Source organism: Myxine glutinosa, unplaced genomic scaffold (genome assembly GCF_964187855.1).
Source record: "Myxine glutinosa unplaced genomic scaffold, kmMyxGlut1.1 SCAFFOLD_1385, whole genome shotgun sequence".
NCBI lineage: Eukaryota > Metazoa > Chordata > Myxini > Myxiniformes > Myxinidae > Myxine > Myxine glutinosa.
Window position 1 is genome coordinate 52,118 of NW_027617480.1, and position 62,883 is coordinate 115,000.

At 46.9% G+C, this 62,883-nt stretch overlaps 1 protein-coding gene across 1 annotated transcript; it reads right to left on the bottom strand.

The window, feature by feature from the left end:
- Window positions 1–30,605: 30,605 nt before the first annotated feature.
- LOC144889168 (uncharacterized) lies at window positions 30,606–49,069 on the bottom strand. The gene is made up of 9 exons (XM_078769137.1): window positions 48,946–49,069; window positions 41,329–41,394; window positions 41,165–41,224; window positions 41,011–41,076; window positions 40,846–40,905; window positions 38,798–38,863; window positions 38,633–38,692; window positions 30,894–30,988; window positions 30,606–30,754 (listed from the first exon to the last, which is right to left on the bottom strand). The coding sequence occupies exons 2-9, from the start codon at window positions 41,382–41,384 to the stop codon at window positions 30,606–30,608; spliced, it is 612 nt and encodes a 203-aa protein (XP_078625263.1). The 5' UTR covers window positions 41,385–41,394; window positions 48,946–49,069.
- Window positions 49,070–62,883: the final 13,814 nt, after the last annotated feature.

Here is a 62,883-nt window from a genome sequence, read left to right on the forward strand (position 1 = left end):
CGAAAAGTGGTTTTTCAACACTAACACAAGTGCGAAAAGTGGTTTTTCAACACTAACACAAGTGCGAAAAGTGGTTTTTCCACACTAATACAAGTGCAAAAGTGGTTTCCTGCACCAACACAAGTGCGAAAAGTGGTTTTTCAACACTAACACAAGTGCGAAAAGTGGTTTTTCCACACTAATACAAGTGCAAAAGTGGTTTCCTGCACCAATACAAGTGCGAAAAGTGGTTTTTCAACACTAACACAAGGGCGAAAAGTGGTTTTTCAACACTAACACAAGTGCGAAAAGTGGTTTTTCAACACTAACACAAGTGCAAAAAGTGGTTTTTCAACACTAACACAAGTGCGAAAGGTGTTTTTTCAACACTAACACAAGTGCAAAAAGTGTTTTTTCCACACTAATACAAGTGCAAAAGTGGTTTCCTGCACCAACACAAGTGCGAAAAGTGGTTTTTCAACACTAACACAAGTGCGAAAAGTGGTTTTTCAACACTAACACAAGTGCGAAAAGTGGTTTTTCAACACTAACACAAGTGCGAGAAGTGGTTTTTCCACACTAATACAAGTGCAAAAGTGGTTTCCTGCACCAACACAAGTGCGAAAAGTGGTTTTTCAACACTAACACAAGTGCGAAAAGTGGTTTTTTAACACTATCACAAGTGCAAAAAGTGTTTTTCCACACTAATACAAGTGCAAAAGTGGTTTCCTGCACCAACACAAGTGCGAAAAGTGGTTTTTCAACACTAACACAAGTGCGAAAAGTGTTTTTTCCACACTAATACAAGTGCAAAAGTGGTTTCCTGCACCAACACAAGTGCGAAAAGTGGTTTTTCAACACTAACACAAGTGCGAAAAGTGGATTTTCAACACTAACACAAGTGTGAAAAGTGGTTTCCTGCACCAACACAAGTGCAAAAAGTGTTTTTCCACACTAATGCAAGTGCATAAGTGGTTTCCTGCACCACCACAAGTGCGAAAAGTGGTTTTTCAACACTAACACAAGTGCGAAAAGTGGTTTTTCCACACTAATACAAGTGCAAAAGTGGTTTCCTGCACCAACACAAGTGCGAAAAGTGGTTTTTCAACACTAACACAATTGCGAAAAGTGGTTTTTCAACACTAACACAAGTGCGAAAAGTGGTTTTTCAACACTAACACAAGTGCGAAAAGTGGTTTTTCAACACTAACACAAGTTGGAAAAGTGGTTTTTCAACACTAACACAAGTGCGAAAAGTGTTTTCTCCACACTAATACAAGTGCAAAAGTGGTTTCCTGCACCAACACAAGTGCGAAAAGTGGTTTTTCAACACTAACAAGTGCGAAAAGTGGTTTTTCAACACTATCACAAATGCAAAAAGTGTTTTTTCCACACTAATACAAGTGCAAAAGTGGTTTCCTGCACGAACACAAGTGCAAAAAGTGGTTTTTCAACACTAACACAAGTGCGAAAAGTGGTTTTTCCACACTAATACAAGTGCAAAAGTGGTTTCCTGCACCAACACAAGTGCAAAAAGTGTTTTTCCACACTAATGCAAGTGCAAAAGTGGTTTCCTGCACCACCACAAGTGCGAAAAGTGGTTTTTCAACACTAACACAAGTGCGAAAAGTGGTTTTTCCACACTAATACAAGTGCAAAAGTGGTTTCCTGCACCAACACAAGTGCGAAAAGTGGTTTTTCAACACTAACACAAGTGCGAAAAGTGGTTTTTCAACACTAACACAAGTGCGAAAAGTGGTTTTTCAACACTAACACAAGTGCGAAAAGTGGTTTTTCAACACTAACACAAGTGCGAAAAGTGGTTTTTCAACACTAATACAAGTGCAAAAGTGGTTTCCTGCACCAACACAAGTGCGAAAAGTGGTTTTTCAACACTAACAAGTGCGAAAAGTGGTTTTTCAACACTATCACAAATGCAAAAAGTGTTTTTTCCACTCATACAAGTGCAAAAGTGGTTTCCTGCACCAACACAAGTGCGAAAAGTGGTTTTTCAACACTAACGCAAGTGCGAAAAGTGGTTTTTCAACACTAACACAAGTGCGAAAAGTGGTTTTTCCACACTAATACAAGTGCAAAAAGTGGTTTCCTGCACCAACACAAGTGCAAAAAGTGGCTTTTCAACACTAACACAAGTGCGAAAAGTGGTTTTTCAACACTAACACAAGTGCGAAAAGTGGTTTTTCAACACTATCACAAGTGCAAAAGTGGTTTCCTGCACCAACACAAGTGCGAAAAGTGGTTTTTCAACACTAACACAAGTGCGAAAAGTGGTTTTTCAACACTAACAGAAGTGCAAAAAGTGTTTTTTCCACACTAATACAAGTGCAAAAGTGGTTTCCTGCACCAACACAAGTGCGAAAAGTGGTTTTTCAACACTAACACAAGTGCGAAAAGTGGTTTTTCAACACTAACACAAGTGCAAAAAGTGGTTTTTCAACACTAACACAAGTGCAAAAAGTGGTTTTTCAACACTAACACAAATGCGAAAAGTGTTTTTTCAACACTAACACAAGTGTGAAAAGTGTTTTTTCCACACTAATACAAGTGCAAAAGTGGTTTCCTGCACCAACACAAGTGCGAAAAGTGGTTTTTCAACACTAACACAAGTGCGAAAAGTGGTTTTTCAACACTAACACAAGTGCGAAAAGTGGTTTTTCCACACCAATACAAGTGCAAAAGTGGTTTCCTGCACCAACACAAGTGCGAAAAGTCGTTTTTCAACACTAACACAAGTGCGAAAAGTGCTTTTTCAACACTAACACTAGTGCAAAAAGTGGTTTTTCCACACTAATACAAGTGCAAAAAGTGGTTTCCTGCACCAACACAAGTGCAAAAAGTGGTTTTTCAACACTAACACAAGTGCGAAAAGTGGTTTTTCAACACTAACACAAGTGCGAAAAGTGGTTTTTCAACACTATCACAAGTGCAAAAGTGGATTCCTGCACCAACACAAGTGCAAAAAGTGGTTTTTCAACACTAACACAAGTGCGAAAAGTGGTTTTTCAACACTAACACAAGTGCGAAAAGTGTTTTTTCCACACTAATACAAGTGCAAAAGTGGTTTCCTGCACCAACACAAGTGCGAAAAGTGGTTTTTCAACACTAACACAAGTGCGAAAAGTGGTTTTTCAACACTAACACAAGTGCGAAAAGTGGTTTTTCAACACTAACACAAGTGCGAAAAGTGGTTTTTCAACACTAATACAAGTGCAAAAGAGGTTTCCTGCACCAACACAAGTGCGAAAAGTGGTTTTTCAACACTAACAAGTGCGAAAAGTGGTTTTTCAACACTATCACAAATGCAAAAAGTGTTTTTTCCACTCATACAAGTGCAAAAGTGGTTTCCTGCACCAACACAAGTGCGAAAAGTGGTTTTTCAACACTAACGCAAGTGCGAAAAGTGGTTTTTCAACACTAACACAAGTGCGAAAAGTGGTTTTTCCACACTAATACAAGTGCAAAAAGTGGTTTCCTGCACCAACACAAGTGCAAAAAGTGGTTTTTCAACACTAACACAAGTGCGAAAAGTGGTTTTTCAACACTAACACAAGTGCGAAAAGTGGTTTTTCAACACTATCACAAGTGCAAAAGTGGTTTCCTGCACCAACACAAGTGCGAAAAGTGGTTTTTCAACACTAACACAAGTGCGAAAAGTGGTTTTTCAACACTAACAGAAGTGCAAAAAGTGTTTTTTCCACACTAATACAAGTGCAAAAGTGGTTTCCTGCACCAACACAAGTGCGAAAAGTGGTTTTTCAACACTAACACAAGTGCGAAAAGTGGTTTTTCAACACTAACACAAGTGCAAAAAGTGGTTTTTCAACACTAACACAAGTGCAAAAAGTGGTTTTTCAACACTAACACAAATGCGAAAAGTGTTTTTTCAACACTAACACAAGTGTGAAAAGTGTTTTTTCCACACTAATACAAGTGCAAAAGTGGTTTCCTGCACCAACACAAGTGCGAAAAGTGGTTTTTCAACACTAACACAAGTGCGAAAAGTGGTTTTTCAACACTAACACAAGTGCGAAAAGTGGTTTTTCCACACCAATACAAGTGCAAAAGTGGTTTCCTGCACCAACACAAGTGCGAAAAGTCGTTTTTCAACACTAACACAAGTGCGAAAAGTGCTTTTTCAACACTAACACTAGTGCAAAAAGTGGTTTTTCCACACTAATACAAGTGCAAAAAGTGGTTTCCTGCACCAACACAAGTGCAAAAAGTGGTTTTTCAACACTAACACAAGTGCGAAAAGTGGTTTTTCAACACTAACACAAGTGCGAAAAGTGGTTTTTCAACACTATCACAAGTGCAAAAGTGGATTCCTGCACCAACACAAGTGCGAAAAGTGGTTTTTCAACACTAACACAAGTGCGAAAAGTGGTTTTTCAACACTAACACAAGTGCGAAAAGTGTTTTTTCCACACTAATACAAGTGCAAAAGTGGTTTCCTGCACCAACACAAGTGCGAAAAGTGGTTTTTCAACACTAACACAAGTGCGAAAAGTGGTTTTTCCACACCAATACAAGTGCAAAAGTGGTTTCCTGCACCAACACAAGTGCGAAAAGTCGTTTTTCAACACTAACACAAGTGCGAAAAGTGCTTTTTCAACACTAACACTAGTGCAAAAAGTGGTTTTTCCACACTAATACAAGTGCAAAAAGTGGTTTCCTGCACCAACACAAGTGAAAAAAGTGGTTTTTCAACACTAACACAAGTGCGAAAAGTGGTTTTTCAACACTAACACAAGTGCGAAAAGTGGTTTTTCAACACTATCACAAGTGCAAAAGTGGTTTCCTGCACCAACACAAGTGCGAAAAGTGGTTTTTCAACACTAACACAAGTGCGAAAAGTGGTTTTTCAACACTAACACAAGTGCGAAAAGTGTTTTTTCCACACTAATACAAGTGCAAAAGTGGTTTCCTGCACCAACACAAGTGCGAAAAGTGGTTTTTCAACACTAACACAAGTGCGAAAGGTGGTTTTTCAACACTAACACAAGTGCGAAAAGTGGTTTTTCCACACTAATACAAGTGCGAAAAGTGGTTTTTCCACACTAATACAAGTGCGAAAAGTGGTTTTTCAACACTAACACAAGTGCAAAAGTGGTTTCCTGCACCAACACAAGTGCGAAAAGTGGTTTTTCCACACTAATACAAGTGCAAAAGTGGTTTCCTGCACCAACACAAGTGCGAAAAGTGGTTTTTCAACACTAACACAAGTGCGAAAAGTGGTTTTTCAACACTAACAGAAGTGCAAAAAGTGGTTTTTCCACACTAATACAAGTGCAAAAGTGGTTTCCTGCACCAACACAAGTGCGAAAAGTGGTTTTTCAACACTAACACAAGTGCGAAAAGTGGTTTTTCAACACTATCACAAGTGCAAAAAGTGTGTTTTCCACACTAATACAACTGCAAAAGTGGTTTCCTGCACCAACACAAGTGCGAAAAGTGGTTTTTCAACACTAACACAAGGGCGAAAAGTGGTTTTTCCACACTAATACAACTGCAAAAGTGGTTTCCTGCACCAACACAAGTGCGAAAAGTGGTTTTTCAACACTAACACAAGTGCGAAAAGTGGTTTTTCAACACTAACACAAGTGCGAAAAGTGGTTTTGCCACACTAATACAACTACAAAAGTGGTTTCCTGCACCAACACAAGTGCGAAAAGTGGTTTTTCAACACTAACACAAGTGCGAAAAGTGGTTTTTCAACACTAACACAAGTGCGAAAAGTGGTTTTTCAACACTAACACAAGTGCGAAAAGTGGTTTTTCCACACTAATACAAGTGCAAAAGTGGTTTCCTGCACCAACACAAGTGCGAAAAGTGGTTTTTCAACACTAACACAAGTGCGAAAAGTGGTTTTTCCACACTAATACAAGTGCAAAAGTGGTTTCCTGCACCAACACAAGTGCGAAAAGTGGTTTTTCAACACTAACACAAGTGCGAAAAGTGGTTTTTCAACACTAACACAAGTGCGAAAAGTGGTTTTTCAACACTAACACAAGTGCAAAAAGTGGTTTTTCAACACTAACACAAGTGCGAAAGGTGTTTTTTCAACACTAACACAAGTGCAAAAAGTGTTTTTTCCACACTAATACAAGTGCAAAAGTGGTTTCCTGCACCAACACAAGTGCGAAAAGTGGTTTTTCAACACTAACACAAGTGCGAAAAGTGGTTTTTCAACACTAACACAAGTGCGAAAAGTGGTTTTTCAACACTAACACAAGTGCGAAAAGTGGTTTTTCCACACTAATACAAGTGCAAAAGTGGTTTCCTGCACCAACACAAGTGCGAAAAGTGGTTTTTCAACACTAACACAAGTGCGAAAAGTGGTTTTTTAACACTATCACAAGTGCAAAAAGTGTTTTTCCACACTAATACAAGTGCAAAAGTGGTTTCCTGCACCAACACAAGTGCGAAAAGTGGTTTTTCAACACTAACACAAGTGCGAAAAGTGTTTTTTCCACACTAATACAAGTGCAAAAGTGGTTTCCTGCACCAACACAAGTGCGAAAAGTGGTTTTTCAACACTAACACAAGTGCGAAAAGTGGTTTTTCAACACTAACACAAGTGTGAAAAGTGGTTTTTCCACACTAATACAAGTGCAAAAGTGGTTTCCTGCACCAACACAAGTGCAAAAAGTGTTTTTCCACACTAATGCAAGTGCAAAAGTGGTTTCCTGCATCAACACAAGTGCGAAAAGTGGTTTTTCAACACTAACACAAGTGCGAAAAGTGGTTTTTCAACACTAACACAAGTGCGAAAAGTGGTTTTTCCACACTAATACAAGTGCAAAAGTGGTTTCCTGCACCAACACAAGTGCGAAAAGTGGTTTTTCAACACTAACACAAGTGCGAAAAGTGGTTTTTCAACACTAACACAAGTGCGAAAAGTGGTTTTTCAACACTAACACAAGTGCGAAAAGTGGTTTTTCAACACTAACACAAGTTGTAAAAGTGGTTTTTCAACACTAACACAAGTGCGAAAAGTGTTTTCTCCACACTAATACAAGTGCAAAAGTGGTTTCCTGCACCAACACAAGTGCGAAAAGTGGTTTTTCAACACTAACACAAGTGCGAAAAGTGGTTTTTCAACACTAACAGAAGTGCAAAAAGTGGTTTTTCCACACTAATACAAGTGCAAAAGTGGTTTCCTGCACCAACACAAGTGCGAAAAGTGGTTTTTCAACACTAACACAAGTGCGAAAAGTGGTTTTACAACACTATCACAAGTGCAAAAAGTGTGTTTTCCACACTAATACAACTGCAAAAGTGGTTTCCTGCACCAACACAAGTGCGAAAAGTGGTTTTTCAACACTAACACAAGTGCGAAAAGTGGTTTTTCCACACTAATACAACTGCAAAAGTGGTTTCCTGCACCAACACAAGTGCGAAAAGTGGTTTTTCAACACTAACACAAGTGCGAAAAGTGGTTTTTCAACACTAACACAAGTGCGAAAAGTGGTTTTGCCACACTAATACAACTGCAAAAGTGGTTTCCTGCACCAACACAAGTGCGAAAAGTGGTTTTTCAACACTAACACAAGTGCGAAAAGTGGTTTTTCAACACTAACACAAGTGCGAAAAGTGGTTTTTCAACACTAACACAAGTGCGAAAAGTGGTTTTTCAACACTAACACAAGTGCGAAAAGTGGTTTTTCCACACTAATACAAGTGCAAAAGTGGTTTCCTGCACCAACACAAGTGCGAAAAGTGGTTTTTCAACACTAACACAAGTGCGAAAAGTGGTTTTTCCACACTAATACAAGTGCAAAAGTGGTTTCCTGCACCAACACAAGTGCGAAAAGTGGTTTTTCAACACTAACACAAGTGCGAAAAGTGGTTTTTCAACACTAACACAAGTGCGAAAAGTGGTTTTTCAACACTAACACAAGTGCAAAAAGTGGTTTTTCAACACTAACACAAGTGCGAAAGGTGTTTTTTCAACACTAACACAAGTGCAAAAAGTGTTTTTTCCACACTAATACAAGTGCAAAAGTGGTTTCCTGCACCAACACAAGTGCGAAAAGTGGTTTTTCAACACTAACACAAGTGCGAAAAGTGGTTTTTCAACACTAACACAAGTGCGAAAAGTGGTTTTTCAACACTATCACAAGTGCAAAAAGTGGTTTTTCAACACTAACACAAGTGCGAAAAGTGGTTTTTCAACACTAACACAAGTGCGAAAAGTGGTTTTTCAACACTAACACAAGTGCGAAAAGTGGTTTTTCAACACTATCACAAGTGCGAAAAGTGGTTTTTCAACACTAACACAAGTGCGAAAAGTGGTTTTTCAACACTAATACAAGTGCAAAAGTGGTTTCCTGCACCAACACAAGTGAGAAAAGTGGTTTTTCAACACTAACACAAGTGCGAAAAGTGGTTTTTCAACACTAACACAAGTGCGAAAAGTGGTTTTTCAACACTAACACAAGTGCGAAAAGTGGTTTTTCAACACTAACACAAGTGCGAAAAGTGGTTTTTCAACACTATCACAAGTGCGAAAAGTGGTTTTTCAACACTAACACAAGTGCAAAAAGTGCTTTTTCCACACTAATACAAGTGCAAAAGTGGTTTCCTGCACCAACACAAGTGAGAAAAGTGGTTTTTCAACACTAACACAAGTGCGAAAAGTGGTTTTTCAACACTAACACAAGTGCAAAAAGTGGTTTTTCAACACTAACACAAGTGCAAAAAGTGGTTTTTCAACACTAACACAAATGCGAAAAGTGTTTTTTCAACACTAACACAAGTGCGAAAAGTGTTTTTTCCACACTAATACAAGTGCAAAAGTGGTTTCCTGCACCAACACAAGTGCGAAAAGTGGTTTTTCAACACTAACACAAGTGCGAAAAGTGGTTTCCTGCACCAACACAAGTGCGAAAAGTGGTTTTTCAACACTAACACAAGTGCGAAAAGTGGTTTTACCACACTAATACAAGTGCAAAAGTGGTTTTACCACACTAATACAAGTGCGAAAAGTGGTTTTTCCACACTAATACAAGTGCAAAAGTGGTTTCCTGCACCAACACAAGTGCGAAAAGTGGTTTTTCAACACTAACACAAGTGCGAAAAGTAGTTTTTCAACACCAACACAAGTGCGAAAAGTGGTTTTTCCACACTAATACAAGTGCAAAAGTGGTTTCCTGCACCAACACAAGTGCGAAAAGTGGTTTTTCAACACTAACACAAGTGCGAAAAGTGGTTTTTCAACACTATCACAAGTGGGAAAAGTGGTTTTTCAACACTAACACAAGTGCGAAAAGTGGTTTTTCAACACTTTCACAAATGCAAAAAGTGTTTTTTCCACACTAATACAAGTGCAAAAGTGGTTTCCTGCACCAACACAAGTGCGAAAAGTGGTTTTTCAACACTAACACAAGTGCAAAAAGTGGTTTTTCAACACTAACACAAGTGCGAAAAGTGGTTTTTCAACACTAACACAAGTGCGAAAAGTGGTTTTTCAACACTAACACAAGTGCGAAAAGTGGTTTTTCAACACTAACACAAGTGCGAAAAGTGGTTTTTCCACACTAATACAAGTGCAAAAGTGGTTTCCTGCACCAACACAAGTGCGAAAAGTGGTTTTTCAACACTAACAAGTGCGAAAAGTGGTTTTTCAACACTATCGCAAATGCAAAAAGTGTTTTTTCCACACTAATACAAGTGCAAAAGTGGTTTCCTGCACCAACACAAGTGCGAAAAGTGGTTTTTCAACACTAACGCAAGTGCGAAAAGTGGTTTTTCCACACTAATACAAGTGCAAAAAGTGGTTTCCTGCACCAACACAAGTGCAAAAAGTGGTTTTTCAACACTAACACAAGTGCGAAAAGTGGTTTTTCAACACTAACACAAGTGCGAAAAGTGGTTTTTCAACACTATCACAAGTGCGAAAAGTGGTTTTTCAACACTAACACAAGTGCAAAAAGTGGTTTTTCAACACTAACACAAGTGCAAAAAGTGGTTTTTCCAAACTAATACAAGTGCGAAAAGTGGTTTCCTGCACCAACACAAGTGCAAAGTGCAACACAAAAAATGTGCAAAAACAGATCCTAGCAACTACAGACCAATCAGCCTTCTCCCAATTATCAGCAAAGTCATGGAATCCATCATTGCTTCGGATATGAAGTCTTTCCTCTTCTCCAATGGCTTGATCTCTGATCATCAATTTGGTTTCAGACCAGGTCACTCTACTCTGGACATGCTGCTTCTGCTGTCAACAATGGATGGAGGTCCTCAATGCCAAACAGGAAATTAGAGCTGTCTCCCTCGACATATCACGTGCCTTCGATACGGTCTAGCACCCCGCTCTGCTCACCAAACTCTCCTCCTTTGGTATCCATGGAAATCTCCACGCATGGCTGGTGGACTTCCTCTCTCGTCGTAGTCAACGTGTGGCCCTGAATGGGTTTCTCTCATCTCCTCTTCCTGTTCAGGCTGGAGTTCCCCAAGGCAGTGTTCTGGGCCGTGTGCTTTTTCTGGTCTTCATCAATGATCTCTCTGACTCTCTTGGAAATCCTCTCTATCTCTTTGCTGATAACTCCACTCTCTGCCGCTCCATTCCTCATCCCTCAGATCGGCAGTCTGCAGCCTCCTCACTCTCTGCAGACCTGGACAAAATCACAGACTGGGCAAACAAGTGGAACATGTCTTTCAATCCTGACAAATCTCACACTCTTACGATGCCTCTCCGAAAAGACCAACTGGACAACCCTCCCATCTACTTTCTGAATAATCCTCTCCAAGAAGTTCCGTAACTCAAGCTTTTGGGTCTCACTGTCTGCCATGATCTTTCCTGGGAAAACCACATTTCCAAGCTGGCCTCCAAAGCCAGTCGCCGACTGGGCATCCTCCGTCGTGCGAAGTCCTTCCTTGGCACACCTGAGCTCCTCACCACATACAAGGCTTTCATCTGCAGCTCAATGGAATACTGCTCTCCCCTCTGGGCTGGTGCTCCTGCCTCACACCTAGCTTGTCTTCACGCTGTTGAAACCAAAGCGTTCAGAATCATTGGTATCTCCCGCGATGACGCTATCTCCGAGGGCCTTTCAACTTAGTCACCGCAGGCAGGTTGGTGGTCTTTTCGTCTTCTACTGACTCCTCTCCGGCCTTGCTCCCCCAGCTCTCTCTCGGCTCTGTCCCCCAAATATTCCTACAGGTCGCACAAGATCTGCCAGCAAACCCTCTTATGGTTAAAGTGCCAAAATCAACTCTCTGCTCACCTTCACTCCTTCATTCCTCTTTTCTCCCGTCTCTGGAACAAACTCCCTCACTCTCTTCAATCCCACTCCTCCCTCCAGGTCTTTAAAATGGCTGTTCACCACCATCTCTTATCTTCCCCAATCCAAAACCTTGATCTTTTCTACCCCCGCTAATTTCACCCCAAATTCACTTTTTTGAGGTGACTTTTGTCTTCTTTCCTGGAAGTCCTTGGTGTCCTTGCGTTTTATACCTATCCTGTCTCCCCCCAGGCCCTCTCCCTCCCACACATCTCCTGATGTGCCTGCTCTCAAATGTTGTGTTTGTGTGCTTCCTCCCCTTCTCTCCCCATCTTGTCGACCGCTCCCCTTTTTATATACTTTGTTTGCTTGTTTGTTTGATTTGTTTCTTTGATAAATGTTAGCTCTTTCACGAGCCTCGACTCTGTATACAAAAAAAAAAAAAAAAACTGTACTCCTTCGACTTCCAAATAGAATAGAGTTGAGCGATTGCATTACAAGCTTTGCGGATTCTTACTTGATGTCTTTCTTGGCTCCATTGTCTTTACCGATTAGACTGCCTCGGTATGTAAACTCATCTACAGTCTCCCGGGCTTCTCCATTTACAGTAATGGATGCAGGAGGTACGGTGTTGCTGTTCATCACCTTTGTCTTGGTGGTATGGACATTAAGATCTGTCCTTCTTCTGGATAGCTAGCCTGTCATTGTCCATGCAAATGTGTGTCCCTTGATGACAAAACAGCAAAATCGTCAGCAAAGTCTAGATCTTCAGGTTGGGTGGAAAGGGTCCACTGGATGCCTCGAGGTCTATATGATGTGGTATTCCTCATGATCCAGTCGATTGTAATCAGAAAGTGGATAGGAGATATAATACAACCTTGGTGAACTCCAGACTCTACCGGGAACCACTGTGATAAAGAGGTGTTCAGGATGACAATGTATGCAAAGTGGTTATAGAATTTGCTTGTTGGAGTGATCATCTTCTGTGTAATTCCATAAGATCTCAGTATTTTCCACAGGCCTGCTATATAAACATGATCAAATTCATTCTTGAAGTCAATGAAATTGATATTAAGGAGGTGCATTTCATTCTAAGCATTCATATTATTATAATATAAATATATTATATTGCAATCAAACTTCAATAAGTTTGAGTGAAATCCATACTTACCAATGTTGTAGTGATGAAGCTTCTTCATTATGCGTGCTTCATGCAACATCTGTAAAAAATAAAAAATAAAAGCAGAAAACAGAAAGATAAAATTATACAAATTCCTTCAATAAGCTGGAATCAGGTTAGGTCACCCCATTACCAAAACCACAAGATTGTAACTCTCACACAGAGATGCACGGCCTCAGGAGCCAAGAGACAAAGATGTATAACGGACAAAGATTCTACTAGGACAGTTCAGAGGTAAGTTAAACTGTGTTGTTAGTTCAACAGTTAAAAACACCAATATCTCAATATAAACACAAACTTACAATGTCTCCATCTCCCACAGATTTTGTCAACTTCAAAGCAACCTGAAAGAGGCGACAAGAGATCGTATTACAACATCTCAGTTACAATTTGGGAAAATGAGTAAAATATATGATATTGGTGTGTGGTGATGTACAATTATTATATCTGTTTATACTAAAGTCAACGTCGGAGATAAATGACAGAAAGGAACAATTTCACATAGACGGACGATAAAAAGGGGAATAGGTAAACGATTACATCAATACACCACAAGTGAATCTAGTCGAGTGTTAAGAATTGGAAGGACAAAACATTGAGGTACAAGCGATGAGGGAGTGGGAGGGGGTGAGGAGCAGTGATGGGCATCAAAGTGTGAATTGAGGGGAAAAAAGAAAAGAAAAATCAATGGTAGGAATGAAGAAGCCCCCTCAACTTTGCATCCAGTGATTTTCCACATTATTTTTGGTGATATTTGACACTCAACCATCATCTGTCACAGATTACACATTATTTGTTCATTGCAATCACATCTATGATGTAATTTTTTGCAGGAGTGATGTGGGGCCTGCAAGTCAAAACAAAAAGCATCGTTCATCTCATCAGAAATAGAGAAGATACGATACATTCAGATGCAGAATTTCCCGATCCCTTTGCTCTCGTCCTTCTTCCATGTGTCTCCCCGTCGTGTCCCTCTACACTGCCTGCTGTCTGTATTTTCCACCGTGTACAGTTCTGTGTTCTATCTCGCTCTCCCACAAACTGTTCCATCTCCCAGAAAGTGAAATGAAGACATAGCAGGTACATCACACAGCTTGTACCTTTTTTGCAGAGTTGACATTCTTTGCTTTGTAAACGAATCCAGTACTTCCTTCTCCAATTTTGGAGATAACCTCCCACTCATCGAACTGAAAACAAAGGCACAAACAGAGCTTCACAACATTGCTTCTGAAATAAAATAGAATTAAGAAAGAGCAATCAGAGATTGCAGACCCTCGCCAGGACGTGTTTTTGGTGGTTTTTAAGGCTTTGTGTTAAAACAAATATGGCGGCCGAACCACGTGACCGATGACGTCGTTTTGTTTTCTCCACTAATTTACCCCTTGATTGAGCTCATAAAATTTCATTTTGATCGGATTAAGTTTAGTACTTATCGAATTATGACATCATAATGGAGGCACCTATGACATCATCATTAACATATGTTATTCCCCATGAAGAGTTCTTTACAATAAGCCATGTCTCAATTTTTATTATGCAGTGCTTTTGGAGATATGGAGATGCAAAGTTTTTCGGTTTTTCCAGGATGGCGCCCGTACCATGTGACCTATGATGTCGTAATTATCTTTTAAAAACTCTGCAAAAGGAGTGAAATTTTCCTGTCAAATGTCGATGGTGAAAATTTCCTGCCAATCGGACCAACGCTTGCAGAGAAAATCATATTTATTCTGTGAAGACAAACAGACAGACAGACTGAGACAGACAAATGAAAAATCACTCATGCAGCAACACTTGGCAAAACAAAACAAAGCAGAATGGCACTCAGTAGTGCATCCTTTTGACCTCAAAAATAATTAGTGGTTGAATTCAGTGACCTGATATGCAAATCTTCTTCAAATTTTAAGTTAATCGGATGAAAATTGACAATTTTAGAAATTTGGCCTCGGTTGACCTTTTGGTCCATGTTGACCTCAAAAATAGTTGGTGGTTGGTTTCAGTTCGCTGATATGAAAATCCTATTCATATTTCAAATCAATCGGATGAAAATTGAGGATTTTAGAAATTTGAAAAAAAAGTGTTTGACCTTTGGCCTAAGCTGACCTTTTGACCTCAAAATAAATTTGATTTTGTCCGACCACAAACTCTACCATTTGGTGAAGTTTCGTGACGATCAGTTTAAAATTGTGATCTGCAGGCAAGTATACGTGACCGGACAGACAAACAAACACACAAACACACACACAAACAGGAATGATCAACATTCAACGTCAATTTTTTTTTTTTTTGCCAAGTAACAGACACACAACAAATATGTCGTGCATGGCACGATACTTGCAAAATCCCTAAAATTGGTTGTTGGTCCATGATGACCTCAAAAATAGTTGGTGGTTGAATTCAGTAAACCGACGTGCAAATCCTCTTCAAATTTCAAGTCATCAGATGAAAATTAACAATTTTAAATAATTTGGCCTATGTTGACCTTTTGGTTGATGTTGACCTCAAAGATAATTGGTGGTTATATTCAGTGACCTCAAATGCAAATCCTCTTCAAATTTCAAGTCAATTGTATGAAAATTGAGGATTTTAGAAATTGCAGCTTATTTGTTGACCTATGGCCTATGTTGACCTTTTGGCTGATGTTGACCTCAAACATACTTGGTGGTTGAATTAACTGACCAGATATACAAATCCTCTCCAAATTTCAATTTAAGCGGATGAAAATTGAGGATTCTAGAAATCTGGCCGATGTTGATCTCAAAAATACTTGGTGTTTGAATTCAGTGACCAGATATGCAAATCCTTTTCAAATTTCAAGTTAATCTGATGAAAATTGAGGATTTTAGTAATCCGAGAAACGTTGGTGACCTTTTGGCCTATGTTGACCTCAAATATGCATGATGATTGAATTCAGTGACCAGATATACAAATCCTCGTCAAATTTCAAGTCAATGGGATGAAAATTGAGGATTTTAGAGATTTGAAAAAAAGTGTTTGACCAAAAGAAACCATTTGACTTCATTTTGTCGGACCACAAACTTTACGATTTTGTGAAGATCAGTTTCAAATTGTTACATGCAGGCAAGTATCAGTGAGTGGACGGACGGACGGACGGACGGACGGACGGACGGACACACACACACACACACACACACACACACACACACACACACACACACACACACACACACACACACACACACACACGTGATCAACATCCTTGTCCAAAAAAAAAAAATTGCCAAGTAACTAACAGACAAATGCAATACCCTCTCTTCTGGCAAGGGTAATGACAAAGCCATGTTTAAATGATTATTTCACATCAACTCGATAATCATCATCATCATGTTCATATTCATATTCATATTCATGTACCATACTCTTGGCCCGTGGTTCCCAACCTGGGGGCCATGGTGTATTTCTCGGGGGGCCATGGGGTAATTTGAACCATACTAAAATATATATATTGTTGCGGATCCGGGGTCGGCACTCCCGTTATCAATTGGGGGTCAATCCCCTGGTCGTTTTCACTGGCCGATCCTCCCGGTCCTGGAAATATGACGTCACTTCCGGTCAGTCGTAGCCAGGGTCATGGGTCAATGGTGGTATCCCCAAATACCTGCGTACTAGGACCGGCCGTAAGCGAGGAGATATTTCCACCCGGGCCGCAGCGTCAATGGATGCGCCGAGCGAAGCGCGCTGCGACTCGGGCCGTTAACAGACTACACCCGATTATAGCGGTTGGCCAAATCGTGCCACAGATATTCAATTGAAAGAAAGGACGAGAGCGATCGAATGAAGAGAGAAACCAAAGGTAAAGAAGGTACACAGGTTTATTTCTCTTCTACAAGAGGAAAACGAAAGGGCAAGAATATACAAAAGAGGCAAAGCAGGACACAGGGCAAGCTTATCTATACGGTCTTACTTATCATACGCCCAGGACAATACAGACACACTTACACGGGTGGGAGATGGCAATGGTAGGAATGGCTGGAAGGATGAGACGGTCCAAGGAGCTGGCGGAGCAGGAAAAGGTCCGGGGATGACGGCACGACGTCGAGGTCCCGCTCGAACGCCCACGCTCTGGTTCAGCGGCAAAACCCGGCCGGCAGCGCTGGTGATATTGCTGCGGCGAGCGCACCGATTCTCGTACGCACAAAGGAATGTTTGGGCCAACAAAAGGTTCTCCGTGCACGTCTGTGCTCCTCCCTCTCCTCAACGTGCTCTTCTCCTGTCTCATCTGCGTGCTCCCTCACTCATCTCCGTAAGCAGTCCCCGTGACCGCTTTTATTGCTCGCCGCACGAATCAAGCCGCGTCTCTGAGGGCACGCCTCCCGGTCGACTCCCCTCAGCCTTGGTTAGCCGGCGAGGGCTTACCGGCCACGACCTTGATGGTGAGATGACGTGGCCACACCTCCATCTTGGCGCTCTGCCTCCTTTTTCGGGCTTTACCTCATGGCTTATGGCGTCTCACACGGGCCAGTGGATCCAGTTGGCAGAACTTTGGCACCAATGAAAGGGCGGCTGCGCCGCCAGATGAATGGGGTTGCAAGGGGCCTAGGTTATTTGATTAATGCAACGTCGATTCAACTATTGGAAACACAGCCTTAACTAAACACATATTAAGGAAATGTCTATTGAGAGGTCCTATGGTGTCCTGCCTGTTGCAATGTGGACTAGCTTGGGTGCGACCTTTGACCTTTACAAGAAATGGGGATATTTACAGGAGTATTTACAGGGAATTATTTACAATGGAACTTTACAAACAATTTACTAAGTGCAGGTTCTCAAAACCGTTACAATATTTTTTTTTTTTTTATTGTTTTGAATTTGATATTGTTTTGATTTTTACTTATTACAGATTTGACGTTATGGCTTCTGGGAGTAAAAAAAGAAAGTATCTTGACGAATACATAAAGCTTGGATTCACATCCATTACCGTGTCTGGCCAAGAGAAACCACAATGTGTGCTGTGTCACAAGGTTTTGAGTCCTGAATCCATGAGGCCATCCAAGTTGAAGTTGCACCTCGAGACAAATCACGCACAACATGCAAAGCAGGATCCCGAATTTTTCAAGCTGCTTGAAAATTTTTAAAGCGACAGAAGTTGGATGAGGGAGGAGCTTTTCAACAACAAAATGTAGCAACTGTCCAGGCTTCTTATGAAGTTTCTCTTGAAATTGCAAAGAAGAAAAAAACCCACTCAATTGGGGAGACACTCATCAAGCCTTGTACCCTCCTCATTGTCGAACGGGTTCTCGGCAAGGCAGAGGCTCGCAAAGTTGAACAGGTGTCTTTATCGAATAACACAGTGCAGCATCGTATCCGTGACATGTGAAACAACAGATCATCCATGAGATTAAGGTGGTGCCTTTTGGCTTGTTTTCTTTTCAACATGATGAATCAACCGATGTTAGTTCCTGCTCCGAACTACTGGCATCCGTTCGCTATGTCAAGGAAGATGATATCAAGGAAGAATTCTTGTTCTGTAGTGCCCTGGAAACAATGACAAAAGCTAACGACGTCATGGAAAAAATGAAGTCGTTCTTCGATGCGGGAGAAATTCAGTGAGAGAATGTATGCGGTGTCTGCACTGACGGTGCTCCTGCCATGCTTGGTTCCAAATCCGGATTCCAAGCAAAAGTGAAGATGCTGGCACCACAAGCGAAAGGAACCCACTACGATTCATCGCTATGCCCTGGCTTGTAAGACTCTCCCTCTCTCATTGAAGAAAGTTATTGAAGTCGTAATCAAGATTGTTAACTACATCAAGGCAGGGGCTCTCAACACCCAAATGTTCAAGGAGCTGTGCAAAGACATGAACGCGGAACATGAAACGTTGCTGTACTATACTGCTGTACGCTGGCTTTCAAAAGGGAATGTTCTGAACCGCGTCTTTGAACTTCGTGCGGAAGTCAAACATTTCTTGAATCTTCAAGGAAAACATGACCTCCTGCAGCATTACGACAAAGAATTGTGGAACGAACAACTTGCTTATCTTGCTGACATTTTCGAGCAGCGGAACCAGCTGAACCTCAAGCTCCAAGGAAGAGCGACTAATATTATTCTTTTCCACGATCATCTCAGAGGATTTGTTGCCAAGCTCCAAAACTGGCACAGGAATGTGAACACAGGAAACATTGCCATGTTCGAAAGAATGTCTGAATTGCAAGACAGCATGGGAAAATAGCTCAATCCATAGTATCTCTCCCGGGCTACTCCCTCCTCCGGTGTGATAGACCTGAGCCTCGTCCTGGAGGCGGGGTTGCTATCTTTATCAAAAACTCTCTTCCTCACTCGCCCTGCACTGCACTCTCTCCACCTCACCCCCAGGAATACCTCTGGCTACGGCTTCCCCTTCGCTCCCACCTCTTGTTCATATGTGTGTTGTACCGTCCACCAAACAGTGATGACTCCATCTACATCTCGCTGTCTGACGATATGGACCAACTTCTATCTACTCATCCCAACTCTCTCTTCCTCATATGTGGTGATTTCAACTGTCATCATGCCAGTTGGCTGGGTGTGGGTACCTCTCTCACCAGCCATGGCTCCTCAGCAAAGGACTTCTGCGACTCACTGGGACTGACACAATCTGTCAATTTCCCGACCCGGATCTCAGTCAACGGAACATTTTCTCTTCTGGACTTGGTTATGACTAACTTCCCTGAAAATGTCTGCTGCTCTTCTTCTGCTCCGATCGGATCATCTGATCATGTCCTTGTTAAAGTGGACATCTCTCTGACCATCCTCAGGGAGCCTGCTCAGCGTCGACGAGTCTGGCATTTCACTCAGGCCAACTGGCACGGTCTTCAAGCAGCCATCAATCATCTGGATTGGTCTCCCATCTCTACCTCCTCTGACATCAACTCATCCTGGGAATTCTTCCAAAGTAAATTGCTCTCTCTCATGCACAGATTTATCCCATCTCGTCTTCAGTTGTCATACCCTTCCTCCCGTCCATGGTACACGGAATCTTGTGGTGAGGCTGTTGCCCAGAAACAACTTGCCTTCGTCTCCTGGAAAGCAAATCCAACGGAAGGAAATCTCATTTCCTTTCACAAAGCCCGAAACAAGCGTGTGTCCACCCTCAGGAGAGCCAGGAAACAATATCTTCACGTTCTCAAGACCGAACTCTCTTATCTGTCTCCCTCTTCCAAATCCTGGTGGCGTCTGGTCAAATCCGTTTCTGGTGTTTGTTCCCCCTCCATCCCCTCCCTTACCTCAAACGGCTACACAGCTGACTCCGCACGTGAAAAAGCTGAATGCCTCAACTCTGTGTTTGCCTCTAAATCTTGTGTCCCAAACCCATCCCTCTCTGTACCCACCATACCCAGTCGTACCCTGCTGCTCCTGGACTCCGTGTCCTTTCCTCCTGACAAGGTGGAAAGGTTTCTGTCAACCCTCGACTCTGATTCTGCAACTGGACCCGACGGCATCAGCCCACGGGTCCTAAAATCCTGCTCTGCTGCTCTATCTCACCCTCTCTCTGTTCTCTTCACCCTCTCTTTTGCTCAAGGTCAACTGCCATCTGCTTGGAAATCAGCCAACATCACCGCTTTGCACAAAAAAGGTGCAAAAACAGATCCTAGCAACTACAGACCAATCAGCCTTCTCCCAATTATCAGCAAAGTCATGGAATCCATCATTGCTTCGGATATGAAATCTTTCCTCTTCTCCAATGGCTTGATCTCTGATCATCAATTTGGTTTCAGACCAGGTCACTCTACTCTGGACATGCTGCTTCTGCTGTCTCAACAATGGATGGAGGTCCTCAATGCCAAACAGGAAATTAGAGCTGTCTCCCTCGACATATCACGTGCCTTCGACACGGTCTGGCACCCCGCTCTGCTCACCAAACTCTCCTCCTTTGGTATCCATGGAAATCTCCATGCATGGCTGGCGGACTTCCTCTCTAGTCGTCGTCAACGTGTGGCCCTGAATGGGTTTCTCTCATCTCCTCTTCCTGTTCAGGCTGGAGTTCCCCAAGGCAGTGTTCTGGGCCCCGTGCTTTTTCTGGTCTTCATCAATGATCTCTCTGACTCTCTCGAAAATCCTCTCTATCTCTTTGCTGATGACTCCACTCTCTGCCGCTCCATTCCTCTTCCCTCAGATCGGCAGTCTGCTGCCTCCTCACTCTCTGAAGACCTGGACAAAATCACAGACTGGTCAAACAAGTGGAACATGTCTTTCAATCCTGACAAATCTCACACTCTTACTATGTCTCTCCGAAAAGATCGACTGGACAACCCTCCCATCTACTTTCTCAACAATCCTCTCCAAGAAGTTCTGTCGCTCAAGATTTTGGGTCTCACTATCTGCCATGATCCTTCTTGGGAAAACCACATTTCCAAGCTGGCCTCCAAAGCCAGTCGCCGACTGGGCATCCTCCGTCGTGCGAAGTCCTTCCTCGGCACACCTGAGATCCTCACCACATACAAGGCTTTCATCCGCAGCTCAATGGAATACTGTTCTCCCCTATGGGCCGGTGTTCCTGCCTCACACCTAGCTCGGCTTCACGCTGTTGAAACCAAAGCTTTCAGAATTATTGGAATCTCCCGCGATGAAGCTATCTCTGAGGGCCTTTCACTCACTCACCGCAGGCAGGTAGGTGGTCTTTCTGTCTTCTACCGACTCCTCTCCGGCCTTGCACCCCCAGCTCTCTCTGTGCTCTGTCCCCCAAATATTCCTACAGGTCGCACAAGATCTGCCAGCAACCCTCTGATGGTTAAACTGCCGAAATCTCGGCTCTCTGCTCACCTTCACTCTTTCATTCCTCTTTTCTCCCGCCTCTGGAACAAACTCCCTCACTCCCTTCAATCCCACTCCTCCCTCCAGGTCTTTAAAACAGCTGTTCACCACCATCTCTTATCTTCCCCCATCCAAAACCTTGATCTTTTCTACCCCCGCTAATTCACCCCAGATCCACCTTGTTTGAAATTCCAACTTCTTTCCTGGAAGTCCTGGCAGTGTCCATATGTTTTATACCTCTCCCACCGCCCCCTTCCCATGCCCCCCCCCCCCCCCAAAGCCCTCGCCCTCTCTCAGATCTCTCGATGTCTCCATGTCTCTCGGTCCCTGCTCTCAAATGTTGTGTTTGTGTCCTTCCCCCTCTCTCCCTATCTTGTCTACCGCTCCCGATGTTATATGTTTTATGTGTCGGTTTGTCTTTCTGTGTGATTAATGTTCGCTCTTTCACGAGCCTCGATCTTGTATACAAAAAAAAAAAAAAAAAAAAAAAAAAAAATCCCATACTGAAAAATGATATTCTTGAGCATCTGCAGTCACTGGAGCTGGAATTTCATAAGTATTTTTGTGATTTAGACAAGAATGAGGCAAAAATTGTGAGGAATCCTTTTTCCGTCAACCTTTGCGTGGAGAGCATGCCGGAGGCAATGCAAGATGAATTCCTGAATCTCCGAAACGATTGATTTGCCAAAGACACATTAGAAGAGAAGAGCTTGACGGAGTTTTGGGAGGGAATGGGTCGCTTCCCTAATATCAGCCAGATAACTATCCGGTTGCTTCTGCCATTCTCGTCTACCTATCTCTGCGAAGTGGGGTTTTCCACGCTGTTGAATATCAAATTGAAACAGCGTAATCGGATCCACGTGGAAGATGACCTCCACTGTGCCCTGACTGTGACTCAACCATGGATACCCCAATTGGTAGCTAAAATGCAATTTAAGCCATCCCACTGAGTTTTTAATTCACTTTTACGGCGCATGCACCGCGTCACGAGTTTTGATTACCTGAGTTGTTGTCGAATTGAGTTTCATTTTGTGTGATCATAACACACTGTGTTAAATACAGACATAACAGAGGTTTTTAGTTTTCACATATTCTTGACTTGGAACCTTTTCATACTGTTTTCGTGTGTGACAGTTCTATTATATGCTGTCCATAGTGTTGTTACTGATAATATTAAAATCTCATATCAAACATGCATCATTCGAGCGACGTTGCTTTGTTTGCTTCTTCCAAAAACGATGTAGTTGGGAGCCAGTAAGGAACAGAAAAAAACTATGGAACTAAATGTTCATGTTGGCCACTTGGAATTCCTCATTTTCTGTGTAATAATTTACCGATTCTCATACAAGCAAAATAGCCAATTAAAGGAAAAAAAACACCTCTCAGAATGCACCACAGAGCACATATAAATCAAAACATTTCTGGGGGGCTTGCCCCCAGACCCCCATAGCCTGCTTACACACGCTCTGCCGCTCGACCCTCGCAAAAAGGGAGATGGGTGCTGGGGATGTGCTCTGGGAGCCAAGGGGGCCATAACACAAAAAAGGTTGGGAACCCCTGCTCCAGGCAGAGCAGATATTTGGCCACAATGCTGGTGAAGTCGCGACTCCGGCTCAAGAAGTTAGGAAAGGAATTTGAAATGTGTTCATGGTGCCAGCGATAGTTTGCCTCCTATTTGTGAAGAACACCATGGGATATTCGATGTCCTACAACTAATTCCGGCACAAGGATGACCAGTTTAAAATCCATCCGAGGGAGGGCACACACATTGATGAATCACCCTGCCTATGAAACACAGGAATGACAGTTTATAGCTGGGCTGGGATTCAAACCCAGGCTAGGCATCTCACATCAACGACTATAAGATATCTCATGGGAACTAAAAAGAAGGAAATAATTGATATAATAAATAAATAAATAGAGTAAGACCACCCATTATGTCGTCACGCGATTATAGCAATACCCTACTTGCGTCACCTCAACTCACATTTACGTCGCTTTATAAGCCACACCTTTGATTCTCGAACATTTTCAGAACTTGCAAGACTGATAAAAATGCCATTATACATCGCAAAGTACCAAATTGGAAGATTGCAAAATCGTCGACAGAACTACTGTACGTTTGTGTACTTGAATATAGCTGGCATTACTCAAAAACAGAGGAATATCATCGGTAAAAAGTGAAATACAATATGTGAAGTGGCAACATTAAGAACGCATCACAAGCTTATCCTAGTAATGCTAATGATAACTAGAACGACACTTCGACGTCGTGACATCGACCAATACGCCCACATTATTACATCATTACACATACAGTACTTGTGCCATGTTTCATATAAATCCATTCAGCTGTTCTCAAGTATCACCTTTTTAGCTGACATGACATATGACCTTACCAAAATCACAAAATCACCTCATTTCTCACATTTGATGAAAAAATGTAATCAGTGCATCTTCGCATCATTATACATACTATTATGTCGGTGGGGTAGAGGAATATCTGGAGCCAGGTAGATCTGTATAGGAAGGTATTCGACTGTCGCGATAAGGAATCTACCTGTAATAAGTTCTATGTTAGTCAGGTTTGCCGGGATAAGCTGTATTGATGTCCCCACTACGAGGGAGCAGGGCGTGCTATATAGTGCAGGGATTATGGATAAAGATTCCTTTGTTCGTCGTCCCCTCTGTCGTCAAACCTTTGTCCCTTATGGCAATGCACACCTGTAAACACTTAGATAGGCCCTTTAGCGCACACAGTAATTAAATCCCCTTCCCTTACAACGACTTTGGAAGAAGCCAGATCGGGGCACCGCCGGGTGGCCGCCGTCAGCTACACCACCAGCTAGGCCTAGCAACATCGCGTGACACGAGCTATGACCACGCCACAGGGAACATGTGATTGGAGGGAAGGCGATAGAAGGTTCGGTGGAAGGCACTGGTTGGTGGCGCGCCAAGGCTGACGTCACCGCCCAGGTTATAAAAGGGCGCTGCAGGACATTTTTCAGCAACTCCAGCTCTAGCTCTGTCTCTTGCACGATATCTCTCTGTGCTTGAAGCTCTTGCGCTTCTTCTTGGTCTTGAGAGGTCCTGGTGGTCGTTGGTTCACCATATGCGTGGTGCAGGAGCGAGGCTCGGTGCTGTGAACGGGCGGGACCTCGTGTGCGAACGGCGAGGGGTTTGGAGCGAGGGCGTTGGCTTGGGCCTAGCGAAGCGTGCAAGGCGGACGGAGGGTTTCTCCGCACCGGAGCTTGGAGCCATGGTGGATACGACACGACTACAGACGGACAGTTAAGATGCACCACATTTCACAAATACACACCATAATGCTTATTTTCCTTTCATTCATTCCTGTGTCCTGTTGTTGATTCTGGTGTGTGGGATCCCAATATAGGATTTAGTTTATTTGATTGCCGTCACGTTTCATTGTATCGGGTCCGTGAATAAATCTCTATTTTTGTACATTCTAATTCGTTGTTCGAGTTCATTAATTTTCCTGCAGGATCGAAGCTGCCGTCGGTTCGCTGAAGGTAAGCGCTTTTGCCGCAGCTTCCACTTCCCTTCTTCTTCCCGCGCTACAGAAGTAAAATCCGTGTTTGATCATCGCCTCCAGTAAAGCCATTTTGGTCCATCCGCGGTCCTTGGTGTTAACCCTGAGGGATTCGCATGACAATACTTATATCAAGTTTAGGCAAAATCCCATCACCGATTCGCAAGTTAGAACAGTGACAGATTTTTTTTACTTAACGGGACCTCTGACCTTTGACCTCTTGCCCCAAAAATCGAATCAATAATTCTTCAAATCATTAAACATACCTGTGCCAAGTTTGAATTAGATTGCTTTCGTCGTTCTCAAGTTCGACACCTATCACAGACTTTGACCTTTGACCTCTTGATGCCAAAATCAAATAAGTTCATCTTTGTATCAAACGATACGCACTTGGACCACCTATGGTCAGAATCACATCACTGGTTCACATGTTATCACGGTAACAGGATTTTTACCTAACATGACCGATGACCTTTAACCTCATGACCCCAAAATCGAATCAGTTCATTTTTAACTCATTATACATACCTGCACCAAGTTTGACTAACATCCCTTCAACCCTTCTTAAGTTAACGCAGTAACGAAATCCTATCACGGACGGATCCACAGACGTACCTATGGTCATATGGACGGAAGGACATCCGGACGGACAACCTGAAAACATAATGTCTCTGGCGACTTCGTCGGTGGAGGAATAAAAATTATTTTGATTTAAATCGTTTTGATAATCGTCGGACATTTCAGGAAAGCATCCGTGACACAAACCGAGCAATTACTGGAAAAAGGTAATTGAATGTCTTGCTTACCACGACATGCCCCACATCGAACTCTGGAAGTACTCTATTCTTATAACTGAAAGTACGCTTATCATCTTCACCATGACGGAGAGAACATCCTGGAAAGAAGAGGCAAAATGAACATAAAACAGATATTGAGACAGAAAAAGATCAATGGAGAGAATATCACCGTGTTCAGATGTGTGTACATTGTGGAAATGAGACATCAATTTCATCAATGAGTCTTTGTCTTATTCTTTGCCAGCCAAATGTTCACAAACCATATCCCTTCCTAAGAAGTCAAGGGCTCAGAACATGCAGAATTGACCCAAGTCTTTCAGGAACTGGTTGGCGAGGCCTGACATGATTGTATTGGGTAAAGGCAGGAATTTGTAATTTGCTCAGGGTGCCGGCGTTGACTTGCCAACTCGTCATGAAAGACACCATGAGATGTTTAATGTCTCTAAACTAATGTGACCAGACAGAATACCCAGCACAAGTTCCTTCAGAGGGACCACACATTTGTGAGCAAACACACCACCTGTGAAGCACCATTTGATTTACTGGAACGGATGGAATCACCAGGAAGGACATTGATCGAGCAATGCTTTCCACAGTTGGAAGCGAGGGGAAGTTGACATTTCTGGCATCAACCCTTCGTCGGACCAAAAAAGCCAAAAACAAGTACAGATAGATTCAAACTACACCGCCCCCATGCCAAATAATTAAATATCCTACGGTGCGGCATTGCTGGGGTGCCTCCGGCGCCCGGCAATACCGCAGTGCAGCTCATAGAGACTGCATTGCAAGGGAGAGGTGTACAATAAATTGATTGATTAATTGTATAATTAAAATCAATAAAATATTATCACAAAATATTTTCTTAATCAATTGGCGAATAGCAAAACTAAACCACTCGTGCTTCATCCAAAGATGTATCTTTTAGAAATTTAATTAAATAAGTCATTAATAAAAAATTAAATAATTAATTGATTAAATCAATAAATAATTCATCGATTAAATGATTAATCAATAAATCAAAAATATCCTTGATAGCCACATCACTTGGTCACTGTCATGTCCAAATATTAGCTTCCCAGCTCAAAAGGTGCCTGAGATATTGGCCAAATGAGAAAGAAAATAAATAAATGATTAATAATGAAAATAAATAAATAATAATCATTAAAAAATTAAATTATTAATCAATTCGGTCAGAGAACACATAAACCACCACCATTTCATCAGAATCTGTAACTTAAAAAAAAAAATTCTAAGTCATTAATCGAATAATTAAATAATTAGTCGATTAATTGATCAATTGATTAATTAATAAATCAAAAATAGCCTTTGCAGCCAAATCACCAAGTCATTGGCATGTCCAAATATCAGCTTCCTAACTCAAAATGTGCCTGAGTTAATGGTCAGAAGAGAAAGGAAATTTGATTAATTAAATAAGTACTTAATTCATCGCTAATAATTTAAAAACTCCACAATTAATTGATTATTCAAAAAACAAAAAATACAGTTTTGACAAAGGACTTGCTCACGATTGTGCCGAAATTTCAGCTTCCGAGCTCAAAGGATGGCAGAGATATCGCCCGGACAAACAAACAAACAAGAAAACAAGAAAACAACAAAGAAAGAAAACAACCAGAGTGAAAACTGAGTACTCCCTTTCAGCGTGCGTCACTGCCGAGCCCCCTTCGGTGCCCGGCAATGACGTTATGCAGCGCCTGGAGATGGCATAGGAAAGGTGCGGTGTGCAATTATCATAAAATATTTTCTTAATCAATTGGCTAATAACATAACAAAACCACTACTGCTTCATCCGAAGATGAATCTTTTAGAAATTTAATGAAAGTCATTAATAAAAATTTTAATAATTAATTGATTAATCAATAAATAATTAATTGATTCAATGATTAATCAATAAATCAAAAATATCCTTTATGGCCACATCACCTGGTCACTCTCATGTCCAAATATTAGCTTCCTAGCTCAAAAGGTGCCTGAGATATTGGCCAGATGAGAAAGAAAATAAATAAATAATTAATAAAGAAAAATAAATAAAGAACAATAAAAAATAAATAAATAATTAATCAATTCGCCAATAGAACATATAAAGCACCACCATTTCATCCGAATCTGTAAATCAAAAAAAATAAAAACATTAGTCATTAATCAAATAATTAATCGATTAATTGATTAATCAATAAATCAAAAATAGCCTTTGCAGCCAAATCACTTCGGGCACCATGGCCCCCTTTTTGAAGCAATGTTTTATGGCCGGATGCCCTTCCTGCCGCCAACCCTGTTAGTCGCCTGTTGCGACACACAGGGAATTACCAGTGACCTGGTACTCAATTTGCCGACCTCGGAAGGGTGACAGGCCTTCAACCCCCCTGGTGTTACTTCAGCGATCAACAAGGATTCGAACCCAGGATCCTTGGCATGTCCAAATTCAGCTTCCTAACTCAAAAGGTGCCTGAGATAATGGTCAGAAGAGAAAGTAAATGTATAAGAGTGCCAATTAATCGCTAATAATTAAATAGCTCATCAATTAATTGATTAATCAAAAAACAAAAAATACCCTTTTTGACAAAGTACTTGCTCACTATTGTGCTGAAATTTCAGCTTCCCAGCTTAAAGGATGGCTGAGATATCGCCCAGACAAACAAACAAACAAACAAACAAGAAAGCAAGAAAACAAACAACCAGAGTGAAAACCGAGTACTCCCTTTTAGCGGGCGTCATTACCGAGCCCCCTTCGGTGCCCGGAAATGAGGTTATGCAGCGCCTGGAGATGGCATAGGAAAGGTGCGGTGTACAACAGTCCGACACAGGGCCTCACGTGCAAGACTAGCTCTTTATTCGAAAGTGCACGATCAGTTTGAGAAGCAAAGCAGACTGCACAGTTCAGAGGTAAATTCACTACATCTGTACAGCCTTGTAGCTGGTGTTGGGCCTAGCCCTGGTGTTGGGCTAGCGGCTAGGGTGCCGGCTTAGGATCCTAGGATCCTGGGTTCGAATCTCGGTCGATCGCCGAATTAATGCCAGGGGGGTTGACTCAGCCTGTCATCCTTCCGAGGTCGGCTAATTGAGTACCAGTTCACTGGTAATTCCCTGTTTGTCGTTGAAGGCGGCAAAAAGGGTTGGCGTCAGGAAGAGCATCCGGCCGTAAAACATTGCTTCAAAAAGGGGACCAAAAAACAACAACTACCACGGTCCCCGAAAAGGCCAACCCCCGCTTTGCGGGGAAAAATGGCCTCTAAACGGTGGTTGTACAGCCTTGTAGCTGTGATGGAGGTGCTGGCTCGGAACGTAAAGGAGGGTTTACCGTGGGAGTTGTTGTATACAGATGATCTGGTGTTAATTGCAGAATGTATGGATGGACTGAAGGAGAAGATGAACAAGTGGAAGGAATGTATGGAGACAAAAGGTCTGAAGGTGAATATCAGAAAAACGAAGGTGATGGCAAGTGGTAAAGCATGTGGTGAGGTAGAAAGAACTGGGAAGTGGCCGTGTGCTATGTGCAGGAAGGGTGTCGGAGCGAATTCCATTCAATGTACAATGTGCGCTGAGTGGGTTCATCAAAAATGTAGTGGTTTGAGAGGGTCATTAACCAGTGTGGCAGCTACATTCAAGTGTAAGGTGTGCACAGAGGGAGCTGCAGATGGAGGAAATGTTGAGTTGGATCTTGGAGATGGCGTGAAGCTGGAAGGTGTGAAAACATTTTGCTACCTCGGAGACATGCTGAATGGAGAAGGTGGATCAGACTCGGCAACGCTTGCGAGAGTGAGATGTGCATGGAAGAAGTTTCGGGAACTGAGTGGCGTGCTGACGAGGAGGGGAGTGTCGTTGAAGATGAAGGGAAAGGTGTATGCTGCATGTGTGAGAAGTGTTATGATTTATGGGAGCGAGACATGGGTAATGAACATAGAGCAGCAACCAAGGCTGGAAAGGGTGGAAATGCGAATGGTTCGGTGGATGTGTGGAATATCGTTGAGAGAGAGGAAGACAAATGATGAATTGCGAAGGATGATGGGAATAGAGCCTGTGATGGATGCTGTGAAGAGAAACAGGTTGAGATGGTTTGGTCATGTGTTGAGGAAGGATGAAAGTGACTGGTTGAGAAGAGTGATGGAAATGAATGTAGAAGGAAATGGAGGACAGGGAAGACCGAGAAAGACTTGGCTAAAGAGGGTTGAAGAAGAAATGCGGGTGAGGGGGTTAACAAGGAGAGATGCAGAAAATAGGGCAAAATGGAGAAGATTGTCATGGGGACCGCAAAGCTAACCCCCGCTCTTGCAGGGAAAATGGCCTTAAAATGCCTGTTGTTTGTTGTTGTTGTTGTTGTGTACAGCCCTGTTGGACACAGTATAATTTATAAATGGTGGATTCTCTCCAGGAAAAGGATAAAGGAATAATGGTGGAAAAAACACACAAATATGCATCTGAAACAGTGTTGGACAACAACAAAGAAGGCAAATTTATGTTTGTGGAAGGATGTTAATGGGATTTATATTTTCGAATCAGACAAAGCAGGCTTTTTCCATGTTCTATTTAGCACAAACAAGACTGTGGAGTACCAAGCATCATTGGCTAAGAAGGCAGATGTACCGTTGATGCAGTGTCCTCAGCTGGTGATGAGAGGAATTTGGAATTCGCCCAAGGTGCCAGTGATAGCTCCCTCCTCTTTGTGAAGGACACTATGTGATCTTTAACACTCACCACCTCATGCTGGCAGACGGGACACCCAGTTTAACCACCATCTCACGTCATCCATCCTCCTGACCATGATCTTTCTGAACCGCATTAACCCTTCCCAACCCAAACCTATTACTTGCTTCCTTTGAGCGTTTCCTCCACCTCAGTGATCATGCCGTTTTATATTTTCATTTTAAATTAATTTGCTCTCTCACCATCATCTGGTACCGTCTACAATCCAGAGATTGCCTCTTACGGAACACCATTCAAATGTTTATTCAGCAGCTGTATCTTTAACTTCCTCATCTATTCCATCATCTTGTCTGTCCATTTTAATCCTTGTCTTCCTCCTCTTCCATCAATATCACCAATCAGTATTGTTTTGTATTGCTTGAGGTGATGCTCAGCTTGGCCAAATATTACACATCGGATGCCTCTGCACTAAAGTTACACCTGTGACCGAGTGGAGCTACTAAAACACCGCCATGGCGTTCCTGGAGGATCAAAACAAAAAGTCTGGAGCATTCACGGGAAAGATTACTGTGATGAGAGGAAGTTGTTTGTATCACTGTTATGAGGAACAAGCAGGCACCACCAGCAAATTGAAAAAGAAACAAATCAACAACAAACATTTTCAGGTCACTCTTGTTGTACTTGTAAATGAGACGATAATATATTTTGTGAAAAGATTATTTCTCAAAACTCACCAGTTCGCAGCTTTTCCCCAGCAGATACATTTGTTACTTGGGGTTCAGCATACTCTTCCTCAACAGATTCATTTATCACTTTAAGCTCAGCATTCCTGCAGAAAAGAAAGATTTTGTAAAGCTGTCGTTAAATAAATGTCACAAATAAGAAAATGTGAGAATAAAAATGCAGTCAGGCAGGTGAAAAATCAGACTGCATCAGGTATTTGTGTTTTCTACATTCAGACAGCAAACACCACCACTAACTACACTGTGCTACCCCACCAAGCATCTTCAAATACAGTTGACAATGAAGCCAAGAAATGTCACGTGTAAAGAGGGGGTGAAGATCACTAAATATATATTTTTAACCACACTTTTTTCTTTCCCCTTCGTGTCGCAAGCTCCTACACTCACCTCTGAGCTGTGTAGCCTGGGATAGAATCCCGGGTCAGCAATATGCTGCCATCCTGGTAATTCACAGAAAGGATGATTCGTCAATGTGTGCCTTACTTCGGATGTACGTTGAACCTGCCTGCAAATGATGCTTTCCACAGCCACGTGCATTGTACTAAAGAAGATCTATCTGCATCTCAAAGAAGGAAGTGCTTTAATGGGGAGTCGAAACAGCCCAACATTTAATCAAAATGCAAATTTCAAATACAGTGCTCACTTCCAGCAATCCTCCACATTAGTGAGCGCTGACTTTGAAAGTTCAAGATTGGATGCACGAGGAAAGTGTAATGCATGTACTGCATCTAAACTTTAAGAAGTTTATACTAAGAACTAACTGGAGGAGTGATAGGAACCCAAGAGTGGCTGTGAATGGGAAAGTGTCTGCCTGGAAGGATGCAAGTCATTGAGTACCTGAGGGCTTTGCTAGCGGGGAGGGTGACTGTGACACCCTGCAAGGACTAAAAACAACACCTGAGAAAGGGTCGATGAGCTCCCTTCAGTAGCCACCAGCCTTCCAGTACGGATATGGGGTCTTTTGAAATACACCCAATGGGTGTAGGAAAATTAATTTTTCCACTGGCCTAGATACCCCCTCCTGCACAGTGGTCCTGTGAAGACGTTTCCTCGTTTCAGGACTAGATGAAGGTTTTGCCAGTTTTTCCTTTTCTTTTTCCTTGTAGCTCTTTCCATGTAGTGGCTTTCAGCCTTGTTTTGGGAAAATAGTTTTTTTAATGCCTCTGCCCTTGAAGGTGGCCGGAGGCATTATGTTTTCGGGTTGTCCGTCCATCCATCCGTACGGGCTAAACCTTGTTTTTCTCAGCAACCACGTGCCCGATTGAGACGAAACTTTGAGGGTAGGAGTGGCACCCATGCAGAATGTTTTTTATGATAATTGTGACGTCATAGGTGACGTGGTATGGCAGCCATCCTCGATTAAACGCAAGTAATTAAAAAATTATTTCCCAGAAACCGCTGAATGGAAAAATTTGAAACCTGGCACATTGTCAAGTACTCCCAATGGAGAACAAAAGCATGATAATGATGTCATCATTGGTGAAGTGGTATCCCAGCCAAAAATGTTTTAATTGAATTCCTTATCCTATAAAGAATATAATTAATTGAATTCCTTATCCTTATCTGTGATCTGTGATCTGTGAGAGGACCTCTCCGGGCTCTGTGCCCCTTCACTCCTACCTGGCATGGCTCTGAGGTACTCCACCGCTAGGCTTCTTCAACTCAACAACCACTCCACTCCGCCATGCATCTCTGTCATCAAAAACCACGGACTCCTACGACGACCCAGATACATCCATAGAGGCTCCGGTCGCAAGTTTGTATATTCCCAGGCAGGTCACTCCATCCCCTCACTCTGGTCAGCTGAGCGCACTCTCACCCGTCGACTACGTCATCACAACAACATACACGAACGCGCCCCCTGTCTGCAAGCCCTGGCAAAATCACCCGAGTCCATCCACACCATACAAAGCAATATGAAGCTTACTCTGTTCAATACCCGGTGCCTCAACAATAAAAGCCACATCCTAAACGACTTCATTCTGGACAATAAACTGGACTTTCTCTGTCTGACTGAAACCTGGCAACAACCTCTGGACTACCTCTCACTCAACCTCACTACACCCAATGGTTACTCATACATCAACAAACCACGCTCGGAGGGCCGAGGTGGTGGAATTGCTGTAATACACTGACAGGACATCAAGACCAGCCCCGTCTCCATCTCATCTGCTCCATCATTTGAACACCTGGCTTTTAAACTTTCTGGTCACACACAGTCAGTCATGGCAGTTGTCTACCGCCCTCCCAAACCACACCCATCATTCCTGTCTGACTTCTCTTACTTTCTGACCCAGCTCTGTTCCTTCTCCCCCTCAACCCTCCTCCTCGGTGATTTCAATATCCACATGGACTCCACTGATTCCGCAATAACAGCTGACTTCATTGATATTCTTAATTGCTTTAACCTCACTCAACATGTCAACTTTCCCACCCATAACCGTGGTCACATTCTGGACCTTGTCTGTTCTATTGGACTACATCTACACCATCTCTCTGGCTCTGACCTCACTCTCTCCGATCACTTAGCCATCACTATGACCATCAACATTCCCACCCCAGCACTAAGGCAAAAACGCATAATCAACTTTCGTAAGCTAAACTCTCTTTCACCTACCTCATTCTCATCTTCCCTCTCCGAAAAACTGTCCACCTCTCCCTTCGTTGATTTGCACAGCCCCTCTGACCTCACTGACTACTACAACCACACTCTCTCCTCCTGCCTTGACCAGCTTGCGCCTATAAAAACCAAAACAGATTCCTTCACCCATTCTGCTCCCTGGTTTACCCCTGAACTCCGCCTGATGAAAACCCGTGCCCGCCAACTGGAAAGACTCCGTAATAAAACAGGTCTCACAATCCACTCCGAAGCCTACAAAGACCACCTGCAGCATTACAAAGATGCCCTTTCCCACGCCCGCTCCACCTACTAATCTCAAATAATCCACTCTGGCTCCGGAAACCCAAAAGCACTCTTCTCCACAATAAACAAACTCCTCAGCCCCCTGGATACCACCACCCAGTCATTCACAGTCGACAACTGCATTTCTTTCCTTTCATTCTTCCAAAGCAAGATAGACAACATCTACAGCAGCTTAACCACCACCGCACCTGTTCCCCCTCTAACCATCTGCCCCCCCTTTATCCTGCCAACCCCTATCTCAGTTTTCCCCAGTCTCCCCTACTGACCTCTCTGAACTCCTCACAGGAATGAAAACTGCCACCTGCACTCTGGACCCCATCCCCTCCAGCTTTGTTAAGGCTTGCCTTCCTGCTCTCTCTCCACTTATCACTGCAATGATAAACTCCTCCCTGTCTACTGGCATCGTCCCACCATCCTTCAAAATCGCTGCTGTCACCCCATTCTGAAAAAACCTGGACTCAATCCTGACACCCCAAATAACTTCAGACTCATCTCCAACCGACCCTTTCTGTCAAAAGTTTTGGAACGCGCTGTAGCCACTCAACTCAAACATCACCTCTCTGCCAATAACCTGTATGAAACATTCCAATCCGGATTCTGCCTCAACCACAGTATGGAAACTGCACTCCTCAAAATCACCAACGATCTTCTTCTCTCCTCCGACGCCGGTAACCTCAACATGCTCATCCTTCTCGACCTCAGCGCTGCCTTTGACACCATCAATCGCATCAGCCTCCTTACCCGACTTGAAACCACCTTTAACATCACTGGCACTGCCCTTTCTTGGATCAAATCATACCTCTCCGACAGGCACCAGTTCATCTCCATCAATAACTGCAAATCCCCCACCGCTCCCCTCCCCCAAGGTGTCCCCCAAGGTTCAGTTCTCGGTCCCCTCCTCTTCATCCTGTACCTGTTCCCCCTTGGTCACTTAATCTGTCGTCATGGTCTCCAATTCCACTGCTTTGCCGATGACATCCAGCTTTTCATTTCTGCCAAGTCAATTTCCACCGTCACCCACTCTGAGACCTGGTGTTGGGCTAGCGGCTAGGGTGCCAGCTTAGGATCCTAGGATCCTGGGTTTGAATCCCGGTCGATCGCTGAATTAACGCCAGGGGGGTTGACTCAGCCTGTCATCCTTCCGAGGTCGGCAAATTGAGTACCAGTTCACTGGTAATTCCCTGCTTGTCGTAAAAAGGCGACAAAAAGGGTTGGCGGCAGGAAGGGCATCCGGCCGTAAAACATTGCTTCAAAAAGGGGACCAAAAAAACAACAACAACCACGGTGCCCAAAAAGGCCAACCCCCGCTTTGCGGGGAAAAATGGCCTCTAAAGGTGATTATATTTTATTTTTTACCCACTCTATCCTGACAAACTGCATCACTGAAATAAAATACTGGCTTCAAATCAACTTCCTCAAACTAAACTGTGATAAATCCGAAATAATCATTATTGGACCAAAAACGCTCACCAAATCCACCCACAAATTCACCCTCAACATCGACGGTATCCCAGTACCACCTCCCCTCACATCCAGAATCTTGGCATCATCTTTGACCAAACCCTCTCCTTCGACAAACACACTAAACAGATCACCAAGACAGCCTTCTTTCATCTGAAAAACATCGCCCGTCTCCGTCCATCCCTCTCCTCCACAGCTGCAGAAACCCTCATCCACGCCTTCATCACTTCCCGTCTGGACTACTGCAACAGCCTCCTCTATGGTTCACCCTCAAATATCATCAATAAACTTCAATACATTCAGAACTCCGCTGCCCGTCTACTCACCCACTCCCGGGCCCGGGACCACATCACCCCCGTCCTTCACAAGCTCCACTGGCTCCCCATCTCCCAGAGAATCCAGTACAAAATCCTCCTTCTGACATACAAAGCCCTTCATAACCTGGCCCCATCCTACCTGACTGACCTCCTCCCCAGACACTCCCACACGCACCCTCCACTCTGCTGCTGCCAACCTCCTGTCCCCCCCCCCCCCATCCGGACCAAACTCAGATCCTGGGGGGACAGGGCCTTCTCCATCGCTGTTCCCACACTCTGGAACTCACTACCTCAAACCATCAGAGACTCCTCCTCACTCACCACATTCAAATCATCACTCAAGACCCACCTGTTCAACACTGCATTCAACCCCTGATCGTCTCTTCTCCTTCCTTTCTGTTTGGTTTTTTAATTATGTATTTTTGTCTCTTTTGTCTTTGTTTTATGTACCATGTTAAAGCGTCTTTGGGTTTCTTGAAAAGCGCTATACAAAATAAGTGTATTATTATTATTAAATCTGAAATTGCATGTGCAATATCTATGACCCATTTTTATTGAAATATTAAATTTGTGACATCATAGGTCACATGGTTTGGCAGCCATATTGGATTTAACCTAAAACCTTTAAAAAAAACAACATCTCCCGAACCACCAAAACAATTGACTCAAACTTTTACGTGTGTCATTGACTAGGCATTGCGATTAAAGGATAATCAAGAAAACATCATTGGTCACATGGTGTGGCAGCCATATTGGATTGAAGGAAAATATTAAATAATTATATCTCTGAAATCGCTTACCCTATCGATGCGAAATTTTATAAATATCACCTATCACCATTGTTGCATATAGTTTGAAAATGCCGATTTCGTAGGTCACGTGGTTTGGCAGCATCTTGGATAGAAAAACGTGGCGTGGCAGCCATATTAGCTTGAAGCCAATATTTTTTTAAAATCCTTCTCTGAAACTGCTTCACTGATCGATGTGAAACCTGTCATGGCTGGTGAAAATGTGATACTTGAAAACAGCTGAAGGGATTTAAATCAAACTTTTTCATTTTTAGGACAGTGAACGAGGGCATCTACCCATTGTGGAACTACTTGGAGGCATATTGGTGACGCAGTCACATTGCTCTCGTTATATATAGTCTTCAAAAACTAAAAAAAATACTCAAAGTTTGCATGTTGCCTAAGGGTACCCCAAGTATGGTTTCTGTCTGGGTAGCATATCTGTGGGAGTGGATTCAGAGTGAGAAGGAGACCCCAATTCTCTCTCCGTAAATGTTTAGTCCCACCCCGTGGTATCGGTATCTGGTATGACAATTCTTCTTCTTCTTGAATAAAGAATGTTTAATCAACTTGATAATGTGCATTCTAGTGATTCCCACTTCCAACTCCCATTCCTTCCTTTCCTCCATCAAAAAATGGTTTTCATTGCAGTGTTACGCAGAACGTATCACGGTCTGCACTGGGGTAGTTGGTTACCTTTATATCCCTGTGCACAATTTCCTGGGAGTGCATGTGCTCAACAAAAACAGCAACAGCAAACGTTAAATGAACGACACAAGAATTCCAACATTTCTTTTCAGAGCTAAGCACCACACAATACACTCCACGACAGCACACATCTCACTTACACCGTGCATCCACCTGCATCGACACCTCATTGAGACCTACGGGGCCAAGCCTGTTTACATGAGGGTGAGGAACGAGTCACCAACACGCACCAACTTCTTCCTTTATGTCCCCTTTTCTATATAATTCCCCCGGATGAACGTGGCGCCCACCTGTATTTTGTTTAAAGCCGGTTGTACAAGGGGTTTCATTGAATGCTAAGGAGAGGATTGTTTCTTATGTCACACTGCATTCTCTTGAAAATAAGTGCCTGTTTAATGCAAGATTTCTTGTTTCCAAACCTGCTCGATTGTCTTTCCTTCATTGGTTAGACATAGCATACAATAAATAGAAGGGAGGTTGTGCCCCACTGATTCACTATGCTAGTCCAGCCGGAATCCCACATACAGTTTCGCTCAGCCGTATGTAACAAAAAGATAAAGGTGGGAACCGAGAGCAGTCACTATCTGACGTAACTAATTAGTCACCGAGAAAGTAAAGTGACAGTTAGCCGCAGGGATTCTGCCAGATTTTAATCACCTTGGATGGCGGAGTTGTCCACGACTCGTCGGCTTCAGGGTCTTACGTCAGGAAGCATTCCGAGAGAAGCCACCCCATACCAGGAGATGTACCCACAACAGATGTTTGTTCATCCACTGGTGATGTTTCTGCCCCTCCTCCACAATATTCTCATCTCCATGCACACCAACACCAGCCCATCACTACCTCAACACCCAACACCTTCTCCGTGACAAGTACATGAAATGATTAATTTAATGAATGTGGTGTTCATTGAGAGCAGGCATTATGGGAAAAATGGCCTCCTCAAAGTTCCTTGTATTGGTTGACAGTATTGTTCGTATTATTCTGCTATAATATTGAACAAAGAAGTCGTTGCATCCTTTGTTATGGATCAAATATTTGCAAACGAAGATTAATATTTTGATATGTCTGGTTGAAGTGGTATTCCGTGTATCACATCCCTCTCCTCAGATCAGGTACCTCCTGACGCTTGTCATTTGCACTTCTCGATGGACATTCTTACAACCTTAAACTTCATCTTCTTCTTCAGATACCTCTCCCTAACTTTTTAGTCTGGCTGTGGGACCAGGTGTGGCACAAGGTTTTCACGGATCGGTTGACCAATCGTTTTGTTGACTGGCAAGAATTTGTCATTTGTTCAGGGTACCGGCGATAATTTGTCAACTCTTTACAAGAGACGTGTCAACCCAGGTTAAAGAGCTCAGGGAATCACTCAGCCCTGAAACCTCCAAACAATGGTACAGAAAATATTTAAGGAGCAAAATGTGATCGAGATACGACAGGGAGAGTTTGAATTTCCTTAAAGGAATACCATTTCTATTGCGAGCACGTTTCATGCCAGGTCATTCCAAAGGGATATTTTCTCTTACTCACACGTCAGGTGCAGTGTCACCACAACACTTGTTCTTCTTATCATGTGTGGTAAACTTTTGCCTAGGTTGAAAAAGATTGAAAAGTCAGTTTCTTCTACATGTGATGCGGTAGATACATCCTAAAACAAGTTTAAAAAGTCACGAGGAGGAAAATAAAATTATTTACTTCAGACGCTTCCAACAACTGATTTTCTTTGTCTTGGATGGTAAAGACTTGTTCATCTTTGGTTCCCTGCAAAAGAACAGAACTCTTCATCGACAACTGAATACAAATGTGCTAAATCGGATATCATTCCAAAGGGATATTTTCTCAGACTTACACGTCAGGTGCAGTGTCACCACAACACTTGTTCTTCTTATCATGTGTGGTAAACTGTTGCCCAGGTTGAAAAAGATTGAAATGTTATCTTAATGAACACGATTAAATAATTAAATAGATATATGTGGGAAAATTACATTCCCAGACTGGGAATCGAAGCCAGGTCGTCTGGAAAACCGTATCAGTGCTCTGTCATCTGAGCTATCTGGGCGACCCTGACTGAGTATGCAATTTTCCCACATATGATTGCCACTCTTTCCTTCAATGCTTCCGGGACACTCGCTGCCAACCATAGGAGAACTAACGGCCTGAACACGAGAGCTGGAAGGTGTGAAAACATTTTGTTACCAAGGAGACATGCTGAATGGAGAAGGTGGATCAGACTCGGCAACGGTTGCTCGAGTGAGATGTGCATGGAAGAAGTTTCGGGAACTGAGTGGCATGCTGACGAGGAGGGGAGTGTCATTGAAGCTGAAGGGAAAGGTGTATGCTGCATGTGTGAGAAGTGTTATGATTTATGGGAGTGAGACATGGGTAATGAAGGTAGCGCAGTAACGAAGGCTGGAAAGGGTGGAAATGCGAATGGCTCGGTGGATGTGCGGACTATCGTTGAGAGAGGACAAATGATGAATTGTGAAAGATGATGGGAATAGAGCCTGTGATGGATGCTGTGAAGAGAAACAGGTTGAAATGGTTTGGTCATGTGTTGAGGAAGGATGAAAGTGACTGGGTGAGAAGAGTCATGGAAATTAATGCAGAAGTAGATGACGGGGAAGACCGAGAAAGACTTGGCTAAAGGTGGTGGAAGAAGAAGTGCGGGCAAGGGGGTTAACAAGGGGAGATTTAGAAAATAGGGCAAAATGGAGAAGATTGTCATGGGGTCTGCAAGGTTAATCCCTGCTCTAGCAGGGAAAATGGCCTTAAAATGCCTGTTGTTGTACTAGGGGTTTCATTGAATGACAGGGATAGGACTGTTTCTGATGTGACACTGCATTTTCTTGTGAATGCCTGTTTGCCTGTTTAATGCAAGATTTGTTGTTTCCAAACCTGCTCGACTGTCTCTTTCTTTCATTGGTTAGACGTAGCGTACAATAAATAGAAGGGAGGTTGTGCCCCACTGATTCACTATGCTAGTCCAGCCGGCATCCCACCTACGGTTTCGCTCAGCCGTATGTAATAAAAAGATAAAGGTGCGAGCCGAGAGCAAATTCCCTAACTGACATAACTAATTAGTCACCGGGAAAGTAAACAAAGTTAGCCGCAGGGACTCTGCCAGATTTTAATCATCTTAGATAGCGTCCGTGGTTGCTTAGCAACCCGTCCGGTCGAAGAGTTGTCCGCCACTCGTCGGCTTCAGGGTCTTACGTCATGGAAGCAGTCCGAGAGAGGCCACCCGTTACCAGGCGATGTACCCGTAACAGATGTTCGTTCATCCCCTGGTGATGTTTCTGCCCCTCCTCCACAATGTCCTCATCTCCATACACTCCAAAACCATCCCAACACCCAACACCTTCTCAGTGATAAGTACATGAACTGATTAATTTAATTAATGTGGTGTTCATTGAGAGCAGGCATTATGGGAGAAATGGCCTCCTCAAAGTTCCTTGTATTGGCTGACAGTATTGTTGGTATTATTCTGATATAATATTGCACAAAGAAGTCGTTGGGTCCTTTGTTATGGATCAAATATTTGCAAACGAAGATTAATATTTTGATATGTCTGGTTGAAATGGTATTGAGTATTGGTATTGAGAAGTGGCATATAAAAATATTTAAGGAGCAAAATGTGATCGAGATACGACAGGGAGAGTTTGAATTTCCTTAAAGGAATACCATTTCTATTGCGAGCACGTTTCATGCCAGGTCATTCCAAAGGGATATTTTCTCAGACTTACACGTCAGGTGCAGTGTCACCACAACACTTGTTCTTCTTATCATGTGTGGTAAACTTTTGCCTAGGTTGAAAAAGATTGAAAAGTCAGTTTCTTCTACATGTGATGCGGTAGATACATCCTAAAACAAGTTTTAAAAGTCACGAGGAGGAAAATAAAATTATTTACTTCAGACGCTTCCAACAACTGATTTTCTTTGTCTTGGATGGTAAAGACTTGTTCATCTTTGGTTCCCTGCAAAAGAACAGAACTCTTCATCCACAACTGAATGCAAATGTGCTAAATCGGATATCATTCCAAAGGGATATTTTCTCTTACTCACACGTCAGGTGCAGTGTCACCACAACACTTGTTCTTCTCATCATGTGTGGTAAACTTTTGCCTAGGTTGAAAAAGATTGAAAAGTCATTTCTTCTACATGTGATGCGGTAGATACATCCTAAAACAAGTTTAAAAAGTCAAGAGGAGGAAAATAAAATTATTTACTTCGGACGGTTCCAACAACTGATTTTCTTTGTCTTGGATGGTAACGACATGTTCATCTTTGGTTCCCTGCAAAAGAACAGAACTCTTCATCCACAACTGAATACAAATGTGCTAAACCGGATGTATATACATTCTCCATTTCAACAACTGACACCACAATTCCCCTGCACTAAACATCACATAAAATTAAAAAATATTGGGAAAATGTGCATAAAAAATAACAAAAAAACCCCCCATGATTTTGGTTGAGATGGGCAGGTGGACAAATGAATGTGCTCTCAATGTTTGTTCATCCATCAGCTGACACACCTCATTCCCTGATGATGCTCCTGTACGTCCTGCGCACTCTCGCACCACTCCTTCCTCCCGCCGGCAAGTGATAATAAGTAAACTGGAGAGTTCATAGAACACCTTACTCCCCACAGTCTTGACAAAAAGGACATACGATGCGTCTTTTCAAATCTTTCTTTGCCTTTCCTAGCACGATCTATGTTTCCTACGAGCCGGGATTTTGTCCAAATCTTGATTTACCCAAAGCTGAGAGCATGAGCTCATCAAATTTGATTGGTCGAGATGGGGTAATATTTTGTCCAAGTACTGCTGAACTGGAGGTTTTTCAAAACTGGAGGTCAAAAAGGCGATTTGTGTTCTAGTGTTCGAGTATTTAATTCATTTGAAATAAAATGTTTTGAAGGCTCTAGAAAAAATATTTTCAGAAGTTTACCGCCATTGATATTTTTACACCACCTTATTTAACACGTTGAATTCATTATTTGTGCCTGGTGCTTGTGTTTTTTTTATGACGTCACAAAAACAAGAAGTTTCATGTTTGGAATGATTTTCAATTTCATCCTCCTGACAGACAGGCAGACAGACTAAAACAATTATCTTACTCCTCTGTGCGCTCGGGACAAGATTCCGAACCAATTTCAGAGTCAAACGAGGTGGTATTCATAGAATACTTACACTGTGCAGTCAACTTGGTGTGAGCCAACTCTTCTGTTTTAGAACGTTTCTTTTTTTTTTGATCCAATATGGCTGCCAGACCACATGAGCGATAACAACATAAATGTATAATCTCTAAATAATTGTTGCATAGATCATGCTCGATATATTTCAAACTGATCAGACTAAGCGTTGTCCATGTCGAATTATGACGTCATAATTATGGCACCAATGACATCATCGTTAACACCTATTCCCCATATGGAGTTATTTACAATGAGCTGCGTTTCAATTTTTTTTCCATAGAGCGGTTTTGGAGATGCAGAGGTGCAACGTTTTTTGGTTTTTCCAAGATGGCGCCTGTAACACATGACCTATGACGTCATGATTATCATCAAAATATGCTAAAGGAGGAGGCGCTCCTATAGTTTTTTCTTTTTAATAAATTTGCAAAACTTTCTGAAATCCTGTTTTCTCTTTGTCATTATGGGGTATTGAGTGTAGATTGATGAGGGAAAAAATGAATTTCAACGATTTCAGCATAAGGCTGCAACATAACAAAATGTGAAAAAAGTGAAGGGGTCTGAATACTTTCTGAATGCACTGTACCTAAGTTCGCGAGCGCAGGGTAACTACTGCTAATCTGCCGTTTTATGTTCCGATTTGTGTTGTCGTGATCAAAATATCAAGTGAAATTGAAATGAAGTTTGCTCCCCGATCATAGACACAGAGTGAACCAACTGCTTAACCTTACCTTGCACTTTGCTCATGGGGTAATAAACTGATGAATTCACTGAAATGATGGGGTGGTGGGACCAGGCGAGAGGGGGTGGGGGGGGGGGGGTGGGAATGTGTGAGCGGGGATGTGGGAATATGCGAGCGGGGGTGCGGGAATGTGCCAGATGGGGTGCGGCAATGTGCCAGATGGGGTGCGGGAATGTGCCAGATGGGGTGCGGGAATGTGCCAGATGGGGTGCGGGAATGTGCCAGATGGGGTGCGGGAATGTGCCAGATGGGGTGCGGGAATGTGCCAGATGGGGTGCGGGAATGTGCCAGATGGGGTGCGGGAATGTGCCAGATGGGGTGCGGGAATGTGCCAGATGGGGTGCAGGAATGTGCCAGATGGGGTGCGGGAATGTGCCAGATGGGGTGCGAGAATGTGCGAGAGGGGGTGCGAGAATGTGCGAGAGGGGGTGCGAGAATGTGCGAGCGGGGGTGCGGGAATGTGCGAGCGGGGGTGTGGGAATGTGCGAGCGGGGGTGCGGGAATGTGCGAGAGGGGGTGCGAGAATGTGCGAGAGGGGGTGCGAGAATGTGCGAGCGGGGGTGCGGGAATGTGCGAGCGGGGGTGTGGGAATGTGCGAGCGGGGGTGCGGGAATGTGCGAGCGGGGGGGGGGGGGTGGGAATATGCGAGCGGGGGTGTGGGAATATGCGAGCGGGGTGTGGGAATGTGCAAGTGGGGGTGTGGGAATGTGCGAGCGGGGGTGTGGGAATGTGCGAGCGGGGGTGTGGGAATGTGCGAGCGGGGGTGCGGGAATGTGCGAGCGGGGGTGTGGGAATGTGCGAGCGGGGGTGCGGGAATGTGCGAGCGGGGGGGGGGGGGGGTGGGAATATGCGAGCGGGGGTGTGGGAATATGCGAGCGGGGTGTGGGAATGTGCAAGTGGGGATGTGGGAATGTGCGAGCGGGGGTGTGGGAATGTGCGAGCGGGGGTGTGGGAATGTGCGAGCGGGGGTGTGGGAATGTGCGAGCGGGGGTGCGGGAATGTGTGAGCGGGGGTGTGGGAATATGCGAGCGGGGGTGTGGGAATATGCGAGAGGGGGTGTGGGAATGTGCGAGAGGGGGTGTGGGAATGTGCGAGCGGGGGTGTGGGAATGTGCGAGCGGGGGTGTGGGAATGTGCGAGCGGGGGTGTGGGAATGTGTGAGCGGGTGTGGGAATGTGCGAGCGGGTGTGGGAATGTGTGAGCGGGGTGTGGGAATGTGCGAGCAGGGGTGTGGGAATGTGCGAGCGTGGGTGTGGGAATGTGCGAGCAGGGGTGTGGGAATGTTTGAGCGGGGATGTGGGAATGTGCGAGCGGGGGTGTGGGAATGTGCGAGCGGGGATGTGGGAATGTGCGAGCAGGGGAGCGGGAATGTGCCAGATAGATTGTGGGAATGTGCAAGAGGGGGTGCAGAAATGTGCGAGAGGGGTTGCGGGAATGTGCAAGAGGGGTTGCGGGAATGTGCGAGAGGGGGTGTGGGAATGTGTGAAGGGGTGTGGAAATGTGAGAGGGGTGTGGGAATGTGCGAGAGGGGGTGTGGGAATGTGTGAGAGGGGGTGTGGGAATGTGCGAGAGGGGGTGTGGGAATGTGAGAGAGGGGTGTGGGAATGTGCGAGAGGGGGTGTGGGAATGTGCGAGAGGGGGTGTGGGAATGTGCGAGAGGGGGTGTGGGAATGTGCGAGAGGGGGTGTGGGAATGTGCGAGAGGGGGTGTGGGAATGTGCGAGAGGGGGTGTGGGAATGTGCAAGAGGGGGTGTGGGAATGTGTGAGAGGGGGTGTGGGAGAGGGTGTGGGAATGTGCGAGAGGAGGTGTGGGAATGTGCAAGAGGGAGTTTGGGAATGTGCGTTATGGGGTGTGGGAATGTGTGAGATGGTGTGGGAATGTGCGAGATGGGGTGTGGGAATGTGCGAGAGGGGGTGTGGGAATGTGAGAGATGGAGTGTGGGAATGTGCGAGAGGGGGTGTGGGAATGTGCGAGAGGGGGTGTGGGAATGTGCGAGAGGGGGTGTGGGAATGTGTGCGAGGGGTCGTGGGAATGTGTGAGAGGTGTGGGAATGTGCATGTGGGGGTGTGGAAATGTGCAAGAGGGGGTGGGGAAATGTGTGAGAGGGGGTGTGGGAATGTGCGAGAGTGGGTGTGGGAATGTGTAAGAGGGTGTGGGGGAATGTGCGAGAGGGGGGTGTAAGAATGTGCGAGAGGGGGGTGTAAGAATGTGCGAGATGTGGTGTGGGAAAGTGCAAGATGTGGTGTGGGAAAGTGTGAGATGGGGTGTGGGAATGTGCGAGAGCGGGTGTGGGAATGTGTGATGTGGGGTGTGGGAATGTGTGATGTGGGGTGTGGGAATGTGTGATGTGGGGTGTGGGAATGTGCGAGAGGGGGTGTGGGAATGTGTGATGTGGGGTGTGGGAATGTGCGAGAGGGGGTGTGGGAATGTGTGAGAAGGGGTGTGGGAATGTGTGAGAAGGGGTGTGGGAAAGTGTGAGAGGGGGTGTGGGAATGTGAGAGGGCGTGTACGGCAGAAGGGGGAGGGGCGAGGAGGTGTAGGGGGGAGGGGGTAGGGGGGAAGGGAGAGGGGAGAGGGAGTATGGGGGGATGGGGAGTCGGGGGGTGGGAGGTAGGGGAGGGGCGGAAACGTGCGAAGTGGGAGGGGGTTGTGAGTGGACGACAATTGTCAATGCCCCTGAAGGCCCCGTATTTCTCATCCTTTTAAATGCTGAACGATAACAGAGGAAGCAGCACAAACCATTTTTAAAGTCTATGGCATGACTCGGTCAGGCTTTGATCCACCGACATCCCCTCATTTGTAGCGGACACTCTCATCATTAAAGCACCGAGTTCGCTTTCCCCGATTGGAATTACAAGGGTTCTGATGAGGGATTGAAAAATCGGATTATTCGATGGATTGCAGCGTTTGGAAAGTATCTACATATTTAGTACGTACGCAATTCGGGTGTCTCATCCTAAACCACCTCACAGAGATCTACCATCTAAAACACAATGTGTGTGTGTTTGTGTGTCTGTCCCCCTTCATAAGGCTAGGTTTTGAAGGCTTTGAGTAGTGCTTTCGGAGGGATATGAGTGGGGGGAGGGGGGGGTTAAGGGGCAATCTTTTAACATGACTGTGTGTCCACCGGTTAAAAGACCGAAAACGCTCTGAGGACCCAAAATACCCCAAGGACCCAGAAGACCCCAAACACTCAAAATACCCAAAGACCCAAAATATCCTGAAGACTGTAACAGGCACAAAAGCTAACGAAGACCTCAAAGACCCCAAGGACTCTGAAGACCCAAAATACCCTGAATACCCCGAATACCCCAAAGACCCAAAGGACCCCAAGGATCCAAAAGACCATGAGGATCCAAAAGACCATGAGGATCCAAAAGACCCAAACAACCCCAAGGTCCCAAATGACAAAAAGGACCCAAAAGCCCCAATGACTCAGAAAACCACCAAAATACCCCAAAAATCCCAAACCCCAAAAACCCACAATACACTGAAGACCCAAAAGACCCGAAAGACCTAAAAGACTGAAAAGACCCCCAAAAACCTTAAATACCCAAAAGACAGAAAAGTCATTGAAAACCCAATTGACCCCAAACACCCAAAAGACCCCGAAGACTCTTAAATACCCAAAAGACCACAAAAACCCAAAAGACACTGAATGAATGAATGAATGATCGTTTTAAGGCCATTTTCCCCGCTAGAGCGGGGGTTAGCCTTGCGGGTCCCATGACAATCATGGTTCCGTGTTTGAGGCAATGGTTTTATGGCCGGATGCCCTTCCTGGCGCCAACCCTTAGTCGCCTCTTACGATGCGCAGGGATACGGTGTACCTATTCTAAACCAGCGTACACACCGGGATCATTCATCCCAACAAACTGGTACTCAATTTGCTGACCTCGGAAGGATGACAGGCTGTGCCAACCCCCCTGGTGTTCATTTAGCGATCGACCGAGATTCGAACCCAGGATTCTAGGATCCCAAGCCAGCACCCTAACCGCTAAGCAAACACCAGGCTGAAGACCCCAAATTCCCCAAAGACCCAAAAGACTGAAATGACCCCAAGACCCTTAAAGACCCAAATGACCCCAAAGACACCGAATACCATTAAAGAACCAAGACTACAAAGACTACAAAGACGCAAAAGACCCCCAAAAAACCTTAAATACCCAAAAGACCATGAACACCAAAAATACCCTGAAGACCCCCCAAAAAAACAAAGACCCTTAAATATCCAGAAGACCCAAAATACCACAAGACCCTTAAAGATCCAAAAGACCACTAACACCCAAAATACTCAAAATACCCCAAAGACCCAAAATACCCAAAAGACCATGAAGATCCAAAGACCCTGAAGATCCAAAGACCCTGAATATCCAAAGACCCTGAAGATCCAAAGACCCCAATGACCCTTAAATACCCAGAAGACCCAAAAGACAATGAAAACTAAAAGAATACCCCAAAGATCCAAAAGACCCAGAAGACCCTTAAATACCTCAAGGACCCAAAATACCTCAAAGACACTTAAAGACCCAGAAGAGCAAAAAGACCCAAAAACCCAAAAGACCCCAGAGACCTAAAATATCCCAAAGACCCAAAATACACTGAAGAACCAAAAGACGCGAAAGACCCAAAAGACTGAAAAGACCCTAAAGACCCAAATGGACCCCAAATACCCAAAAATTTGGAAAGACCCAAAAGACCCGAAGACCTCAAGGACCCAGAAGACCCCGAAGACCAAATAGTCCCTAAACACCCAAAATACCCCGTAGACTGTTAGACACAAAAGACCATGAAGACCCAGAAGTCCCCAAAGGCCCAAAAGACAGAAAAGTCATTGAAAACCCAATTGACCCCAAACACCCAAAAGACCCCGAAGACTCTTAAATACCCAAAAGACCACAAAAACCCAAAAGACACTGAAGACCCCAAATTCCCCAAAGACCAATAAAGACCCAAAGACCCAAAAGACTGAAAAGACCCCAAGACCCTTAAAGACCCAAAAGACCATGAACACCCAAAATACCATGAAGACCCCCCCAAAAAAACAAAGACCATTAAATATCCACAAGACCCAAAAGACCCAAAATACCACAAGAGCCTTAAACACCCAAAAGACCACTAACACCCAAATTACCCCAAAGACCAAAATACCCAAAAGACCATGAAGATCCAAAGACCCTGAAGATCCAAAGACCCAAACGACCCTTCAATACCCAGAAGACCAAAAAGACCATGAAAACTAAAAAAATACCCCAAAGATCCAAAAGACCCAGAAGACCCTTAAATACCTCAAGGACCCAAAATATCTCAAAGACCCTTAAAGACCCAGAAGACCAAAAAGACCCCAAAACCCAAAAGACCCCAGAGACCTAAAATATCCCAAAGACCCCCAAAAAATCTAAAAGACCCAGAAGACCAAAAAGTCCCTGAAAACCCAAAATACCCCGAAGACCCTTAATGACCCCACAGAACCAAACAATCCAAAACACCAAAAAGACTCTTAAAGACCCTGAGGACCCAGTGGAACCCAAAGACCCAAAATACCGAGATGACTGAAAAGACCCAAGGACCCCAAAGAGGCAGAGGACCCAAAGGACCCAAATGACCTAAAACATCCTGAAGACCCAAATTAACCTGAAGATCCCAAGGATGCAAAAGAGCTTGGGCATCCAACAAACCCAAATTAACCAGAGGACCCAACCCAAGAGACCCTTTGGACTCTGAAGACCCAAAAGAAGAGTAATTATGTCTCTTACATTGGAATTGTAGACGGTGGCTTGCAAACCGAGCCTCAAGGTCGGTGTATGGAAGCGTTTTTTTAAATCACAATAAATACAAAGCACAGGGAGACGACATTCGCTGAAAGTGACGTGCAAAGTGCGGAGAGTAAAACGAGTGTTCATTTACGTCTGTCGAACGTCGAATAAAAAAAGATGAGAAAGGCACCCTACGAAGCACCCCTGGGCCGTGGGCCCTGACACCGCCACTTGGCCAGTTGGCCCAGACTTCAACACGCTCACGCCGCTGCTGCACCGTCAAAAACTGCTCCAACCCGTCATTTTTGGCGGGCTTTATACTCGTAATTAATAAATAATAAACGCCAGTCGCCACTGCGTCATTTTCCTGAGGAGGTGATGCCGGACGTACATCGATTAGCACGCAATACTCGACTTGGAGATAAAATTCACTTGATGTTGTGAAAACCCGTATAACTATAAGATACCTTCGTTGCGATGTCTTCTTACGAAGACGCATCTTGGGAAACAAAGACAGATCGAACGAGGGGAGGAATAGGAGAAGGAGGAGTGTGTTGAGAAAATTTCAACAAAAAATTCGCTAGCTCCCGAGAAAACAAAACATCCAGCTCATCGACAATGTGCATTGATATGATGTTTTCGTCGTCGACCGTCGTACACCGTTACCACGTGATACATTTGTGACGTCAGCCATCCTCATCCTCAAATAATGAGGAGTAAAGTTTAATTGGTAGATTTGAAGTCTTCATCATCGTTATTTATTAATTTTTAAAATAAAGCAATCGTTTTATATTTATTTTCGGGAAGTTGCTTTAGGGGTAGTTTGGGACACCGGAAGTTGATTTTCTGATTCTATTTTAATCATAATAATAGTAATGTCGATTTTAAAATCCTTTCTTGAACTAATACATTGTAATTGTTTTAATAGATGTTATTTCCATTTGACCTCCTCAACCGCCCCGCACGCAGGAACACCGCTGCCGCGATAATCAGCATGTGACGTCACCATACTTGATCCGCCATGTTGGATTACCACAGGGTTCCACGGAAAACTGTCCCTCTGTTTGGGCAGTGTATAGGCAGTTTATGTTCACTGGGAACAACCCAGTGTTAACTTATAGTCATCTGCACACTCATTGCAAAAATAATATTATGAAATTGTTTTACGTTCCCAGGGAACATAAAAGGGTCTTGGGGGTGGGGGACAGCAGGGGTGAAATGGGAGGAGGAGGAGGTGAGGTTGGCCATCCAAGAGGAACGGAAGAAAAACGCAATATATCGAGTTACAGTGGGCTATGGACGAACAAAATGCGAAACATTCGGCGCGTGTCGAGCAGGTGAGGGTTTCTATCGGAACACGTGTCACCGCTGGGTTGGTTTGGGGAGGGCAAAGGTAGGAGAGTACAGGAAGAAGAAGAGCAATTTTCAAAATTTTACATACTTAATAATTGGCATTAAAGCGCGGTGTTACGCGCGCTGCTTGTAAGCAAGGAGGAAGTGGACAACGTGGTAATTTGTAAAAGTCTTTATTCAAGAGCTCACTGTAACACTAAAGCGTTCCGAGCTGCGCGCCCGGTGTATATCCCGCGGCCACGCCTACCCCTCGGGCGTGGCCGCCGCCCACTTGGCGCGCGGAATGATGTTCTCACGCCAGTGAGCTTTCGTGTCCGCCACACGTGCCCCCCCCCCCCCCCAGAATTCCCGCGCACCTGGAGGGCCAGTTTGCGGGGCAAACGTATGACCCGGCCGAAGTGCCCTCTGGCGACTGGCGGCGTCCGGGGTGCAGGGATGCCCGCTGGGATGCCTCCGGCTGCACCCGGGATGGGTGCAGGCTCGGGGGCGGCGTGCCGGCGGGGCCGGGCGGTGCCGGGGGTCCGCCCGCCGGGGGGCGGCCCCGACGCGGGGGCCGAGCCATCGGCGGTGGGTGGTCCACGTCGAGGTGGGCCGGCTTGAGGCAGTCTATGGAGACCCGGTCAGGAGTGCCGCCGATGTCCAAGGTGAAATGTTTCACCCCGGTCTCCAGCACGCGGAAAGGCCTGTCGTACGGGGGCCGCAGTGGTGTCCGGTGGGCGTCGTGCCGGACGAAGACGTACTCCGCGGTGCGAAGCTCCGGGGCGACGTGCGTAGGTGGGTGCCCATGGTGCGCCGTGGGCACCGGGGCGAACCTCTGGGCGGTCTCCTGCAGCGCCGAGCGCTGCTGCGCCGCGGACCATGGTGCCGTGGAGTCGGGGAGGAACTCACCCGGCACCCGCAGCGGTTGCCCGAAGACCAACTCCGCCGCGGATGCACGCAGGTTGTCCGTGGGCGCCGTTCGGAGGCCCAGCAGCATCCAGGGGAGCCTGTCGACCCAGCCGCCGTCACGGAGGGTCGCCCGGAGCGCGGCCTTCAACGAGTGGTGGAACCACTCACACAGGCCGTTAGCCTGGGTTGGTAGGCCGTGGTGCGGTGCAGCTGGACCCCGAGCCCCCGCGCGACCGCCCCGCTGAGCTCCGAGGTGAACTGGGGGCCGCGGTCGGACGAGATGTCCGAGGGGGTGCCGAACCGGGCGACCCAGGTGGCGATGAACGCCTGCGCGACGTCCGCCGCCGTCGTTGACGCCAACGGCACGGCCTCCGGTCACCGAGTGGTGCGGTCCATCATGGTCAGGATGTGGGTGAAACCCCGCGGGGGGGCAGAGGTCCCACCAGGTCCACGTGAACGTGGTCAAACCGCCGTTCCGGCACCACAAACGGGGCCAATGGGGCCTGGGTGTGTCGGTGCACCTACGTGCGCTGGCACGCGAGGCACGTCCTGGCCCAGGCGCGGACGGCCTTCCGGAGGCCACGCCAGACAAACTTGTCGGCGATCAACCTCTGGGAGGCCCTCGTGCCCGGGTGGGAGGCTGTGGATGGCGTCGAAAATCTGGCGCTGCCAGCCCACGGGCACGATGGGGCGAGGCCGCCCGAGGGAGACGTCGCTCCAGAGGGCCGTGCCCGCGCCGTTGAACGGCACCTCGGTGACACGGAGGCCCATAACGGCGGTCCGCAAGGCCTGGACGTCGGGGTCGGCGGCCTGGTCCGCCGCCATCCGGGCATAGTCGATGCCGAGGTGGACCGCATGGGCAACGGACCGGGAAAGGCAATCCGCCACTGGGTTGTCCTTCCCCGCGACGTGCCGGATGTCCGTCGTGTATTCGGACACAGCCGAGAGGTGACGCTGCTGCCGGGCCGACCACGGCTCGGCGACCTTGCCCATCGCGAACACCAATGGCTTGTGGTCGACGAAGGCCGTGAACGCACGGCCCTCGAGCAGATGGCGGAAGTGCCTGACCTCCAGGTGGAGCCCGAGCAACTCAGGGTCAAAGGTACTGTACCGGCGTTCGGGCGGGCGAAGCTGCCGGCTGAAGAACGCCAGCGGTTGCCAAGCGCCACGCACCCATTGCTCGTGCACCGTGCCCACCGCATAGTCCGAGGCGTCGGTGGGGAGGGCGATCGGTGCATCGGGAGCCGGGTGCGCGAGCATGGTGGCGTTAGCCAAGGCGAGCTTCGCGCCCACGAACGCCGCGTCCATCTGCTCGGTCCAGGTAACGTCACCTTTGCCCGGCTTCCCTCGGTGGGCCTCGTGGAAGGGGCGCAGGAGCTGGGCGATGCGGGGCAGGAACCGATGGTAAAAGTTTACCATGCCCAGGAACTCCTGAAGCCCCCTGATCGTGCGGGGGTGCGGAAACCCCTTCACCACCTCCACCTTGGCCGGTAGGGGGACGGCCCCGTGCCTGGTGACCCGGTGACCCAAAAAGTCGATTTCAGTGACACCGAACCGGCACTTGGCGGGGTTCACTATCAGGCCGTGCTGGCCCAGGCGTTCGAAGAGCGTGCGGAGATGGTGGAGGTGCTCTTCGCGGGATGCGCTTGCGACGAGGATATCATCCAGATAGACGTAGACGAAATCCAAGTCGCGCAAGACGCTGTCCATGAGGCGCTGGAACGCCTGAGCCGCATTCTTCAAACCGAAGGGCATCCGAAGAAATTCGAAAAGTCCGAACGGCGTGATGACAGCCGTCTTCGGGATGTCCTCCGGCCTGACGGAGACCTGGTGGTAACCGCGTATGAGGTCCACCTACGAGAAGAAGGACATATTCGCCAAGCAGGCGGAAAAGTCCTGAATATGGGGGACGGGGTCGCGGTCGGGGGTGGTGGCGTCGTTGAGACGGCGGTAGTCCCCGCACGGTCGCCATCCCCCGCCGGGCCTGGGCACGATGTGGAGCGGTGATGCCCAAGCACTCTCGGAGCGCCGCACGATGCCGAGCCGCTCCAGCGTAGCAAACTCTGCTTTAGCAACCGCGAGCTTCGTCGGCTCGAGGCGGCGTGCCCGGGCGTATACCGGTGGCCCGGCGGTGGGGATGTGATGTTCCACCCCGTGCTTGACGGTCCCCGCCGAGAAGGTGGGCCGCGTGAGGGCCGGGTTGCCGGCGAGGAGGCGGGTGAATTCGTCCCCTGCCGGAAGCGTACAGATGAACCTGGCCGGAACAGAACCGCTCAGCAAGCCGCTCTGTGAGCTGCTCAACGAGCGGGGCAGCGCGCAAGCGAGCGAGCTGAACGTCTCAGCCTGGACAAGCCTTCTGTGCTGTACATCCACCAATAGTGCATGAGCACATAAGAAGTCCGCGCCGAGCAATGCCATGGGCACGTCGGCTGTGACGAAGGACCACCAGAAAACCTGCCCTCCGAACCGCAGAGAGAGACAGCGTTTTCCGTACGTGCGTATGGACGTACCATTGGCCACAAGCAGCGCGGGACCCCAGCCCGCGGTTTGCTTGTCAGATGTACCGACAGGAACGACACTCACCTGCGCTCCTGTGTCGCACAGGTAACGGCGCCCGGACAAGGTGTCCTTGATGAACAGCAGGCTGTTCGACCGGCCGATGCTCAGGGACGCTACCGAGCGCCGGCACGGGAGTTTCCCGACTTGCTGAATGAGCACGGCGGGCGACACTGCCAAGCTTCGTGGCCGAACTGGTCGTGGAAAAAACACCAGGTTTGCGGCGGAGGCGGCAGCGGCCGCGGTTTTCTCCGCGGCGGCGGTGGTGGTGGTGGGCGGGGCGTAGCAGTGGCCGCGAGGTGTGCATCAGGGACCGCATTTGCCTCGGGATGCGCCACGGCCGCGCCAAAACTCGCCTGCGTGTCCAACGCCGCGTAGTACTTGTCGGCCTCGGCAGCGAGCGCTCGGGGTTCCGTTAACACGGAACCGGCCAACGCGAGGCGGACCCGTGCCGGCAGCTGGCATCGAAATAACGCCCGGAATAGAGCGTTCGGGGTTTCGCCGCCCATGAGCGACAGCATGTGGTCCATACAGACCGACAGTCGCGTGTCACCGAGGTCGGGGAGGTCCAGAAGACGATCGGCTCGGGCGTCCACTGTAAGGCCGAACGTGGCGAGGAGGAGATGCTTGATCGCCTCGTACCTGTCGTCGGCCGGTGGGTTCCTCAGGACCGACACGACGCGGGCGGCCGTGCCGGCCCCGAGGGAGGCGACCACGTGGCAGTAGCGTGTCTCGTCTGCCGTGATGCCTCGAAGCCTGAACTGGGCTTCGGCCTGCAGGAACCAGATCTCCGCCTGAGCTTCCCAGAACTCGGGAAGCTTCATCGCTAGCGCGTTGGTTGCCATGGCTGTGGCGGGGTCGGGTGGTCAGTGACGGCTGACCAGAACGTCGAGGTCACCAATAAAGCGCGGTGTTACGCGCGCTGCTTGTAAGCAAGGAGGAAGCGGACAACGCGGTAATTTGTAAGAGTCTTTATTCAAGAGCTCACTGTAACACTGAAGCGTTCCGGGCTGCGCGCCCGGTGTATATCCCGTGGCCACGCCTACCCCTCGGGCGTGGCCGCCGCCCACTTGGCGTGCGGAATGATGTTCTCACGCCAGTGAGCTTTCGTGTCCGCCACAGCATCACATTTACTTTATGAGGTGTCGGTGCACCAACATTTTAATATCCATTGACATGAATTTATCTTTGGATCTATTTTGACGTATTTAACGCTTCTATTTCACTTATCCGTGTGTATTGGGGTTTCATATACTTCTGCAAGAATTCCTCAAAAACTCAATCTTTATACTCTGCCATAAGCCTCAAAAACATTTTTAGAAAAAAAAAGGAAACCTCTATTTATCTTGGTTGCCAAGACTGAACACACGTGTAGGCTTCAACAGAGATGAAAACATAACACTATTGTAAGAAGCACTTTATAGTGCTCTTATTCGATTTTGTGGGAGCTGTGCTCGCATGATAAAACCGGACAAAATGGACGACGCCAGGAATGAAGTTTCCTTGAGCTATTTATTTCAAGCTCACTCAAAATAACTCAAAAGCACTGAATCCGCCCATCGAACGGGCAGCAATTTATAAGAGAAACTAAACACACAAAAGCCACGCCTCTCAGGTGGGGCGTGGTATGCAAACAGGTAAGCCACGCCTCTCAATGTGGCGTGGTATGCAAGACAAGTGTTCGCCCGGGAAAGGCAAGTCTGAACACGCCCGGGCGAGTCCGGACACGTGACCGCTCGCCGGTTGCGTCATCGGCCGGGGCAAGGTAATTGTGTCATGCGACCGGTAACCGTTACATGTGCCCCCCAGAATTAACATGCACCGGAAACGACCCCTGGCGATTCGTGTGGGGGTGGTAGGTGGCGTAGCGGTGGATGGTCGGGTGGGGGGCTTGGTTGACGGGGGACGGCCCCGTCGTGGAGTAAGGGCCAACCGTGGAGGTTGGTCGAGGTCCAAATGGGCCGGCTTGAGGCGGTCCACGGAGATGCGATCGGCTTGCCGCCGATGTCGATGATGAACGACTTGTCGTCCCTCTTCAGGACCCGGAAAGGTCCATCGTACGGCGGCCGGAGCGGTCCCCAGTGTGCGTCGTGCCGGATAAAAACGTACCCCGCAGTGCGAAGTGCTGGGGGGATGTGGGGTTGGGGGCAGCCGTGGTGGGACTTGGGCACGGGGGCAAATCTCCTGGCGGCCTCCTGGAGGACCGAGCGTTGGCGAGCCGTGGACCAGGGGTCGGTGGCATCAGGGATGAATTCGCCCGGCACGCGCAGTGGCTGGCCGTAGACCAGCTCGGCGGTGGAAGCCTGGAGGTCCTCTTTAGGGGCCGTTTGGAGGCCCAATAGGACCCACGGGAGCCTGTCGGCCCAACCGTCGTCCTGGAAGCTGGCCCTGAGAGCGGCCTTCATCGAGCGGTGGAACCGCTTGCACAAGCCGTTAGCTTGGGGGTGGTAGGCCGTGGTGCGGTGAAGCTTGACCCCCAAGGCCTGGGCGACCGCACCCCAAAGCTCGGAGGTGAATTGCTGTCGGAGGAGATGTCCGAGGGGGCACCGAAACGGGCAATCCAAGTGCCAATGAAGGCCTACGCCACGTCGACGGATGTTGTTGATGCCAGCGGGACAGCCTCCGGCCACCTGGTGGTCCTGTCCACCATCGTGAGGAGGTGGGTGAAGCCCCGCGAGGAGGGAAGGGGTCCCACCAGGTCCACATTGACGTGGTCGAAGCGCCACGGGGGCACGTCGAATGGTGCCAACGGGGTCTGGGTGCACCGGTGGACCTTCGCGTGCTGGCAGGCGACACAGGCGTTGGCCCAGTCGCGGACGTCTTTACGGAGCCCATGCCAGACGAACTTTTCTGCCACGAGCTTCTGCGACGCCTTCCGGCCCGGGTGGGAAAGGCCATGGAGGGCGTCAAAAATGTGCCGCTGCCATCCGGTGGGCACGATGGGGCGAGGTTGGCCCAGGGAAACGTCGCACAGGAGAACTGTGCCTGTGTCCTCGAAGGGGACGTCGGCCAACCACAGGCCTGTGTCCGCTGTCCGGAGGGCTTGCACCGTGGGGTCGGCGGTCTGGTCGACCGCCATGTGGGCGAAGTCCACACCCAGGTGGACGGCATTCACGCCGGACCGGGAGAGGCAATCGGCCACAGCGTTGTCCTTGCCCGCGACGTGCCGGATGTCCGTCGTAAATTCGGACACGGCGGAGAGGTGGCGCTGCTGGCGGCCGACCACGGCTCCATAACCTTGGCCATGGCGAAGACCAGGGGTTTGTGGTCCACAAACGCCGTGAACGGGCGGCCCTCCAAAAGATGGCGGAAGTGGCGAACGGCCAGGTATAGGCCGAGGAGCTCGCGGTCGAAAGCGCTATACTTGCGCCCATTAGGGCGAAGCTGCCGGCTGAAGAAGGCCAGCGGTTGCCAAGCCCAGTTCACCCACTGTTCATGCACGGCACCCATCGCGTAGTCGGAAGCGTCCGTGGTGAGGGCGATGGGTGCGTCAAGTGCCGGGTGCGCCAGCATGGTCGCGTTGGCGAGGGCCAGCTTAGCGCCGGTGAATGCCGCATCTATCTCTGTGGTCCAGGCGACGTCATGCTTGGCCGGCTTGCCCTGGAGGGCTTCGTACAGGGGGCGCATGAGTTGGGCGGCGCGAGGCACGAACCGGTGGTATAAATTTACCATCCCCCAAAATTCCTTTAGGGACATGATGGAGCGGGGGCGCGGCAAACTTGTGACTGCTTCCACCTTGGTATGCAGCGGGACGGCCCCGCGCTTCGTGATGCGGTGCCCCAGGAAGTCGACGGCCGTTATGCCAAACTGGCATTTCGCCGGGTTGATGATGAGGCCGTGCTGGCTGAGGCGCTCAAAAAGCATGCGCAGGTGGATGAGGTGCTCTGCCCGGGAAGTGCTGGCGACGAGAATGTCGTCCAAGTAGACGAAAAGGAAGGTGAGGTCGCGCAGCACGCTGTGCATCAGCCGCTGGAAGGCCTGGGCCGCGTTCTTAAGGCCGAACGGCATGCGAAGGAACTCGAAGAGGCCAAAAGGTGTAATTACCGCCATCTTCGGCACGTCGGCCGGCCGGACGGGTACCTGGTGGTAGCCCCGAATCAGGTCGACCTTGGAAAAGATCACCCGCCCCGCCAAACGGGCGGAAAAGTCCTGTATGTGTGGTATCGGGTAGCGGTCGGGGGTGGTGGCGTCGTTGAGGCGGCGGTAATTGCCGCATGGTCGCCATCCGCCACCCGGTTTAGGCACGATGTGCAGGGGCGAGGCCCACGCGCTATTCGAGCGCCGCACAATGCCCAATCGCTCCAGCACGTCGAATTCAGCCTTCGCCACGGCGAGTTTGGCCGGGTCGAGGCGGCGAGCCCTGGCGTAGACCGGTGGACCTGTGGTCGGGATGTGGTGTTCGACGCCGTGCTTGAGAGCGACGGCCGAAAACGTCGGCTGCGTGAGGGCGGGAAACTCGGCGAGTAGGCGGGTGAAATCGTCCACGGCCGGGAGCGTGCAGGCTAGCTTGGTTGGAGCGGAGCCGCTCAATGAGCAAGTGAGCGAGCTGAAGGTCTACGCGTTGATGAGCCGACGCCGTTTGACGTCGACCAAAAGCCCATGCGCGCAAATAAAATCTGCACCCAGCAAGGTCATGGGCACGTTCGCCGTGATGAAGTCCCACCTGAAGCGCTGGCCCCCGAAGCAGAATGCGACGCTGCACGAACCGAAGGTGCAGATGGAGGAACCGTTTGCGGTGACCAAAGCGGGGCCGCATAGCGCGGCCTGTTTGTCCTGCACCGAGGCAGGTATCACGCTCAGCTGAGCGCCGGTGTCACATAAAAAAACTCCGCCCGGACTCTGTGTCCATGATAAACAGAAGGCTGCCTGAATGGCCGACGCTCATGGCCAGCAGCGAGCGCCGGCCTGGTCGTTTCCCGACCTGCCGAAAGTGCACGGTGGGCGGCACGTTCTGGCCTTCTGCCCGAACCTGGCGGGGTAATAGCACATGGTCCGCTCTGGTGGAGGCTCCGGCGGTCGCGTCGGGTTCGGTCGACGGGGCATCGTGGCGGCCGCTGCCATCAGCGGCGCTGACTTGGCCGGTGGTGGCGCCGGTCGTGGAGTGGGCATTGCCTCGGTCGGCCCAGGGTTCCAGGCGGCCGCTCCGACATGTCGCCCGGCCGAGAAAAATGTATCGGCCTCCTTGGCCAGGGCGCGAGGGTCCGTGATAGGCGAGTTAGCCAAAGCTAACCGTACCTGCCCGGGTAGCCGCCGGAGGAACAGCTCACGGAAGAGGAAGTCCGGGCTGTGTTCACCGAGAGGAGCAAGCATGTGGTCCATGCGTTTGGATGGAAGGGCCTCGACCAGCTCCGGGAGGTCGAGTAGTTGTCGCGCGCGTTCGGTCTCCGTGAGTCCAAACGCACCGAGGAGTAGGCCTTTGAGTGCGCCATATTTGTCGGCGTTCGGTGGGTGCTGTAGGAAGCTCAGGACCCGGGCAGCGGTGGAGGCGTTGAGCGCGGAGACCACATGGTGGTAGCGCGTCGTATCCTCCGTAATCTTCCGCAGGGCGAATTGAGAATCCGCTTGAGCAAACCAAACGGCCGCGTGCGACTCCCAAAAGCCCGGGAGCTTCAAAGCTTCAGACGACTCCATCGCCGTGTTCTTAAAAAGGGGTCACCAATTGTGGGAGCTGTGCTCGCACGATAAAACCGGACAAAATGGACGACGCCAGGAATGAAGTTTCCTTGAGCTATTTATTTCAAGCTCACTCAAAAGAACTCAAAAGCACTGAATCCGCCCATCGAACGGCCGGCAATTTATAAGAGAAACTCAACACACAAAAGCCACGCCTCTCAGGCGGGGCGTGGTATGCGAATAGGTAAGCCACGCCTCTCAACGGGGCGTGGTATGCAAGACAAGTGTTCGCCCGGGAAAGGCAAGTCTGAACACGCCCGGGCGAGTCCGGACACGTGACCGCTCGCAGGTTGCGTCATCGGCCGGTGCAAGGTAATTGTGTCATGCTACCGGTAACCGCTACAATTTTATCGATCTTTACCTTTGCCACCAAAGGTGAACAGAGGTTATGTTTTCAATTCTGTTTGTCTGTATGTTCGCAGAATATCTCAAAATGCTATGGGTGGATTTGGACGAAACCTTGTGGACAGGTTGGATGTATGCCAAAGACAAATTGACAATATTTTTGTGAAGATCCAGATGATAATTTTTTAAAAATAATCTTCGTTGAGATTGGGCCAAAAAGATATATTGCACGACATCTCAAAACGTAGTGGACAGGTTATGATGAAACTTGGTGAATGAGTTTGTGAGGTAACGAGGACGAATCGATTCGATTTTGGTTATGGTCTCAGATTAGATTTCGCAGATCTTTTTTGAGATATTTTGCAGACTACATTTTGCAGATCCAGCCTATCAGTGGGATACAAAGCATAAAGTGTTCAGCCTGGTAGAGGTACACACTCTACTGGGTGCCATTCTAGTTATACAGGTACTACATGCTCATGGAACAGAAGAACGAAAAAACAACAGAATGGATAAACAGATAGAATGGGATAAAGGAGAAAAGAGTGTGCCGACAACAAAAAGATGCACTACAGCACAAGGAGAGGAATCTATAGGAGCAGGGTGAGAACATGACCTCAGTGGGTGTTCAGCAGTGGAAATGGTAGAGACCATAAAATGACGGTTCGGCAGCGGACTTGAAACCCTGCAGGGAAGAGTTCAAGCCAACGTACCCACAGAAAGACAGTTCCATAGGCAAGAAAAGAAGGGGATGAAAGAATGGAGGTGATTATTGAGTTTTGACTTGGGGACTGCAACAAGGAAAAGGTTTCTGGTGGAATGTGTGCAACCTGTAAAGACAGGAGCTGAGTGGCATGATGAGAGAGCAGGAGGAGCAAGACCAGAATTCAGATCGTAAAAACCCACAAAGCCACCAAAGGCCTATGGTGAGCAAGAGGTAATATCCCCATCTGATGTGCAATGCACCCCAATAAACGTTTCCAGGACAAATACACGTTTATAGTTTTATCTAATGACAGAATCTCACTTGAGTTGCAGTGCTCCATCAGATGGCAAAAGCAAAAACTATATAACAATCCCCAAAATGCATGGGTTTGAAACATCCACCATCTGTGTTCACTTTGGCACATACTTATTTCGCATGCTTTGCTTATTTCACGGTCGAGTAGTTATTTTAATTGTTTGTGCTTCATTTCCGCCTGTTAAGCGATCTCATTATTGCTTGTAATAACTGTTTGTGTGCACACTGTAATGAAATTGTACCTAAGTTGAACCCAGGTGTTATGCTCTCTCCAACCCCTGAGGGGCGTCTATAAGAACTCGGACGACCATCGCTCCGGATCATTCCTGTGACATATAATCTGTGTGACAGCGTAGACTCGAATGGTGTGTATATTTAGATGATCCAGGCTTGCTTGCACTGATTGTTGATTGCTGGGCTTCTCCTTGATTATATAATCCTGATATATTGCATGATCGTATTTTTACAGGTGTTGCCAGAGATTGAATTTGCATTAAACCTATCATTGGGACAATGTTGTGGATTTGACTTCTTACAACAATTAAAGCAAATTCATCTCTTCATCTTGAACGATAACGGGACACGAACGAGAACAACGTGACTCATAAGATGATCCAAGTTCCGATCTTCGGAGCAGACCCTCAGGCGGCGGACGCGGCTGCCGAACTGACACATTGGCTGAAAATCTTGAATATCCAGTTCAATGCTCAGGAGGCTGTCTCCAACTAAACAAAACTCGAAGTACTGCAATCAAAGGTGCACCATACCGTGTACATGGCAATTGAACAATGTGAGACGTTCAATACAGCTGTGGCTGAGCTGAAGCGTATTTACATAAAAAAACGAAGCGTGGTCTATTCACGACATTTGCTTGCGACTCGACGACAACAGCCCACTGAGACTTTAGATCAATTTGCTCAAGACCTCCGACACCTCCTGAAGGAGAGTACCCCTGAGGTACGCACTCATGAACAAGTCTGTGATGACCTTGTACGCGATTCTTTCATCGCAGGTCTTAGATCACCGGTCGTCAGACAGAGACCACTTGAAGAAGCCGATTTGACACTAGCCGAAGCACTCCGGCTATCTCGCGTGTATACCGAAGCACGGGAACAATCCGACGCGTATGAACGCCCATACATCACTGCGGGGACATCTCGACAGACTCGACCAGAGAGAGCTACCGCCGAGGTCGTAGATGCAGCCTTGGCACCTCCGCCAGAATCAGAGACCCCGGCCACTCCCGAGGATCCCGATCCGGGCTTGACGGTGGCCGCTGCAGCAGGACCCAAGTCCGGAAGTAACGCTATGTGCTATTTCTGCGGGAATCGGAATCACCCCAGGTCTGTTTGCCCTGCTAAAGATGCGAAGTGTCATTTGTGCTCAAAGCCGGGACATTTTGCAAAAGTTTGCCGAGCGTCGCGGGGCAAACGAGCCCGCTCGACGATGAATGTGCTTATCTCCGAGCCAGCGGTACGAACGGCGTGCGGCGCGCCTCGCCCGACTTTGATGGGGATCGCCCCTTTCCGTGGGCCCCGAGCTGAGAGCTCGACCTTGGTGAGACTCGCCGCGCCGACTAAACAAGTGTCGCAATCACTTCAGTACGCGGCGCGACCGTCCTTGACAGGCATTCTTCCGACACCCTGCCAACTTCCGGGATCGGCTACCCGATCGGCTAATGCTGGCTTTGAAACTCTGCGCGTGGCACGAGCGCCCTCTGGAGGCGGCACGACTGGCCTACACACGACTTCAACGGCACGAAAGACTTTAGCTGGCGTTGGATCCACACGTGAGGCACGAGCGCCTCGCCTTGACGAATCGATAACTACAGGTCCACCTGGCCTGGCTCGTGGCTATAATCCCACTCATGATCGAGGGAATTTTTGCTAATGCTTTGATCGACACGGGATCCATGGATAGTTATGTTGATTTTCGACTTGTGCAGAAACATGGATGGCCGATCCTTGGGACAAGATGCCGAATCTTTATGGCCTCAAGTGCTATGGCTTAGCACAAAAGGGGAATGTCGACTGAAGCTTGTGATTAAGGGTCGATTGTTTCCGGATGTGCATCTAATGGTCTTACCAGCATTATGTGCAGAAGTTTTGCTAGGACATGATTTTATCAAGCGACATGGACGTTTGGAAATGGAATTTGGTGGTACTGATAATCTTGCTGTGTGTGCTCTTGCAGGGATGGAAATTGAGCCACTGTCGCTGTTCCCCAATATGACCACGGACTGTACACCTGTCG

Coding starts and splice junctions, on each gene's coding strand:
- LOC144889168 (XM_078769137.1), bottom strand. CDS start 41,384: ATGAACATGTCGTTACCATCCAAGACAAAGAAAATCAGTTGTTGGAAC. Junction 41,077..41,164: donor GGTGACACTGCACCTGACGT/GTGAGTAAGAGA, acceptor GTTCTTTTGCAG/GGAACCAAAGATGAACAAGT. Junction 30,989..38,632: donor GGTGACACTGCACCTGACGT/GTGAGTAAGAGA, acceptor TCTTTTCTGCAG/GAATGCTGAGCTTAAAGTGA.